At 38.3% G+C, this 72,089-nt stretch overlaps 2 protein-coding genes and 1 long non-coding RNA gene across 4 annotated transcripts; 2 read left to right on the forward strand and 1 right to left on the reverse strand.

Moving 5' to 3' along the window:
* Positions 1-14,863: 14,863 nt before the first annotated feature.
* On the forward strand, positions 14,864-19,728 carry LOC110697784. Of its 2 annotated transcripts, XR_002506567.1 has the most exons (7): positions 14,864-15,289; positions 16,069-16,134; positions 16,337-16,390; positions 16,603-16,662; positions 16,753-17,276; positions 17,530-17,738; positions 19,341-19,728. It is a non-coding gene; the product is annotated as an uncharacterized LOC110697784 (long non-coding RNA). The 2 variants fall into 2 exon arrangements; XR_002506568.1 differs by lacking the exon at positions 16,753-17,276.
* Positions 19,729-23,224: 3,496 nt separating this feature from the next.
* Positions 23,225-27,369, forward strand: LOC110697890 (sugar transporter ERD6-like 7). Its single transcript, XM_021875295.1, has 19 exons — positions 23,225-23,275; positions 23,883-23,954; positions 24,053-24,115; positions 24,221-24,310; positions 24,404-24,463; positions 24,563-24,628; positions 24,734-24,799; positions 24,983-25,058; positions 25,145-25,209; positions 25,301-25,390; positions 25,477-25,557; positions 25,641-25,725; positions 26,100-26,143; positions 26,226-26,288; positions 26,369-26,428; positions 26,516-26,569; positions 26,675-26,734; positions 26,823-26,937; positions 27,062-27,369. The coding sequence occupies exons 1-19, from the start codon at positions 23,225-23,227 to the stop codon at positions 27,175-27,177; spliced, it is 1,377 nt and encodes a 458-aa protein (XP_021730987.1). The 3' UTR covers positions 27,178-27,369.
* A 167-nt stretch (positions 27,370-27,536) lies between these two features.
* LOC110697786 (probable indole-3-acetic acid-amido synthetase GH3.6) lies at positions 27,537-32,592 on the reverse strand. Its single transcript, XM_021875165.1, has 3 exons — positions 32,088-32,592; positions 31,514-31,621; positions 27,537-29,010 (listed from the first exon to the last, which is right to left on the reverse strand). Exons 1-3 carry the CDS (start codon positions 32,390-32,392, stop codon positions 27,669-27,671), a joined length of 1,755 nt encoding a protein of 584 aa, XP_021730857.1. The 5' UTR covers positions 32,393-32,592; the 3' UTR covers positions 27,537-27,668.
* Between the last annotated feature and the right edge of the window lie 39,497 nt (positions 32,593-72,089).

The raw sequence follows: 72,089 nt of genomic DNA on the forward strand, positions 1-72,089 counted from the left end.
CTCGGCATGCCTAGCCGAGGGATATTCTACTATCAACCCCTCGACATGCTTAGCCGAAGGATATGCTACTATCTACCCCTCGGCATGCTTAGCCGAGGGCTATGCTCTAATCAACCCCTCGACATGCATAGCCGACGGCTATTCTTCCATCAACCCCTCGGCATGCCTAGTTGAGGGCTATGCTTCTACCAATCCTTTGGCATGCCTAGCTGAGGGCTATGCTAAGATGAAAGCACCCCTCTTGAAGATGAGCCTTACAAGATCAAGGAGGTCACTCACTCGAGGGTCTTTCGCTCACAGGTTTCAAATGGCAAGGCCCTCAACTCTCCCTCCCCATCGCATCAATCATGAATATTTATATGGCTTAGCCGAAAACCGACATGCTTGGAATGTCAACTTAAGAAGGTTTTGTGTTTGAGCAACTCTCATCTTACAATGATGCCCTAGGGGCAATAATAGCCGATACTAGGGGATCTTTTCCTTTAATAGAGCACCATTGTAAGAACCAAAATTATCCGCTAACAGTTTTAAGTGCTCAGGAGCTCACCCAGCTCTATTCTCAAAAAGCACCGGGCTTCCCTGCATATAAGACACCCCGGGTCACTAACTAATGTTACCAATGATAGGTTTGTTCCAATGTTTGGGGCAAGATGCTAGCCTATACTCAATGTTTGAGATAATGTCCTAACGAATTGCTAAAATAACAATAGGCTTGTTTAGCCCTCAGCCTATTCCAAAAGTTGAGACGAGCTACCTCTCATACATCTATAACAAAGGGCTCGTTTAGCCTCAGCTCAACCCAAGAGTTGAGATGGCCTACCTCTTATTCATCTAAAACAAGGGGCTCATTTAGCCCTCAGCCTATCTCAAGATTTGGGATAGCGTACCTCTCTTATAACATTAGCATAGGGCTCGTTTAGCCCCCAGCCTATTCCAATGGTTGGAATAGCATACCGCTCATCTATTTTCATTAAGAGGCTTTCTTCAGCCCTCATCCTATCTCAATGTTGAAAATAGCGTACCATTCATTCATTATTTTTAACTTGGGGCTCGTTTAGCCCTCAGCTTATCTTAAGATTTGAGATAGCTTTCTGCTAAGCTCTCATTCAAACATGGGGCTCAGCTCATTGACCCTCAACTATCATAATATTTGAGATAAAGGCGTGTCCAACTCTCACTAAAGTGTTACTCGGGGCTTTTAGCCCCTCGGTACTTCAAAATTCTTAAAGAATCATCAAGAAGAGTAAACCGCAAGCCAACAAAGAGAAATGTCAAGCGGAAGGGCATGAACATATTACAAAGTCAGAATAAAAGTCTCATACATAAAAGGGATGATGCCAAGTACAAGTCAACGTATCTAAATACATCACAAAGAAAGTAAATATCTAAACATCAAGACCAAAGGATCTCTTCAATGAAAGTCAAGCGCACCCCGGGGACCAGTTCTTATAACATCAACAAAATTCAAAAGTTAGAAATAATCATCAAGCCAAGCCGGAAAAACATTCAGCATATTTTGATTAGGAGAAAAAGAATAATCTCTTGGGTTTGTGACAAACTCAAAAGCAAGGCATACCACAGGCTCTCAGCGTCGCTATCCTAGGCTCAACTCCAGACTTATCTATATCACCCCTCAACCATGGGTCATTTTTAGCAAAGATAATGCATGCCGAGCTCTTGGCTAATTGGCCCATCTCGAGCACGCTCTTGGTACTTGAAGCAAGGCCCTCAGCCTATAGTGGGCTTGGCCCTCAGCATGACAAGCCAAGCCCTCGACATCTCTCATCCTAGAGTTGGCTCTTAACTCCTTCTGCTCGGCCTACTCAAGTGACTCTCTCAGCTTGGCCTCTCTCCGCTCAGCCTATTCAATGACTCTCGCAGCCTGGCCTCCCTCTTCTCGGCCTATTCAAACATATCTTAGCTTGGCCTCCCTCCGTTCGGCCTATTGAATCACTCTCTCAGCTTGACATCCCTCTGCTCAGCTTACCCAATCACTCTCTCAGCGACGCCTCCCTCCGCCCGGGGTATAAAGTTCTTGGGGTGATTCTCAAAAGTACCTCGGCTTGGGGTATAAAGTTCTTGGGGTCATTCTCAAAATTACCTTGTCTTGGGTTATAAATTACTTGGATTATTTCTCAAAGTACCTCCGCCTAGGGTTATAAAGCGTTTGGTTTATTTTTCAAGATATCTCCGCCCGGGGTATAAAGCTTCTTGGGTTTTTATTCTCTAAGTACCTCCGCTCGGGGTATAAATGCTCTCGGCTCTCTCTCCATCAACACCCAAGCTCTCAGTCTATCCACATAAAAGAAAGAAAGCTCCCTCCGCCCGGCCTTACTCCCTATCCCAGATCTTCATCATTTCATAACTCTAAATAAAGTCAAATAAAAAACCATCAGCATGCCTAGAGCTCTCGGCCCAGGCTCATGGAAGGCTCGGTCTCTCGGCCTAGCCCACTCACCACACTCAATTCATACCCCTAGCGGCTAGCACTCGGATCTTGCTAACCTCATAAATCAAGCTCGTATCCTTCGGCTAAGACAAACAAAGCCTTCGGTCAATCTCCCTCGACCCGACATTTTCCTTGGCCGACCCTTCGGCACTTTCAATTCCCTCGGCCCGGCTTCCAGCATAGCAAGGCCTAGTGTTCACCAACACGATCTAACACCTCAGCACACCAGGGGCTAAGCGCTCGGACAAAAGCGTGGTGAGCTACACTCATAGACAAATTAGCCCCTCGGCGCTTCAATAGACCCCCTCGGCCAGGTCTACCCCCTCGGCGCTGCTGATTAATCCCTCGACAATTCAGCAGATCCTCAAGCCTTCGGTTTTCAGCATTAACTGTTTGAAAATGGATAGTTGTCGGCAATATACAACAAAGAAATAAGGTGGGGGTCAGTAAAGCCCACCCTTCGGCATTTCTATGTAAAAAGGAGTGCACATAGATTACGGAATTCGAGATATCAATTATGGTCTAATCAATGGCTAATTTCGCTGGCTGCAATTTTTATTCATATCCCTCAGCATTTCGGAAGAATAAACTGTTCAGCATTTCCCTTATTTCGAATCAATAATTGATGTATACCGTAGCTCTCAGCACTCTAAAATAGGCAAGCCAAGCCAAGCCTTCTAGCTTCTCGACGATTATTAGCAAAGTCAGATGGGTTCATTATGTCATTTGGGCCCAAGTGTACTTCTAGTGCCAAGTCATGTCCACTTACATGCTAATAGTATTAAATCATCACCATTTATCCTTCGAAGTAAAGTCTAGCTGAATATTAAAACAAGTCATGCTAGGCTCTCAGCATAAAAAAAATTAATCAAAAAATCTCTATCTCTTAGCTCGGGGTGACAAATTCTCTGTTTTTCTCAAAGTCAAAAACAAAATCAAGCCAACGAAACGGCGTACAAGTTCGCTAGGCCCTGAACTTAGCTGGCGGCTAAGCCTCATAGGCTTTCGGTATTCACCCCCAAGTTCAGATAAGCCCAGCACTCTCTATTCAGCCCAGCATACCAAAGCAAGAAGAGCTGAGCGCTCGGCCTATCTACACCCCCTCGGTCATGCCTAGCCCTCAGACAATCATGCCCATCCCTCGGCATTTCAACCATTAGAAAAAAAATAATAAAAAATAAATAAAAAAAATTTGGAGAGTTACCAGGTCCGAGAGCTAGGCCTGCCAATGCTTGGATAACCCAAGCTTTCGGCCTCACCATCAATATTCTCCGCCCGACCTCGCAATGAGCTCTCAAATATCCCTCGGCTTGCCTTCCTAATTCACCATTTCTCTTGCCAACCATCAAGGGAGAAAGTAGAAAAAGATAAAAGCATGCCTAGCGCTTTGATCGACACCCTAGTCCCTCGACATTATTATCTACCCCGAGCTCTCAGCCGGTGAAGAAAGGGGAGAGAACTCAGCACTATTTAATTCCTCTCGGCATCCCCTCGCGAAGATCGGCACCTCATAAAGGACAAAAATCTCAGGCTATTGTTTAATAAAATGAAAAGAGGAGCAGCTTTGCATAAGGTAAGTAAAGGATTACATATGAAGACAAAAAGAAAATGTTACTCACGTGAATTCAAGATAAATGGGCTCAATGTTCCTTTAGGCCCAAGTATACTCTAAGTGGCTATTCATGCTTAGCTACAAGCTAATACTTCGTTGTATTTGATCAATACGGAGTATCCCTTAACTCCGGTGTCAGGCTTAGCCAAAAATCAAAACAAGTCATGCTCTCGGCTAAGCGTAAGGCTCATCTTTCAGAATATTATCATGACAAGTCATGATCCCGGTTATGCATAAGGCATACTTCTCACTTTCTAAGTAGAACATCAATATTTGATATGTTCTCAGCCGTCAAAAAATCGTCATCTATTATCAGACCTACCTCTGGGACTATTTTACAACAAGTTAGTTGTTGCAATTAAAACACCTCTAATTAGGGGTGGGACTTCGGTCTGGCGGTTTGATTTGACCGCGGTTTGAGTTAGTTTCAGTTTGGAGCAGTTTGGGTTGAAACGGTTTTATTTAGCTGACGGGCCGGTTCGGTTAGGGTTGGATTAGTCGCGGGTCGGTTTAGTTTTGGTTTATTTCTTTACGGTTTAAATTCGATTTGGGTCATAAGCGGATCGGTTTACAAACGGTTCGGATCATGCCGGTTCGGTGTGAAGCAAGTCGGTTTAGGGGGCGGCTTTACCCGGGTCGATGTCGGTTCGGTATACAAACGGTTTGGATCATACCAGTTTGGTTTGAAACGGGTCGGTTTAGGGGCGGGTTTACCCGGTTCAATGTCGGTTCGGTTTATAAACGGTACGGATCATGCTGGTTCGGTTTGAAATGGGCCGGTTTAGGGGCGGGTTTACCCATGTCAATGTCGGTTCGGTTTATAAACGGTTTGTATCATGATTGAATCGGTTTGAAACGGGTCGGTTTATGGACGGTTTTACCCCGTCATTGTCAATTCGCCAATTCGGTTTATAAGCGGTTTGGGTCATGATTGTTTTAAAGATCGTGTCATGACCATGATTTAATGAGTTGTTTCTTAGAATACGATAAATCGATAATTAAGAAAGTACAAGTATTCAATTAGATCGATCAATAAGTGTTTTAAACTTATAAGTTTTAATAATCAAATATGTTTATTGATTATACGTACATACCAATGATTCAATGAGGCAATGATAGCATGATACCAATCGTACATTCGTAATATATGTTATTATTTGTTACATATACAGATACACGTATAATGATATACATAATACATATACATTAACAATGTCGTATTGGATCAATTTCAATTTCCAAAAATTTGCATTTCTTATAATTTATAAGTTACACGAGATTAAATGGATTAGTTATTTAGTTTGTTACTTTATTTAGATTACTAACTCAAATAGCTTGATAAGCTAAATGGACGAAATCATGAAATCACTATAGTGGTGATGAAATCATTAAACAGTACTAATGTACAAATATACAACGGTGGGGTTACTTTATTTATTTACAACCACACAAGACGGACTTTAATAATTAATAGTTATCAATTAATAAATTATATAGTTATTGATTGATATTTAATACGTAGATATTGATTATCAACGTAATTTGCTTGGCAAAAATAATTAATAAAAATCTTATTTGATAATCAATATGATATTTTTCTTAAAGATTGTTATTGTTTTTTTTTATTCTTTCTATAATTAAAGACCTACACAATGATTAATTTTTACAATTAAGGTTATTTACATTTTAGCCAACTTTTTTTTTTACCTCATTAAAACTTTACTTAAAAGGAGACTTCTCCAAGGAAATAAAAGAAAAAAATTAATGTAAGGACACACTAGGTAATTTAATGATACATGTCATTGCTGGTGTGTCTTTCAGTATACAGTTTATTGGTTGTTTGATTGATTGTGCTTATATTGAATACAAATTGCATTGGCCAGTGTTACTTGCTTTTTTAAATTCAAGGATGAATTGCATTCAACAAAAACATTTAGTGTTTCATCTGTTCCTCACATTAAATTGTATACTCCTCTTCGTTGGTTATTGTAGACACCTGATTGTGTCTCCCCAAAAACCAAATTCATTGATGGATACCTTTCACGTCTTTGACTATCAAGTTAGGTGAAGATTTGAAGAGTCTCGTGAAGTTCCTTTTAGCCTTAATCATTCATTTCGTGCCTTTAAACCCAAAATTATTCATTTCGTGCCTTTAAACCCAAAATTACTCATTTCGTGTCCTCTTTAAAAAAACGTCCAAAGAAGTTTATTTTGGTCCATGATCTCAGTCGAATTATTGTTTAGGTGGATGGGGCTTGAAAAGAGATTTCCAACGATATATTTTAAGTCCAAATCGGAGTTATAACGAATAAGTTATGGCCAAAATACTAAACCGAACCTTATCTACGACCCAATGATCATGTGGAGGGTCCATTAACCTTAACCTCATTCCTAAACCAATTAGGATTTATTACAAGTTTCTAGAATCCTCTAGAAGGTTGTTTTCGATCCTAAATCCCTTAGGATTTTATTATTAGCTTCTAGAATCCTCTAGAAGGTTCTAATCTATCCAGTTTTTGAAAAGATAAAGACTTAAGAATTTTACACCGGATAAAACACTTGTTTTAATGATTTTAATTCTGATAAAATTAGAATATGTACGGAAATTCTATTAACCCAATTTGATTGGAAGTTGGATTTAATTTCGTACGGATTCAATCTTCCAAAAACCATCGCTGAGCGACAATACCATCGTGTCGCGATAAGCCTGTCGCGCCGTGATAAAGCTATCGCGCCGCGATGGAACCTATTTTACTCCGAGTCGAATTCTGACTCTTTTTTCTGAACTTCGACCTTCGTTTTTCCTTATAAATAGAGGTCGTTTCACCCCGTTTTCGATCATCAACAAGCTTGATCACCAACAATCATCATCTAATCCCCTCTCTAAGCTAAAAGCTTTTCTCTCTCTTCTTGGTTCTTTTCTTAGCCTAGCCTAAACACATCCCAACACTTTTCACGACATCATACACCATACCTCCTTCACGAGTCTCGAATACTTCAAGCCAATCTCGAAGTTGCCTTCGACCACGACATGAAAGGTTGATAATTCTGAGGGTTTGGTCCCAAATCTATATTTCAATTCTTGTTTGATTTATTTATTTGATTTATTCTTTCTTGAAGTTACTAAAGTATGTATTGTTTTGATAGAAAGTGATACAAGGTATCAAAGTGAGTAATTTGATCTCCCTAATATTTATTCCTTTGATATAGAAATCATGCTTAGAACCTTATTTTAATTCTTAGTATCCTGTTAGTATATTTATTGTGATTTCTAGTATCATGTTAGGATGTTTATTTTGATTCCTAGTATCATGTTTAGGGTGTTAATTTATATTTCTATTATCATGATTCCTAGTATCATGTTTAGGCTAATGTTTTGATAATGATTAATATTAGTGACATGCTAGGATTTGTTATTAATCTGTTTAGTATCATGCCTAGGATCTTGCTACTCATGTTTTAATGATATCTAATTGATGATTTTGATTATGATGATGATTGTTGTGTCAATAATTATATGTTGCTTGATTATTCATGATTTATTGTTATTGCTTGATCACGCCCCTTCTTGCAGGTTTAAAGGGAATTTTTACTTGAAATCACGCCTAATAAGATAAGTAATAATTTGATTTAAGGTTAATATGATTTTAATTCAAGTGATCGCCAATAATAGATTTGATTGTGTATTAATAATCAACCAGTGTAGATTAAAAATGCTTAGGATTAATTTAATGTATGTATGTTGATCGAAAAGCGCACATGAATATCATAAGAATTAAGTAGATGCCGATTTAGGGCGGGTTCAATCTCTTTTAGGTTGGATTCGTACCATCATCCCCGCCCCGAGTATCTAGTCATGGTTCTGGACCACTATGGAGTTAGCGATCTTTGTGATCGTGAGTGGGGTGTAATTAACCTTCACACCCGTGAACGATTTACAAGCTCCTAAAACTTGTTGGCGACTCTTTTATCTCTAGCTTCCTTCCCTTTTAACGTCACCATGCTTAAAAACATGATCACAATGGGGCTCAAAGTTGAGTTTGAAAATTCCCGACAGTTTTTTGGCAACTCCACTTGGGAGGATTTCTAATTTTGATTCCTAAAATTTATTTTGGCAATTGATTTAGAATGAGTGGATGAAACCTGAAATATTCTAAATATTCATGTGCGTAATTTTGTTTAACCTTGTGGCATAAGCATAAAAAGGTCCGCATTGGAAAGACTATCCGAAATGCGTTAAAAACATAGGATTTTTTTACACGTAGAAAAGTTGGAAATATTTTTCACAACTAGAATTGAAAAGATACTGCGAAAATCGGAAAATTCGTAGAACACAGAAAACTGCCACAACGCGCAGGAACTGTCGCGAGACGGCAGGGTCCATCGCCATGCAACAGCGTTATCGCGGCGCGATAGAGTTGTCGCTACGCGACAGACCCTGTTTTCTTGCACTGAGTTCTCGCGACATCGAGCCAGGAGTCTGTCTTCTTGTTTTGACCAATTCTAGTACTGTCTCGATGATTCTACTTCCTGATTGAGTTTTTTCTTCTTTTCTGAACCCATATGTGTTACATATGGTCTTAGCCCCTGGGAATTCATGCTACATCCCCCCTAACGAACGCTCCGTGCAACGATGAGTGCATTCGAGATTATGAATTCACCAAACCATGGAAGCAAGTCTAACTTGCGGTGTCTCATCCATCCATGCCAACCCTTCCAAAGGTAAGGCTTCCGCGCGATGCATCCGAACTCATAACCATGGACCCTCTTTGACTACCATAATCCTTAAACTTTAGAGAACTAGAGCCGTGGTTAGGTTGCAAACTCATTGCATCATGTTGTGACTACTTGAATACTTGTGCATTCCTTACTTGTGTATTCTTTACTTGTAATTAAACTAACCTTTTGTGTTGGCTTGTTTTTGTAAATAAAGTCTTAACCAATTAACTAAGGACTAAAAAAGGACTTTGCTTAATCAATTGGTTAATTAATTTGAACTTATAAAGTCTAAACATACTTAACTTAGCAAGACTATAGGCTTATACCTTCGAGAGAAATACCGAAAACAAATTAAATTAATGCTCCGTTATTCGGTAAAAATTTAATTTGTGCCGCGAAACGCCAGTTTCATCGCAACGCGACAGTCTTGTCGCGCCACGATGGAACCAGCGCGCCGCAGCAGTTCCATCGCCACGCGATGGTTCGGTTTTTTCTTTCCGAGTTTGCATGTCGAGTCTTAACTTCACAATTAGCCAATTTAATGTATAATTGAGTCCTTAACTTAGTCTTTGTTTAATCATAATTAGTCCATGGTCAATTCACGAGTCTTGAGTATGTCACTTTCACTCACGAGTCAATGCACACACTTTGTATAAGTCTTTTACCATGACCATGTCTGGAGTCTTGTGTGCATTTTTTCTGTCATTTGAGTTGAGGGTTCATCTTATTCCGAAAAATTTCCATATCCTTCTACCTTCACATATACCTTCCCATATACTCTCCGTACATTACACTTTCTCTCTTAAACACTTTCCACATTTACATACCCTCATACATATCATTCCCCTCATTACACTATGATCTTTCCCATCTATGCATGTTGAATCGAGTTTGAGTCAAGTCATTAAAAGAGTCAATGGTTTAATTTTACAGCGCTTGGTCAAGGAGAGAAGGGTGTTTAATCAAGGACAATACTTTTGTTCAAGTATTACTCTTTGATAAACTGATTTGACATAGGAAAAAGTTCGTAATAATGGACAGTCAAGAAGAATTCGAGAAGCTTCAAGAAACTGTGAATGGACTTGCCGAAATGCTCAAGGGACTCACTACTCGAGTCGAAGACCCTAACAAGCAAGTACCCATTGAAACCATCAAGCGCATGGAGGATAGCTTGAGTCAAAACTCCAATGACTATAAGTATTTTGGAATAAGCTCCAAAGGGGTCTCACTGGATAAGGATCTTCTTCCGCAGAAGTTCTCTGCCAATGACATCCCTTAATTCAAAGCTACTGACAACCCTTACTTCTAATTGAGGGTCGTTGAGACGATTATGGAGATTAAGGGAATTAACAAGAAAGTTTTCCCCTCACTTTTCTCTCTTTCCTTGGAACTAGTATGTCAACAATGGTTCTTTTCCATGGACTCTGAGAAAATGGCTACTTAGGATAGTAATACGCATGCCTTCATTGATAGATACAAGTGTAACATTCAAGTTTAAACTAACTATAGAGAGCTCGAAATCTTGAGGTAAAGGGACAATGAAGGTTTCACTGAATTCTATACTAGGTGGAAGGAAGTTTCTGCCAAGATGATCACTGTCCCAAATGAAAGGAATCCGTGAGGATGTTCATAAAAAATCTTCAAGACAAATACCAAAAGCACTTGAAATATCAACCTCTAAGCACTTTCAAAGCTGTCTACAATATAGGTATCGAAATTGAAGATGACCTTTTGAAAGATGCTAACAATAATAATGCGAAAGTAAAGAAGAACGACTATCCTTCTTCTTCCTCTCCCATTAATGAATTACATGCTACGAAAACTTCTAAGCAACGAATCTAAAGGTCGAAAAGAGTGTTTACTCAACTCGGTATGAGCTATGAGACAGCTTTCGATAAACTACACCAAAAAGGACTAGTCATGCCCATAGGACCTATCAAAGACCTAGTTTTGGAGGCCAGACCACCTAAGTGGGATCCTAAGTAACACTGCAAGTACTACTAAGGAAGGGGTCACGATACTGAGAAATGTTTTAAACTCAAAGAAGCTATCCAAGATTTGATTAATGATAACAAAACTTCCGAGGTTCTAGCCATCGTAGAAGATCATATATCCTTTGATCCTTCCCTCCTCATTACACCTGTTGGTGAGCCCATGATTGAAGAAGTCTATATAACTTCCATTAACGAAGTGGCCAAGATTGAGGAAGATGAAGAAGTTTTCTTAGTTATTACAAAGGAAAACTCATCAAGAGATTTCGTTGCCATGCTTATGAGTATGGTGGAAGGCCTAGCGAATCAGATATCAGCCATCGAACAAAACTCTCATTGTCAGGTTCGGAAGAATGAAAAGAACGAGCATCCTCCTTCTTCTTCTTCCCATCAGGGACTTAAGGAAAAATTCAATGCTCCTAAGCCACGGGTAAAACGGACAATTAATGAATACACACCAATAGGATTGACTTATAGTGAAGCTTTTGACTATCTCCATGGCCAAGGTCTCATTCATCCCATTAGTCCAATCCAAGATCCAGTACCTGAGAAACGGTCTCCTAATTGGGATCCAAACTCTTATTGCAAATATCATATAGGACATGGTCACACCACCGAAAAGTGCTTCACCCTTAAAGACCATATTCAAGACCTCATTGATTCAAATTGCCTTCATATATCTCCAAGCAACAAGAAGGCCAAGGCTAATAACAATAGCTATAATGGCAAGAGCAGGAAGACCGACAATCCTTTTTCCTCTTCTTCCCATCAAAATAACAACTACATCAACGACGATGAAATTTAGGCTCTTGACAAAGATGCTTTAAAGACCAGGGAACCAAAAAGAGAATTTACACCTATTGGAATATCTTATGATGTCGCTTTCGATTGTCTCCATGATCGGGGCTTAATCAAGCCTATTGGCCCCATAGAAGACCAAACTCCAGAAAGGCGATCTTTAGGATGGAATCCGAACTTGTATTGCAAGTACCATCGAGGCAACGACCATACCGTAGATGGATGTTACAGGTTTTAAAACCTCATTCAAGATCTCATTGATGTAAACAAAATTCCATTCCCCCCAACAGGCAAGAAATACTGAGTAATGATGAGACAAGGCATGAGACAAGCTTCTCATCAAGATTTCATGCCTTCTTCTTCTTTTTTGTTTCTCCTTCCCCAATAATTCTAGCATAGGCACCCTCTATCACCTTTCTTAGACATACTTTATGAGTTGAATTTTATCCTTCCACTTTCAATATAATGAGCATTTATTTTCTTTGCATATGATAATTGCATTACATTTTATGTTAAATAAATAAATAAAAATCACTGAACTAAGCATAAGGTATACCAATGATTTAAGGCACCCTTTATAGCCGCATCATATCACCTTTACCCTTTCAAATACAAGAGCATTTCTTGATAAAACAATTTGAGCCTCGTCTAACGATTAGCCTTTCCTTTTTTCAACCGTCATCTACCTAACCTTGGGAAAAACTGGCCTCAACACTCTGAAATATGGCTCGGGTGCACCCTATACTTTGCGTAGTAGTCAAAACACCACAAATTAATGACTTGCGTGCAAAGCGTGCCTTTAGTAAGCTTTTCGGCCACCATACATTCTCGTCAGAGCCAGTGGATCCTTCAATATTTTAATATAATTAATTATTTATTATTCGAGTCTCGTGCTGAAAAATGTCCCATTAAGGTTTTGCAAATCAATTTGGCTTTTAAGGGTCCAAATTGAGCTCGGAATAAGCAAATAAAATAACGTAATTGATTCGTTTTGCGTATCATTAAATATTTCGATTTGTGTATCATTGGTTTTTAAGTAGCGAAAATTACTCATCAGTAAGATTTCAGGGGTCATTTTATTTCAAAAGGGTCCAAATTGAGCCCGAAATCGACAAAAAAAATGTAATTGCTTAATTTTATGTGTCAATTGTGTTATTTCTTGACATGCAAATGGAGGCATTTACGTTTTTTTTGTTTTTTTTTTTCTAATTTTGAGCTTTACTTGGACCCGTTATAGGGCCAAAATGTCCACCAAAACATCACCCGAGCAATTTTTGTGACTTAAAAAACAATGACATGTAAATTGAGATATTTCATGACTCGCAAAACGAGTCATTTACGTTATTTTTTTTGTTTATTCTGAGTTCATGCTTAAGGGCTAAATTGACCTCAAAACCTTAACAAAATATTAAATTTTAATATATGAAATATGAAAGGTTCATCGCCTTCAACGAGAACGGTGGCCGAAAAGCTCACCAAAGGCACGCTTTGCGCCTAAGTCATTAGTTTGTGGTGTTTTGGCTACTACGCGAAGTACTGTGTGCTAGGTGCACCCAAGCCATAGTTGTTGAGGCCAATTTTGCCATTTTTACGCAAATTATAAGGTGCACCCTGGTAAACAAATAGCACGATATTGCAGACTCTGGTAAACTAGGTGCACCACGTCTATAATTTTGAACATTTAGTAAAAAAAATATAACAATTGCAAATTTCCTATTTCTATGTGAACCACCAAGTAAAAATATATTGTCTTTTTTTTCTTCTCCTTCCCTTACACTTTCCTAATTTCTGATTTCTCTCTCCTCTACTTTTCTCTCTAGTTTATTTTTCTCTCTCTTGAATTTGTTTATCATTCTGTTTTTGATTGAATTACTTCATCACCATTATTGATTACCATACATTGAATTCCTTCATCACCATTGTTGATCACCATAGATTAAATTCAACTTCGTTTTCTTCAACCTTCGATTTGAAGCTTTGTTAATGGAGTTTCTGCAATGAAGTGAAGTTGAAAATGGCGGCTTCGACGAGGAGAAGGTGGTTTAGACAACAAAGATGATTATTTTTCCAATGAGATTCCATTATACCATGGCTAGGTCTGAGTTTCGAAATATGTAGCGTTCATATTCTTTTGATTGTTTTGTTAGTGATATTTGTGTATTTTGTTATAGACAATTCTGTATTTGGATATATTTTGGTAATTCGAACATTTTCATTTAAAAATATGAATGTATGATTCGTTTCCTATAAATGTATATTTTAACCGACATATTTTTTGGAATTATGAACATCTTAATTTTATAATTCTGAACATGTGATACATTACTTATGAACTTTTTTTTTTTTTGGTTTTAGATCTATGTATTTTTAATCATTTTAAAAAATTTGGCATTCTGTACTTTATAATTTATGTCTCTAACATTTGATTCTTTGCATATGAAAATTTATTTAGTGTTCAAAGTGCCTATTATGTGGAGCTCAAGGATAAGAGAAATTCTGCTTCCTCAAACCAGAAAAACCTTTCCATCTGGAGCAAGGTCTGGAATGCCTCTTTGCCCCCCAAAATAAAACACTTTGGATGGAGGGCTTTGAATGAGGGTATCTCCACGAGGCAAAATCTGGCAACAAGAGGTATGGATGTGGATGTTATGTGCCCTTTGTGCGGTGAAAATAATGAGACATCGCTGCATACTCTTGCCTTATGTAGCAAAGTTTCCTTCATTTGGTATACTTCTCCACTAAGACTCGACCTTGGTAAAAGCAAAGTTCTTTTCCTTGACTAGTGCCTTGAGCTGGAAAAAGTGCATTCAGAGTGTGACTGGTGGAGTATGTTTTGGAGCTTGTTGTGGGGAATTTGGTTATGAAGAATGTTTGGCTATACGAGGGAAAGATGATTGATACTATTGTGGTTCACCAAAAAGCTATGGGTACCATTGGTGAGTATGAAAAAGCGATTGAGAAATCCACTTCTGTTCTGCAGGCTGCTGCTCCTACCTTGCACAAATGGGTAAGGCCTGAGATGGGATAGTATAAGGTTAATTCGGACGCTGCGATGTTCAAGAATGGTTTCGTTGGTTTAGGGGGCATTACGTGGGACAATGTAAGGGACATCATGGTTGCTACTGTCTTGTGGGTGAGGGGTGGAGATAACGTTGATGTTACTGAAGCTATTGCAACCAGGCATGCCTTACAAATTGCTCTTGAAGCTGGTCTTACAAGAGTCGTGCTTAAAACAGATAATTTCAAGGTTTACAAGCACCTGAAGAATAATACAAGGGAGGCTACATGCTTTGGGCTTATCACCAATAACTAGTAGAAAAAATGAAATAGGCACCGCAAAATGCGCAACGGTTTTTAAAAACCGGTTCGAAAAAAAATAGGCGGGATTAAGGGGAAGACTTTTCGCACCGGTTCGGTTCGAACCGGTGCGGAATCTATTGTTAAATAAAAAAAAACGGGTCAATGTTCTTTCTTTCTCTTTCATTTCCTCTATCTTTCCTCCTCTCTCATCTGCCTCTCTCTCCTCCATTGAAGCGTACTCGAAATTCTCCATTGAAGGGGCTTCTGAGCTTTCCTCAGCACTTTCCTCAAAATTACGAATTCAATTTTCACTTACACGCTCCGCTATTCTATCTACCAATTTTCCATTGAAGCACACTCCACGTTCTCCATTGAGGCGCCCTTCTGAGATTTCTATCCTCCATTGAAGCAGCTTCTGAGGTAAGTTATCGTTTCTTTTTGTAATCTTCCAATATCAATTTCACAATCTAGGGTTTATCGTTGATCCAATTTAATTTAATTGTCGATATTTAGTTAATTTAGGGTTCGGATTTTTGCAGTATCGCTAACGAGTGATTATGTTGCAATATAAGGAAATTACAAGCCTAATTAATTGAATCAAATTTGTCTTTTCTCTCTAAATTTCGAAGCCTGATTTGTTAATTTTAGGATTGAACTATGAAATTGCCCCTGAATTTGATATGTGTGTTTATTGTCTTTTAATTTCTCACACTATCAAAATTCGTAATCTCAGAAATGATTTTATAATCTATGAAGATTGATTTACTGCTGATTTTCTGAATTTAATTGTGATTTTAGTCCAATAAGGGTGCTATTGATTTAACTGAGTCTTGGGTGATAAAATTTAGGAATTTTGAGTTTTCGTTAATTGTCGGTGCTTGAAGTGATTCATCATTCAATGGAAGACTAAAGAGGGAAAATCCCTTTTTACAAGTTATAATTATGTACTTGGTATATTACAATAGTGAATGAGATTTGTTTCTTTCTGTAATTGTAGTGCATTATTGGTAAGAAAGTTTAATTGTATATTACAACTCCCTGTTTGACTAAATTATTCTTAACTTCATGAGATGTTTGAAAGTGTTTTCATATATCAGCATATTCAGCAATGTCGTTGACTAATGTCTCATGTTTCTTGTTCGTAGCTTGGAAAGTAATGATCCATTGTTATTGACTAATCTCTGATGTTTTCTTTACAGGGGGACCAAGACTTTCCTGGTATCATACCACTGGCAATCAAAGATGTCTTCAGCATTATACAGGAAGTAAGCACACTTTCTTCTCTTGCTATAGCCATTGGACTGTCAAGCATACCATTTGAAGCTGCTCTTTCACTGTTTGCTATTACTTTTTTAATATCTTTTGCTACGCACCATGTTTGATTATACGTGGAGCTCATCTAGAATTATCATTCTTTATGTCCTTATATTTATGAACTATGGCTGATTTACTTCGCTTTTGGTTCAGACTCCTGGGCGAGAGTTCCTGCTCCGTGTTTCCTATCTCGAGATCTATAATGAGGTAAAGATAACTTATACATTAATATAGATCTGATAATTGAGAATTTTTTACTGACTTAAACTCAGCATATTTACATCTAATATTCACGATGAAGGCTTTTTATTGATCGCCCCGTTGTGCTATAATCTTTTATTAAGTTTTCTGGTTCAAGTATTTATTTTAGGGTTTACTTATGAGTAGAATTGAATTTAATCTAAATCCTGTGATTTCAGATTATAAATGATTTGCTTAATCCAACTGGTCAGAATCTATGTGTAAGAGAAGATGCCCAGGTTTGTGTTGGTTTCAGTTATTGGCTAGATTATAATCTTTCCATATTCATTTGTGACAGAACATAATATTGATCGTGCTAGATTTTTCAGGGAACTTATGTTGATTAAAGAAGAGGGGGTGCTAGAATAGTTATGCTTCGAGTCTTATGTTTGCAGCGAGTGATAGGAAGCATTCGAATCAATGATCACTTGTGATCAGCAAGTGTGTTGCTCCAATGACAGTCCATTTATCTACCTATTTTATTGCTCTTTTCTTTGATTTATAGTTAGTAGATGATATTCTTATAGGCAGGCAACAAAGGTCTGATAATTCTGAATCGTGGTTGAATGCCTATGACAGTCTTTTTCAGATGATACATGCTTGATGACCTCTACCCCAAAATTCTAATCCTTAGCTGCTGATAATTAATTTTACATTGGTTAAGATAGGGGCTAGTAAGATCAATTATTGGATTTAATAAAAAATGAGGGTGATTATTTTCAGATCAAATAAGTCCAGGAGTTTTTAGGAGTATTCAGGTGTTTTCAGGTGAATACAACATAGTCTATGATCCCTGGGCAAGCTGGAAGCTCTGGGCCGCTATATTGCAAGCTCTGCAGTTGCTTTTAGTTGAGTATGTTAAGAAAAATGCTGTAAATTTATCTTCTCCAATTCAATTACTCATTGTTGTTGAGCAGCTTACTTTGTCTATGTAGGAAAGAGATGTTTAATATAATGAACATTACTTGAAGCTATATCTAAATTTGATTTTGATCATAACTTTGTGGACTTTGTTACCACATCCCTTTTACATCTCCAAATGTTGCAAATTATCGTACTTGTTCTTATTTTTTCTATGCGGGTTATATAAATTCATTTTTTTGCAGGGTCATAAACAATGGCTGGCAGAAGTTCAGTTTCTTGGTGTTGTGGAACACCCTAATCTTGTCAAGCTCATAGGATACTGCGCTGTGGATGGAGAGAGAGGAATACAGAGATTGCTCGTTTATGAGTACATGCCTAACAAAAGTTTGGAAGATCACCTTTTTAAGAAGACATACCCACATCTTCTTTCTTTTCTTTCTCCATTAAAAAGGTAATCTTTCTTTTCTTAAAAAGGTAATCAGGCTTTTCTTAAAAAGGTAATCAGGCTTTTCTTAGAAACGAGTTGAAGTTTGCCATGTGAGTAATTTATCTGTTGTTTATCGATTGAATTGCTGCTTACTTTTTTGTTTAATTTCATCAGTCGAATTAGTGAAGGCAGAAATTGGTTTACTTTAGGATAATGTGGATATCTCATCAACTTTTTCTTAAATGTTTTGTGCTATATGTGAGTGGCTTGCTGTGAAGGATCTTAGCGATATCAAATAATTGGGTGATGACTAAACATGGCTGAATTGATAAAATGATCCTTCTTTAGTGTTCATTTGATTAAAAATATAGAATTATATAGATAGTTCAACTTCCTAAGATGTACTTCATCTGTTTGTTTGTGAATAACACTGGAACTAGTCCTCCTTGTGTTTGTTTAGGAATGTGGAATAGCTTATATTTGATGCTAGATGAAAATAAATAAATTAATGGGAACATAGGAAGATATTGCACTGAAAATCTGAAAGTACATAATGCAATGCTGGAAACTTCTATAAAACAAATAGGTTCTCCAGGTATTGAAAGATGCTGTTTTGGAAACACTTTTGAATTTTTTTTAGAGTATTTTATCCATATGTACCATCTTTATTAAAATCAACAATTTCTATCCTTACCTAGATTCAAGCCCAAAGGCAAATATTCATACTCCGTATTTATCCAAGGCATCAAATCATAAATTTTGATATGTTTAGCCTTCAGGCTAATTGCTTTTGCTCATACGTAGATTTTTTATGATATTTCACATGCTTTCATCTATGAGTTTATAACATGTACTCTATTTAGCCAGTCGTAGATATTTAGTAGCTCAGCTGACTTGCAAGAAAATCCACATGAGCAACATTTACCCCCCCTTTACAGCCCTCCCCTGTCATCACTTTTAGTGGCTATCTCTTGAACTAGCTTTGCTGCTACTTCTTGTTTGGCTAGTGGAGCAGGTTCTGCCATTGTAGTTAATAGTATTGTTGAAATTTCTGGTTGAAAACATATGCTAGTAGTAATATATATACCAAAATGTCGAAGCTTATCATGTATAGAAGTGTAGCACTTTAAAATAATGGTTGATTTAAATGTTTGTAGCTTAATAAAAAGGGGAGAGGTGGGCTAAGGGTGGTTGGGGGGGGGGGGGTGTTGGAGGGGGAGTACCATTCTAGAATTTGATAGTATGTTCAATGATACGTAGCAACTCTCAATTTCAGGAACAAATTCGCCTAGGGGTTCAACTTCATCATCGTCCGAGCTGAAAAATATGACCACAGATATCCTATCTTTTCAGAATTCGTGCACTGCACTCTTAAATACTCCATTAGTAAAAGCCTGCAAAGTGAAAACATAACAATCCTTTGGTTTCATTGTATGACAACTGATAAGTAACTTTTAAGTGGAAAATGGTTAGTTAGTTATTATTATGGGTTGCTGTGAATGTGCAGAGAGCACACTTATTGCTTTTGGTATTTATCGTTTTCTTGTAAACCATTTGCTGTCAGAGATGTAGGAATATGATACAGTTGATAAAATGTCAGATTTTTTTTTTTTCTTTTGCTGGCAGGCTAGAAGAGAAAAGATCAGTGAGAGGATGAGAATACTACAAGATCTTGTCCCTGGGTGTAATAAGGTTCGACCACTGCTGCTGTTGCCCATTAATCAGAGTGTTATTTGCCCATTACTGCCTATAAGCTCATAAACAACTCTCTTCCCTACCCTAACCCTTTCCTTCTCAAGCTCGACAGTTCTTCCCCTTTCCTTTGCCAAACAGTTTGATAGAAAAACTATGGTAAGCAGTTATATTAGAGTCGGTCAAGTTGATGCAATGTCCGGGTTAAAAAGTAGCAGAAGCAGAATAGCAATAGCAGAACAGCAAGCAGAACACAAAGAAGCAGAAGCAGAATTTATATATTTTTTTTTTTTTTTTTCTAGTGTAATATTACAATTTATTGAACAAAATATATGTGTTTTATGTATATTAATATTATATATAAGTATTTGGTACAATTTGAGTGAAAAAAATGCAAAAAAAAAATTTTGGGCATTTTGGCACCGGTTTTGGAAAAAGAACCGGTGCTAAACGTTTTTTTTAAAATATTTTTGGGGACTTTTGGCACCGGTTCTAAGAAAAAACCGGTGCGAAAAGTTCAGTTTTTGCCACCGGTTTTCCCTAAGAACCGATGCGAAAAGTCCTTTTTCAATCTATGGGGTTTTAGCACCCTCAAATACAACCCGGTTCAAAACCGGTGGGAAAGGGGGGGTTTGAACCGGTGGGAAATTCGTTTTTTCGCCTAGTGAATGATATTCTTGTTATAGCAAAGGCTTGTTCTACTATTAAATTCTCCCATGTGGGAAGAACTGGTTATAGGGTGGTACATTATCTTGCTAGCGTTAGCAAAAACTTTGATAGCTTACGTGTTTGGATTGAAGAAGCTCTTATAGATGCTTTGAACCTTATAATGGTTAACAGTATTTCTGATAATTTACCTTTCTTTTTGCTTGGTGTTTAAAAAAAAATAATTTAAAAAAAAAAAAAAAACATTTTAAGTTTTGAAATTATGAACTTATAATGTTAGATATCTGAACATGTATATGTTTTTTTATGAACATTAGTTAGATCGATATATGAACATAAGATAATTTGGGTTAAGGAATTATGAACCTCAATTGGGATTTGATATATAAAATGAACATTTAGCTTAGTATATTTCAAATGAACATGTAGTACATTATAATGAATGTAAAAAATTAAATTTATATTAAATTAATATGATCTATTTTTCGTTAACAATTATATAAATTAAGTTTTAAACTTTAGTTTTTGAAAATGAACATATCAAATATGAACATGACACAATTTGAACATATAATTTTTGAAAATAAACATTGAAAAGTTTAAATATAATCAATACATTATTTTATAATGAGCATCAATAATATATATGAACATGACACTGTATTACTCGAATTTGAACATTTATTATTTGAAAATGAACACTGAAATTTTAAATATGAACACAACACTATTTCATATTGAACATCAATTTTTTGAAAGAAGCTTGTCTGACTCATGATAATTCAATAGTTTTGTAATATAAATTGAACATTTAATGCATATAAAATGAATATTTCTTTATAGAATATGAACATATAAAATTGGATGTTTATGTTCATTTTTGTGTTTATGTTATGTTCATATAAAACTGAATATTTCAGTGGCAAATCCATGTTGTAACAAGGGGTAGCACATGTTACCCCAGAAATTTGGTATAAATTTTTTAAAACTGCAAATTGAAACTAAAGGCCTACTATTGTTGCAGTGGTAAAAGGAGAATTAGCTTAATTTTTTATTGTGCAGCAGGTCAGGGGTTCAAACCCCACTTTATTTTTACACTGATTTTTTTTTTTTTTTTTTAATTTTTAATTTTTTTATGTTTTTATTCCTTCCCTGTAAGTACTTTAACTACCCTTGCTCTTTGTTCCAAATCAATTCCCCCCTGAACTCTATTTTTTTTTAAACTACGTACAAGAATTTAAAAAAAAAAGCATTAATAAGATCTAAAAGTAATTTAAATTTCTCCATTACTTTTATCAATAAAAATGATTTTTTTTCTTTTCATTTTCACAAATTATTGAATTAATGTGGATCTAAGTATACTACCCTCCTCTCTCCTAAACCCTAGCCTCCATTGAAGGGGCTTCCATCGGATTTCACTAGTGGAAAGCCCTAATATTAGTTTCTTATACCCTTTTTTTTTATTTTTTTTATTTTTTTTTGTTAGGTTATAATAATGTCTCCCTCGAAAGATAGGGTTTATCTCATTCGAAATTCAAGATTTTTTTAATTTCCTTTGAAAGACAAGGTTTTATTTACACTTAATATGGTCGTTTGTTGTACGGGGCTACGATTGATTAACGTTTGAATTCGAGTTTCAAAATCAGCACAAGAATTTTCTTTCTCACAAAATTATGAAGCAGCGACGAATCCACTCAAAAAGTTGTATGAGACAACGAATCGAGAATGTGCTGAAGTGTTATATCTATGTATTTGGATAATTCTTAGCCCTTCTCCAATCAATTCTTGTTTGATTTTGTTAAATTTGTTTTCATTATCATTAATTGTCAATTGTAGATACCGTATGACTTTCATTAATGAAATATAATGTCATTTAGGACTTCTTTCAAAAAAAAAAAAATTATTTGCGAAGTATGGAGTATCTATTAATTGTAATGATAAATTTAGATACGAATTGTCTGTAAAAAAATACAAATTGGAGTACAATTACTGGTATCAATTAAAAAATTGATACTTCATACCATTATGCAGCTTCTTCTTCTTCTTCTTCTTCTTCTTCTTCTTCTTCTTCTTCTTCTTCTTCTTCTTCTTCTTCTTCCTGTATTGTAATTATTTTTGATAAGTATAATACATCTTAGTAATTGTTTTTTGAATAAGTTTTTAGTCAAATGTATCCATGTACAAAATCACATTAATTAATAAGGAGCACAACAATGTACTAACACATTGCATTGCATTCAAAAAATCACTCGGTTTATTATTCTGCTTATTGTTTTTGGGGAATTTTTCAATACGAACCCCTAAAATAAAGTTTGGTATTAATTTCTATTTCTTAAACAACTACTCGTATGTGCTATCCCTGATTGGAAATTCTGGATCTGCCACTAGATGTGTTCATATTTTTTTTTACTAAATATTCATTTTTTTTTGTAAAGGGTTCATATTTTTTTTTACAAAATGTTCATATTATAGACGTGTGCACCAGATAATAACTATTGCCTTATTGAGTACCCAACAATACAACAACTTACATTAATAATTTGTGTGGAATGTGGATGCAAAAATATATGACAAGGCCGAGATTTGATCTCAGATCCCTTGTACAATTACATCAAAATCGTAACCATTATAGCAAGCATTATGATATGTTATTAATTAACGTTAATAATAAATGTAACATTTTTATGGAGGCCATTGTACAAAATCTGATAAACCGCAGATTTGGGTTGAGGAGGCCGGGCCTCCACCAGCCTCCCATCCCTTCGCCCCTCCTTTCAACCGAGATTGAAGGTTATATCGGTCCATTAAAATCAATATCAATGTCCTAAAAAAAACTTGATGCTTGGAAAAAATGGAAATTATGTGTGACAACTGTTGAATTCCAACTTTTGTGTCAACATAATAATAATATTTTTAGGGTCACAATAAATCGACAAACTAACAAAAAGAATCCAATAAACTTCCATATACCTTCAATAATCATCTTTAATTATTCTGAATAGCCATATCAATAACTATAATAAACATATATGCTAAATGCTCTTGTTTCTAAATAAATATATTTCTCTCAACTTTGCCATAAACGATTTGATATGATTCTCAAATTTGCTTGAGTTGTAACCCATCAAATCCCACTAGGCCACAAACAAAATATGACCCATCTTTCTCTTCATCGTGCAATCTTCATCGTCCATTTTGATTGTGTAAAGAATCATCTTCTATTTAAAATATTCCATTCTGTTAAAATTGAATAATGTAGCAATAAATTAAATAAAAAATCATCATTTTACATTGCATTGAAATATTCACAAAATGTTTTAGTAATCTTAGGTTCATTTAAGGTCAAATTCAGGTAGTTTTTTTTGGATTTAGTTTCCAATCTATATATTCGGGTCAGGCTATACTCTCTATTGTACCGTCAAATATGAAATATAGTATAATTGAAGGGAAGTACGGTGTAATATAGTAAATAAAAAAATAATAATTTTTGTTTTGAGTCTGGATGATAATAACTTTACTTTCAAGTAAAACCATGAATATAATTAATCGGGGCTAGGTGATCATTTACTTATCATGTTTGCCTAATTAAGGTGTTGGACACGTAAAATATTACGTACACAAGGTGTTGGTTGTAAGTTGTAACAGTAATATTTCACTCTAGAGAAAAAAGAACCACCAAAATTTGTTTCAAAAAGATTCCAACATTCTTTACATTCCCAAATCAGATAATTGTTCCATAGAATAATATGCGTGTCATGATCAAATGTCTTTCATTTGTGGGGCAAATATGAACCAACTATACTATAAAAGGACGACCATACTATACACATTTATTTAAGCACTTGTGTTGCAGTGTTTGGTTCGTACCAGTTCGGAGCTTGTGTAAGTGTTGTTCCAATTAGTCTGATTTGATCTGTAAGCTTCGTATCTTTCTGTACATTTACCCGGATTATTAACTAACATAATGGGTTGATATTCAGGCTGGCTACTCTTCTCCTACACAGTCTGCAATAACTGCAGAACTTCATCTGTCTACTGCTGAGGTTTGCTGACAGTCTTCTTCTACGTGTAGTTTGCAGTATCGGTTTAGCTGTTCTGATGTGCCTGAAGATCCTAAGATGTTTGTTTTGTTCCTGATTTTCATGCAGTTTTCACTTTTTGGTTCTGTACTGACTTTTGGTGCAATGTTTGGCGCTATAACAAGTGGACCGATAGCTGATTTTGTTGGTCGAAAATGGGTATGAAGAAAAAATTATCAGGGTACTTTGTCACAGGCTGACAACTTCTATGATGCATAATTTGTATTCTTGTTAAATTTGATTTATCTGCAGGCAATGGGACTGTATGCCGCATCATGCGTAGCAGGGTGGTTAGCTATATATTTTTCCAAGGTTTGGACTAATATTCTCTTGTAAAACTATGAATTTTTACTAACTAATGTAGTTTTAATTAAATGAGAAAGTTGTTAAAATATTATCCAATGAAACCAGGGTACTTTTGTTTTGGACCTAGGAAGATTAGCCGGGGGATATGGAATGGGTGCCTTCTCCTATGTGGTACGTATGTTCTGTAATACTTTGTAATCTTTGGTGTTCTTATACATCTTTAAACTATTGATTTGAGCTCAACTAAATGTCGGTGTTATGTACTATGATTTACAGGTTCCTATTTACATTGCTGAAATATCACCTGTAAACATTCGAGGAGCCCTTACAACACTGAATCAGGTAAATTTATACGATATTTCTGACTTAAAGTGAACATTTTAGAGGAAAATCACTCTTGAAGCATACTTTTCATTAAGCAACAGATTAGAGTTATGTCCGAATATACTTTTTAGGGGTCCAGTGGGGGTAATGTAGAAACTTGTTGCCATTGTTTGCGCTTACTTGCTCTTATTTCTTATACAGGTCATGATCTCTACTGGGGTATCAGTGGCATTTATAATAGGGATAGTAGTGTCATGGAGAACATTAGCATTAACCGGTAAGGTTTAATAATAGTGAAGCTGATCATTTAGGAAAAGCTAACAAGGCAGCTAAGAATTAACCCATAAATATGATATGATGCAGGACTAATCCCTTGTGCTATTATGATTTTGGGTTTGTTTCTTATTCCGGAGTCACCAAGATGGCTGGTATGAATACCTAAACTATAGGTAACATAATATACTATACATGATCTGCAAGGAAAACTAAATACCCGTTGGTCATTGGTTTTGGATATAGGCAAGAAGAGGAAATCAGGAGTACAAATATGCACTTCAAAAACTTCAAGGCCAGGATGCAGATATAACTCATGAAGTAGCTGAGATCCAGGTATTGTGTCAGCAAATTAACTCACATTGAAAATGAAATTGCCAAAGCATTCGAATTTTGGACTCATATGTGTTTGCATTTTATAGAGTTGTATAGAGGAGCTCAAACACCACCCGAAAGCTAACATATTTGACCTGTTTCAGAAGAAATATATACGTTTTGTCATTGTAAGTTTTACTGGTACTGATAGCTTAATTACAGTGAGGTGTAACTGCTTCTTGAGACGATACTTTAATGGTTGTGGTGCCAGGTAGGAGTTGGATTAATGGTGTTGCAACAGTTTGGGGGAATCAATGGAATTTGCTTCTATGCAAGCAAAATTTTTAAGACTACAGGTAGAGGACTTTGTTCTAGTCTTCACAACAGAACATGGATGTACTGACAATCTGTTTGATATGCGGCAATTAATGGTATAAATGTTAATGAGCTTGTATTAAAATTTGGAAGGAAAGGAAATTTATCATGGCAATGCAACTCTACATACCCACAAGTATCTCCAAGTATGTTTTTCGATAAGTACATCTCAATTCCTAGCTATAAAAAGGAAGAGAAGCATTACCATTAACATTAAAATGGGACTTTCCTAGCCGATTACTTATAAACTTACCATTAACACCACTTTTTACTGCATACTTAGCCATCAGTAAAGCTTGAACAACTTTCTCATAAAGTTTCAAAGATGCCTTGAACCTTATTGCTTTTTTGACAGGATTTTCCCCAAAGATTGGAACAGTTATATACGCTTTACTACAGGTTTGAGGCAAAACATCCCTGTTCCTAAAGGCAGTGATTCCATTATGTCTGTTGTCACTTCCCTAAGAATTATACTCTGCAGGTTGTGATTCCATCTGTTGGAGCAACGTTGATCGATAAAGCTGGAAGAAAGCCACTACTATTGGTAAAGATTACATCTATCCTCAAAGAAATTACGATTGGATTATTACATTAGATGACTTGAGAAACTTCTATACACTACAGGTTTCAGCGACTGGATCAGCTTTAGGTTGCTTTCTAACAGCAGTTTCATTTTACCTCAAGGTAACTTAAGTAATAATTCATGTATAAAAGTCGACAAGTTGCAATGCACTTGTAACCACTGAAATGCTACTTTTCATTCTAAATTAGGTTCATCAGGAATACACAAAAGAAGGAGGTATACTTGCAGCTACTTGTATACTGGTAAGCAGAATTATAGCTGTTACAAACAAAGCGATTTCAGAAACCTGCTCATGAATGTTTTGTACATGTCAAGCTCACAAATGTTTCTTTTATGAGTGTAAATAGGTGTACATAGCATTCTACTCGGTAGGAATGGGTCCGATCCCATGGGTTGTAATGTCAGAGGTAACCCCAAACCATAGAAACTATTTGTTCTTGTTAATTAAGATAGTAAATGTCAGCAATCTACTGAGTAGTTTTGTATATATGACAGATTTTTCCGATAAATGTAAAAGGAGTGGCTGGAAGCCTGGCAACACTCGTCAACTGGTTTGGTGCTTGGGCAGTCTCTTATACATTCAATTTTCTGATGGAATGGAGTTCGTATGGTACACCACAGCTCAACTTTGGATCATATTTACAACTGAAACAACTAAGCAATATATGTAATATATATACCTTACAATTCTATAAACACTGCTCATTGATGAACAAATTTTCTGAACTTGTCAGGTACCTTCCTTATCTTTGCTGCGACTAATGCACTCGACATCATTTTTGTTATCATTGTGGTGCCTGAAACTAATGGGAGAACATTGGAGGAAATCCAAGTCGCCCTTAACGGATAGTGAGAGGACCCATAACAATTTTCAAAGGGAGAGAATAAAGGCATCAGAAGCGCTTGTTACAATGTGTAACCTTTATTAGAGATTAGAGAATGTATACAAATTTACTGATTCATGAACAAATACAAATCCTTGATAGAAAATATTAAACTCCAACAATACTCTAAATACTCAAAAGCTTAAATTCGTGATGAAGTCATGAAGTGGTAGTTTAGGACGGCTAATGTACACTAATTTTTAACGATGATCACGTGTTTGGAAGCTTGGTCACTAAAATTCATCACATTAACTGATAGATGGTTCTGTTTGTAAAATTTCTTCAGGTTCACTTGGTAATGTAGGCCGGAAACAAGAGGATAATATTATCAGAAATCAGAAAAAGGAATATCATTACAAAGTCTAATTACAACAATAATAAACATGTATAATACATAGAATCACAAATACACATATTGTAATGATTAATTAAACATGTATGCATCTCTTGTTGATGATCAATTGAAAACTACAGTTAAAGCTGAATTCACATCCATGAAGTCAACAATCCCATGACTTCTAATGATTTTAGGTGGCTTATATTGACTAGCAGGAGCATTATTTTCAACGGCCTTGTGGAGTAACAAATCGAAAGTACCGGGCTGAACAACTGATAGCACCAAATTCTGGATTTCACCATTTCCTCTCTTCAATTTATACATGGCTCCCAAACCATCTTCTATAGTAGACTGACAACTTTCAAGAAACAAAACTGATTCGTTCTCCTTCTCTTTGTCTAGAAGCATACACTCGTGAGCAAACTCAACGAAGATCTTCACATGTTTAGCTTCCGACTCCAAGTCCATAAAACCGGCAAACTCTACTAACTGCCCAAGTAACAAACTTCCCCCTGCAAGCTCCAAGTTCTGAACAGCTCTAAACAAGTCTCTCTCAGTCAAAATTTCGCTATAATTTTTAGGAGCCCTCATGACTAACTCCAACTCAGGGGATGAGTTATGGAATCCTACGACTTTAACAACATCACCTAGACGATAACGATATAGTCCTCTGTAAGTTGTTACAACAACTTCATACATCTTTCCCACTTCCACCTCAGAAAAATCAACTGTTTCTTTTCCTGCAAAAGCATTTTTATCTTTCAAATCGAATGGAAGAAATTCAAAGTAAGCCGCTGTTGGGAGCATAACGAAACGAGTCAGCTCAGGAGGTTGCATAATATCCATGTTGATGCCTACACAACATTCTGAAGCAAAATACTCCCCACCTAACAATGGAATATCTCCTGCGTAATGTTTCAGTTTCGTGTAATACTGTTGCATACTTCCTGTAGTAATACACCTGACATATCTAGCATTTGGCCATAACTTACCAATAACTCCTTCCCAATTCTTTTCTTGACAAATTGATCGAACTCTATTCGCGATTTCTTCCTCAGGCCCACAGAGAAGTTCATTCACTGAGTCCCTCATTGCAATGTCAGTAATTTCAGAACTTACAGTCCCTGATTCAAGATCATTACAAAGCTGCTCCCAATTGGTTTGTAAAAGTGAGAATGCCTTAATCAAAGCTATAGCATATGGTGCTCGAATGGAATCGATTACCTCAAACTTCCTTAGGCCACATAATAGATGACAGTACATCTGCTGTTGTAGATTAGAACCCTTAACAACTTCAGCAGGGGCGATGCACGTAGAAAGAAACTGAGATTGGCTTTCTTTACTGCTGGACAATGGTATTGAAGATGCAGCCATTGCCTTGAACCCACTTTTAGTTATTGTTATATTTCCAGCATATAGAAACCACAGGCTCTTATTGACCGACGGCCGTGGGGGGAACAACCTGCAAATGCTCAATCGTTATTAGATCATTTTGTACATCTTACGAGGTTACGAGTATGTAAAACTAATGTCAATTGCATCTTGTTCAATCAGATTCAGTAATGTAAGTATGTAACCATATGCATTTTGGAATTGTACTCCAAGTTAATATGAAAATAATCCAATGACAAATATTAAGGGTGCAATGGAACTCTGTCTTGGATTATTTGCACATCATAACATGTACGTGCTCTCGGGTGCATACATTAAAATATCAAATACGGAGTAGTACAGAGTTGTATATTGTGATCAATCTTAGGCAAGTTTTTAGATAGAACTGGTTGTACGCTTGTACCTTATGCATGGTACAACTAAGGTTATTTACGTGTCCATGTGCTTGTATCTTGTGAGTGAGTGGGAAAGAAATTGGAAGTACTCTTCAAATTACAATGTAGATATTCATCCATAGGTTTAACAGGCATTCAATCAAGTAATCATCAAGTCCATGGAAAGCATGTGGAGGAGGCATTATATAATTAATTAGTTTGTCATGAGATAGTGATTAAGCCACTAATTTGGGCTAACTAGTCCTAAGTGAACTATTCGTGTTTTAGGGTACTAATTTGGAGCTGAGATTAGCAGAAGCTTTCTATATAGTTCAGCAGTAAAATAATATCTTGTTCTCTTTACTTTATTTTTTTTGCTGATATCTATTTTTAAAGTTACTAATTATTACAGTACTAAACAAAATTCACTTTTACTAAATTGGACTTAAGTTGAATTAAAATTATTTTTAATAAATTTAACTTATTTTTAATGTATTGAAATTATTAGTACACTAAATTACTAAAATTATTTTACTCCATACTAATATTATTGGGGAAGAGAACATGGTCATACTAATGATATTATAACTTCTAGGAAATATCTGTATATGTCAATAGGGTCAATCGGTCATCAGTCATAGATAACCATAATCCTTTCAAAAAACAATATTTCGATGTGATAGTTATCAAGAATTACATATACATTGGGCTGTGGACTTCGATGTGATAGCTATCAAGAATTACATATACATTGGGCTGTGGACTTTATGGCCAACTAGCCACTTCTCATTGACAATGTCCTTTGGAAATTGATTCGCTTCTTGTAATACTCCGTAATAAGTTCTCTCTGATTGTTTGAAATAATAATCTTTTACACTTAAGTAGATTAGTGATAGATAGAGAAATCATAAATATGTTGACTATTATGATAACATCTATATTATTCTTTAAAAAGTGTGTCTTATGTGTGATTAGTCATATCGTGTGACCATTTGTAAAAGAACAAAGTAACCCATAAAATATTGACCGAGTAACCCTATAACACTGACTGAGTATCCCCTGTAACACTGACTGATTAACTCTTATAACACTGACTGAGTATCCCCTGTTACACTGATGACTAATGGGTAATCCCTATAACACTAACAAAATAACCATCATTATGGTTGACCACACGGTGTGGTCAGCCACATATAAGAATTTGTGTTCTTTAAAATATTATTCTTTGAATTTCTTTGGTATTATTATTTTGTAAACCTAATGTGTATCTTAACCATTTAATATATTTTAACAATTAAATTAATATATAATATTGTTTTGTAAAATTATACTCCGTACGTAGCTTTCTAACTCTCTTTTTCTTCATCTAGGGGGAGTAGTCTAATTCTAATCTATTAACTAATATTGAAACAAAATATGCTGATAAGATGTTTTTTTTTTATAAAACTGCACACATGTCACTTTCACATGAAAAATTTTCTTGCCTAAAAGCTATAATGACATCATCATTTTTTTTCTTTTTTCTTTTTTTTTTAACTGAGCTATTTACTCTATTTTTTATTGTTTTGAAGATTGTTTTATAAATTATGACTACAAAAATCAAATAGATTTTCTATAGACTACTATACAACCTGTCAATTGTTGGAAGCTAAATAATAATTCTGCTAGCGTTGGAACTAATTGTATACTTTATATTTTTTTTCTTTATATTTCATTACTATGTATCTTTAAGTCATTTTCTTTTAACTATTTCAATTATTAATTGTAAATAATGTAATGTGGTTCATATATATCCTTAACTTTAAATTATTAGCTATTCTAATTTTTATATATAATGTAATGTAGCAGAACATAAATTACAAGAAAAATTAGTTTTAACCGTGCATTACACGGGATAACCTAATTTTCTTGTGAAATTAAGATATTAATTTGATAACGTTGAATGCGTCGCATGCAATCAAAAATAATTATTAATTATTCAGGTATGCATTGTAAAAATAAAAAAAATAATAAAAATAACGTTTAATGAACTTGCTTCGAAAAGGACATAAACCAATGACTATAGTACTATCTTATCAAAAAAAAAAAAAAAAAAAAAAAAGGAATCATAGTACTATAGCATATTTTATGTAAAAGTAGTTATTTTTTTTTTTAAAAAAAACAAAAGAAAAAGCAGTGGCAAAGTCGCAAGAGGTATACCTACGCTGGATGGCAGAGCTGCCGTAATGAGCTAAAAAGGAGGCGGCTTTTGAAGATGCTGAATCATAATATGGTATCACTTTTTGCTTCATTCCACTTGTCCCTGAGCTATTCATCACCCCAATAAAAGTTTGATCAGTTCCTCTGATAAGAAACTCATCTTAGTACTATAATGTTATACTCCCTCTATCACGATGGACAAATTATGATTTATACGTAAAGTAAAATATAGTTATGTAGGCTCTTGTTAGATTTATCTTGTAAAATAGTTTCACAATATCAACTTTTTATAATTTTTACTCTTATATAATTATAGATATTTAACATATAAAATATGCTTTGAGATGCGTAATTTCATCCTTGTTGCAATATTTGTAGAACAGAGAAAATATATATTTGGTTTGTTTTTACGTAGTATATCTTTTTATTCAGATGAATAATAGTTAAAATTTCTTTGTCAAATGAAATATTCGAGAAAAAAAAAAAGGAAAATCGAGGACAACACAAAGTTGTTTATTTTGAGGCAGGATAAGAAAAGACGGAATTGAATCAAGATGGATCATAGAATGTTTACCTTAGAAAGAAACATATGATTGGATCAAATGAAAGAAAATGCCAACCATCAACATCGTCATCAATGATACCCTCGGCCATCCGATTGATATGATCGGCATAGTCATCGTAAGTAGACAACGGCACAAGCCGCCGGAAAGTTTCCGCATCAAAATGATCATAAAAATTAGTGTTGCCAAGGTAACGTTGGAGGTATCCAACTCTACCGTTAATTCTGAGGATGGTTGCAAGAGTCTCATGTTGGCAGCGTTTGGCATTTATGGTTGTTTCTTCAATCTTGTTTATAAGATCATCATCTTCTGCCATTTTATGTTTAGTTGACCTTTTGGACAATAATGCTTGTAATTAGTTGATAGAATTAAAAGTGGTGAGACTATTATATTAGGTGTGTTGACTCTCAAGATTGAATGGTGCACCAATATTTAATTGGGTATGCCCCTCATATTAGACTTTTTTTTTTTTTTGTTTTTTTTTTCCTGAAAAAAGGTAAAAAATTTATTAATCACCAAATAACAATTACACATGTTTCGGGTGAAAACAATGGGACCTTACCGAAGGTCCGCTGAAACGGAGAAGACTAGATTCGGTCCAAGTTATGTTGGGCCGAAGGTTTCCTGCACAGTAAACACACGTAAACTAGCCTCGGGGGTGTTGCCGAGGAAGGCCCCTCCGATGCTAAAGCCAGTACAATGTGTAGAAAGAGAACACTATGCAAGAGAATTAGTTGCTTGAGGCTTTGCTTGAATATATGAGAATATATGAGAATGTATGGGAATCTATGAGAATATGTGAATCTGTGAATGAATGTGTATGTATGAATATTGATGGCTTTTATACCTCTTCATACATGGAGAAGTTGGGCCTTAGCCCAATTGACTTGCTTTGAGGGCTGACCTTTGACTTTAGCACAATTGGAGAGTTGAACCTTGACCTTGGGCTTTTAATTGGATCATTTAATGCCTAGGCCCAATTGGACTAAATTGGACCCAAACAACTTGCCCCCCAGACCCGATTTGGAAGGATGACGGGTCGGGTTTGATTTAATTCAGAAAAGGAGGGAAGTAAATGATTTAATTAATCCAAAAATTTGAATTTAAACCGTAATTAATGAGATAACAACGGTTAAGGCGGATGATTGTGGAAGTTGGACGGATAATGGGCAGTTTAATCACAAGGTCGTGTGTTTAACGGTTACTTAATGGGGTATTTAAGAGAAATTGAAACGGGGACTCCCCGTATTCCCATTTCTGGAGATATAATCAGAGGCGCGTCATTTCTCCTCACTTATTCACCAACACAAACCCAGAATTCTCGAGAGAACCCAAGAACCCGCATCAAAACTTCGCAAATTCCCCGAGCATTAAGCTTAGAAACTGAGACTTGCCACTACGAACTCGTAAATCGACAACTTTCGCTTCAGATTAAGGTAAATTCCTTTGATTTCAATTTATTTTTCTTCGAATTCGAACTCCTTCCCTTTTTTTCGACTTTTTTCTTCGAAATAATCAATGGCAAGAGGAGTTAGAGGTAGAGCCCGTGCTCCAAGAAGAGCAAGGCCAATTCCCGATCCTAGGAACAAGATTGGGACCTGGAATGGACAAAGGCCAGAGTCTGACCCTGCTGAAGGGATTAGGGCGACTCCAATTTCCTCGGCTCCTCCTCAGAGAACGGAGGGGCCGAGCGCTTCTGGACGGGACGATGAAGTTCCCGCTGTCCTTTGGGATATCCTCCCCGGGTTTTCAGAGTGGGAGAATGCCGAAGTAGCTTCGGCCATGATAAAGAACCGCCCCTACTCATGGTGGGTGGAGAATGCCGAACAATATCGGTTTGCCGAGCAAATTGAGTTGCATTACGGAATTTTTGAAGCTGATGGGTATTGGTGCCGAATGCCCGTGGCATCCGATAGAATCCATCGTCCACCCCCGGGGTATGTGGGGGTGTACACAAGACAGCTTCAGTACAGGCTGAGGTTCCCTTTGGACGTATTCGTCCGAGACTTGCTGATCCATTACAATATCTCCCTATGTCAGCTAACTCCTACCAGCATCCGAAGGGTGATGACATACTTATGGGTTTGCAAGTTCTTCAAGTATGTGCCGAACCTGCACTGCTTCAAAAAGCTTCATCGGCTAGTGCCAAATATTCAAAGTGGGCACGGAAGCCATGGTTCTGGGTGGTATCGGATTGAGTCTCGGCCCCAATATCTAACCATGTGGCCGAACAACTCTTCAGACAAGGACTGGAGAGGTCAATGGATTTGGGTTAGGGCACCCACGGATCCGAGCCACCCTTGCGTCTTCAGCGCTCCCAGTACCTTGCTGAGCCTGATCCCGACATGGGAAGTCTAGGTCCCCCCGCAGATAACGGGCCGGATCCGAACCTTGATCAACAAAATATCTTCGGCAAGCTGCCGAACCGGGGGGGCAGCGGCCGAATGCAGCATTTCCCGGAGACTTGGCTCCCCGATACGCATTATGTTTTCCAAAAGAATATGCTAGCAGCTGTTGGCCTCAGCCGAAAGTTTAAGGATGGTAAGCTTCTTTGGCTGGGGCCGAGGCTTTTTAATTATCTCTTTTTCTTCTCTCACTTTGCTTTTTTATGCTGTGCCAACCTAACTGAACTGACCTTTCCCCTTTTCTTTTTTAGAGCGGGACGAGACCAACGTTGGCATTAACTACGCTCGTCTTGGTGTCAACCGAGAACGAGTTGTAACTGATCGGGCCCCGTCTATCACTGAACCGAGGCATAGGGAAGTTCATCTAGACTCTTCCCACTTCCAAATTGAGGCTGTTGCTCTGTATCAGAGGCAGAAGCCTTGGTGGAAGAAGAGAGACCCCTGGTTTCAGCTGCTGGACGAAGAAGCTGAAGCCTCCCGTACAGCCGAAGAGGTTGCACGGGTTCTCGAAGCTTGCGAAGGAGGAGAAGGGTCCTCCAGAGCTGCTGAAGAAGAAGCTGCAGCTAGGGCAGCTGAAGAAGACGAGGCTTTGCTGAAGACCTCGGTGAGCTTTCAGACTTAACTTTGTCTTTCTTTTTTCTTTTTTTTTTTTTTTTTTGTACTCACATTCTTCCTACCCCTTGTCTGTTACAGTCTGAAGAGAGTAACAGACACAGAGAAGGGAAAGCCCCTGTTCGTCCCGAAGACCAAATACAAGAAGAGTCTTCAGACTCAGACATGGACGAGCAGCCCCTTCAGAGGCGCCGAAGAATGGCCATCATCGGCCCTCATGACTTTCAGCGGAGGCCGATGACCATCGGCGTTGAAATAAGGGAACCCGAGGAAGGCAATGGATCGCCGAGGGTTCCCCGGCCACCACCCCAATCACCTCAAAAGACCCCTCCGCCACCTCCTGAGATGGAGGTGGATCAGAGAACTCCCGAATCTAAGGGAGGGGTCCAAGAAGAAATTCAGGAGAGTGCTGCTACGCACAAAAATAAGGATGCCGTGATGCCCAGTGTTGAGGGTTTCACGGCAGACATTGCAAGAGAGGTTGAGGCTTTCGTCCTCACCCCTGAAGAAGAAGAGGTCATAGTAATTAACTCTTCTGAGAAGGATGATGTTGAGCCATCCAAAGCTAAAGAAGCTCCATCGTCATCCTTTCCTTCTTTCCAGACTCTGCAATCTGGAGAAATGGGTTTCTCGGCCCCCCGAATTCCAATCCCAGATCAGATCTGGGACCTCATATGGGGTCAGAACCGTGAAGGTGCTGCAGCTACTTCGGCGATTTTGCTGGCATGTCCGAAGTAGATAGGGCAAGAATCTGGTCGCTGAAGGCCACTGCTGGGATGGGCGAATCCAGCAGATCAGTTCCTGACCCAGCCAGGTCTAACCAACTGCTGATGATGCAGGTGATTTTCCTTGCCTTTATTTCCTCTAAAATTCAGCTCTATTTTATTTTATTTTATTTTTTTAACTTGTGCTCCTGTTTTCAGTTCGTGCACAATCAGACTCTAACTGTAGAGCTGATAGATACCCTACAAGATAGGGTAGACGCTGCCGAGCACGACAAGAAGGTAGCTGAAGAGGAATTAAAGCTTGCTAAGCTGAAGCAAGCAGCAGCTGAAGAGAAGCAGCAGAAGGGTGAGGAGTACGAGAAAAAAGCTGCTGAAGTCCTCAAAACCTTCTGCGACGCTATGGAGAAGGAAGTTTTTCCCCCACTGATGGAAGGGGAAAAATTCCTCTAGGAGCACATGGGAGTGGACGTCTCCAAATTCAAGGCTGCCGTTGAAAGCCGTATTCAGGAAGGAGCTGCTGCACAAGCTGAAGTGCAGCAACGGTTAGAAGCTCTTGAAGCCAGCAGAATGGCTGCTGAAGAGCTGCTCCAGGCCAGGGATGTCCAACTCTCAGAGGCTGCTGCTGCTGCTGAAGCTCAGAGAGCTAAGCTCCAAGAGGTTGAGGATCTGCTGATGGCCAAAAAAGAAGAAATGGCCCAGGCTCAGACAGAGGCTTCCCAAGTTCAGCAGGAGCTGAATGAGCTGAAAGGTTCCTCCTCCAAGCTCGCCGATGAGCTGAAGAAATCCAAGGAAGACTTGGAGGACACCCAGAAGAAGTTGGCTGATGCTGAGGCTCTACTCAAAGTCCGTGTCTATACCCAGGAAGAATATGAAATGGGTTTCAGAAACGGGTTCAGAGTATGCCGAAGAGTCTGCCTTCATGCTGAGCCGAAGCTGGACTGGTCCAAGTGTGCTGAATGGGTCCAGAATCCCGAAGACCCTCATATGAAGTATGCAACTCCATTCGAAGCTGAAATTCTTAAGGCTGAGGAAGCCGAAGAAGAAGCTGAGAGAATGGAGTTGGAGGCTGAACAGAGGGAAAGGGAGGCTCGGCAGAGTGCAAAGCCTGCTTCTTCTGCTGTTGGGGTTGAGGCCACCATGGGGCTCAACAATGCTGATCAGTCTGATCCTCGGGCTGAAGCATCGGAACTCGGGCAGTCGTCTTCAGAATCTTGCGGTTCATCATGCGCTTAACTTTAGACTTGCCGCTTTCTGAATTTTTTGCCTTGTTTTTTGCTTCAGCTTGCCTTGTCGTACAAAACAGTTTAATTTTTTGCTTCTGTACGTATTTCGGCAGCTGTTATTTTCCGCTTGTGGGCGGCTGCCGATACAGTTTATTTGAACTTGTAGCTCAATTTCTGAGCATAAATTATTAATTTGATGTTCTTTTCTTCAGCTGCTTTGTTTTTGAATGCTTTACTGTTTCTTCAATTCTGCCGAACATAAACTTGCACTGATAGTGCTTCTTGCCCCCAAGAAATTGAAGTATGGCTTCAGCTGAATAAACGATTTCTTCACTTCTTAAAAATGGATATCCGAAACACAGGGCCAACTAAAGGCAATGCTTCGGATAATAGCTTTCTGGGATACAAGGCTCAGTTAAGGCAATATCCCAGAATTGTCCATGGACTCATGACTTTGGAGAACAAGTCTTACTGAAGTTGGACTTCAGCTGAAAGACCAGTGTTCTTTAAAAGACGCATATCCGAAACACAGGGCCAACTGAAGGCAATGTTTCGGATAATGGCTTTCTGGGATACAAGGCTCAGTTAAGGCAATATCCCAGAATTGTCCATGGACTCATGTCTTTGGAGAACAAGTCTTACTGAAGTTGGACTTCAGCTGAAAGACCAGTGTTCTTTAAAAGACGCATATCCGAAACACAGGGCCAACTGAAGGCAATGTTTCGGATAATGGCTTTCTGGGATACAAGGCTCAGTTAAGGCAATATCCCAGAATTGTCAATGGACTCATGTCTTTGGAGAACAAGTCTTACTGAAGTTGGACTTCAGCTGAAAGACCAGTGTTCTTTAAAAGACGCATATCCGAAACACAAGGCCAACTGAAGGCAATGTTTCGGATAATGGCTTTCTGGGATACAAGGCTCAGTTAAGGCAATATCCCAGAATTGTCCATGGACTCATGTCTTTGGAGAACAAGTCTTACTGAAGTTGGACTTCAGCTGAAAGACCAGTGTTCTTTAAAAAGACGAGTTTTGTCAGCAATCTGAAACCCAGTTACCCGAAGGCGAAGGTTTCAGACAAGGCTGATTAAACAATTTTCAACTGTTGCTGTTATCCTTGATTTTCTGTCTATCTTTGAAAAATGGATACCCGAAACACAGGGCCAACTTAAGGCAATGTTTCGGATAATGGCTCTCTGGGATACAAGGCTCAGTTAAGGCAATATCCCAGAATTGTCCATGGACTCATGTCTTTGGAGAACAAGTCTTACTGAAGTTGGACTTCAGTTGAAAGACCAGTGTTCTTTAAAAGACGCATATCCGAAACACAGGCCCAACTGAAGGCAATGTTTCGGATAATGGCTTTCTGGGATACAAGGCTCAGTTAAGGCAATATCCCAGAATTGTCCATGGACTCATGTCTTTGGAGAACAAGTCTTACTGAAGTTGGACTTCAGCTGAAAGACCAGTGTTCTTTAAAAAGACGAGTTTTGTCAGCAATCTGAAACCCAGTTACCCGAAGGCGAAGGTTTCAGACAAGGCTGATTAAACAATTTTCAACTGTTGCTGTTATCCTTGATTTTTTGTCTATCTTTGAAAAATGGATACCCGAAACACAGGGCCAACTTAAGGCAATGTTTCGGATAATGGCTCTCTGGGATACAAGGCTCAGTTAAGGCAATATCCCAGAATTGTCCATGGACTCATGTCTTTGGAGAACAAGTCTTACTGAAGTTTGACTTCAGCTGAAAGACCAGTGTTCTTTAAAAAGACGAGTTTTGTCAGCAATCTGAAACCCAGTTACCCGAAGGCGAAGGTTTCAGACGAGGCTGAATAAAAAACCCTTAAAGAGTAGATAGAATGAAGAAAACTTTGAAAGGATAAAAAGTTGTAAACATTTATATAAATGGCGGCTCCAAGGCCTTTCATTAATTCAAAATGTACTTACAAAGATTGTTCTGCCCCGAAGGGTTTACACATGATATTTTTTCAGTACATCAGCGTTCCAGTGATTTTTCAACTCAGTTCCATCCAACTGCCGAAGTCGGTATGTCCCTGGCTGAAGCTCATCATAGATTTCATAAGGTCCTTCCCATGCAGCTGAGAGTTTCCCATGGATTCGGCCTTTCTGAACTGCAGCAGCATTCCGAAGGATAAGGTCTCCAATTTTGAGAGGCCTTGCATGGACCCTTCGGTTATAAAATTTGCTGATTCTCTGCTTATAAGCGGCCATTCTGTCTAGGGCTGAGTCTCTTACTTCGTCGAGAAAATCGAGAGATTCCCTCATCAGTCGCTCATTCTCAGCCGAGAAGTGGTGCACTCGAAGGCTCTCAGAGCCAATTTCCACTGGAAGGACGGCTTCGGCACCATACACCAGTTCAAAAGGTGAATGGCCCGTTGCCTCTTTTTCAGTTGTCCGAAGGGACCAAAGGGTTCCAGGGAGCTCCTCCAGCCACTTGGACTTTTGATCTTCCACCCTCTTCTTGAGGGAATTTAAGATCTGTTTATTTGCAGCTTCGGCTTGTCCGTTACTTTGCGGGTGGCATACCGCTGAATATGCCAGTTTGATGCCGAACTGATCTGTATACCGCTTCAGCGGTAAGTTATCAAATTGCCTCCCATGATCGAAGACAAATACTCTCGGGATGCCAAAGCGAGTGATGATATTCTGCCAGATAAATTTTCTGACAGTTTGCTCTGTAATGTTCGAGGCTGCTTCGGCCTCGATCCATTTACTGAAGTAGTCAACTCCAACTATCAGCCATTTTTTCTGGTACACAGCCTCTGGAAATGGTCCCAGTATATCCAGTCCCCATTGGGAAAACGGGAGTGGATTAAGGATCGGCTGAAGATCCCTTGCTGGCTGATGGATAACTGGAGCGTATTTTTGACATTTTTCGCATTTCCGAACCAGCTCCTTAGCATCTGCGATCATGGTGGGCCAGTAATATCCAGCCCTCAATGCCTTGTGGGCTAAGGTTCTTCCCCCAATGTGGTTCCCACATATGCCGAGGTGAATCTCTCGTAGGATATAATCTGCATCTGTTGGTCCCACGCATTTCAGCAATGGGGTTGAGAAGGATTTTTTCAGAAGTTCCCCCCTGAAGACAATGAACCTAGAGTTGATTCTCTTCATCTTGGAGGCCAAAGGTTTATCTTCGGGAGTTTCTCCCCGAAGCTTGGATGCTAGGATGGGGTCCATCCAACTAGGCTCTGGGTCAGCGCAGCACACTTCAGGTGCTTCGTCGACACTTCTCTCTCGACGCACTTCTACAAATACAGATCTTTTCATCTCGGTAAGAGATGAACTGGCAAGTTTGGAGAGTGCATCGGCTTGAGTATTCTGACCCCTTGGGATCAGCTGAACCTTAAAAGTTTTCAGCTCTGCAATGACTGACTTGATCTTGGCAAGATAAGCTATCATGGAGGGCTCTTTGGCCTCGTAGCTGCTGCTGATCTGATATGCAACTAGCTGAGAGTCTGTTTTTAGGCAGACATGATCGGCTTCCAGGGAGATGCACAATTCTAGGCCGGCGATTGCTGCCTCATACTCGACTTCATTGTTCGAGGCCTTAAAAGAAAATTTTAGTGCATACTCAAAGGATTTACCTACGGGAGAAGTTATCACTACTCCTGCCCCCGAACCATTTTCGGTGGAAGATCCATCCGTAAACACGGTCCAGACTTTCTTTTCACTGTCTAGCGCTTCTTGGTATGAGCATTCGGCCAAGAAATCCGCTAGAGCTTGAGCCTTAATGGCAGCCCTTGGACGGTAGCTGATGCTGAATTCGGTGAGCTCAAAAGCCCACTTGGCTAGCCTACCAGATTTTTCAACCTTGCCGAGAACTTTTTCCAACGGCTGATCAGTTAAGACCACTATCTGATGGCAATCAAAATAGGGCCTCAGCTTCCGAGCAGCTACTACTACCGCGAAAACGACTTTCTCGAGTAGAGGGTAGCGAGTCTCGGCATCCGTCGGTGTATGACTGACAAAGTAGATCGGTTGCTGACTTTTACTTTCTTCCTTCAGCAGTACTGCACTGATGGTGGCTGGGCTAACGGCCACATACAGGTACAAAGTTTCTCCTTCAGCTGGGCTAGCCAGCGTTGGGAGTTGAGCCAGATGCTCCCGAAGCTGTTTAAAGGCGTCTTTTTGCTCTTCCTCCCAAACGAGCTCTTTTGTTTTCGGGAGTTTCGGGGCTTTAAAGAAAGGTAACCCCTTATCCGAAGCTCTGGAAATGAACCTCGAGAGGGCTGCCATTCTTCCGGTGAGCCGCTGAACATCCCGCTTTGTTTTCGGCTCAGGAAGGTCGAGCGCCGCTTTAACTTTGGAGGGATTGGCATCAATCCCCCTTTTGCTGACTATGAACCCAAGGAATTTCCCTGACTTCACGCCGAAGACGCACTTCTTCGGATTCAGCTTCATTTGATGCTTTCTTAAGGTGGCGAAAGTTTCAGCCAGGTCCTTAACATGGTCCTCAGGTTTTTTGCTTTTGACGATCGAATCGTCGACATAGACTTCCATGTTTCGGCCCTTTTGATCGGCAAAAACTTGATCCACCAGCCTTTGATAGGTTGCCCCCGCATTTTTCAATCCGAAGGGCATCATTTTGTAATTGTACACCCCAGCGTTCGTGACGAATGATGTCTTTGCTCGATCGTCGGGGTGCATGAAGATCTGATGATACCCCGAGAATGCGTCCATGAAACTAAGCAAGGCATGGCCACTTGTCGAATCGACTAGCTGATCGATCCTCGGCAAGGGATAGAAATCCTTCGGACAAGCCTTATTTAGGTCCGTGAAGTCAACGCACATCCTCCAGGTACCATTGGCCTTCTGAACCATCACCACATTTGCCAGCAATTCTGGATATTGGCAAGGCTCGATGAAGCCCGCCTCCAGCAATTTTTTGACCTCGGCTGCGATGTCTCGGTTCTTATTAGCGGAGTAATTCCGCTTCTTTTGCTTAATTGGTCGACACGTTGGGTCAACATTAAGCTTATGGGAGATGAGGTCTGGACTTATCCCGGGCATATCAGTTGCCGAGAAAGAAAACACATCTATGTTGTCCCGAAGGAGCTGAATAAGTTCACAACGGGTGTTCGGATCAAGGTCCATCCCGATTGTTACACATTTCTCAACGTCTCCTTCGGCCAACTCAACTGTTTCAGTCTGTTGGTCCATGTCCATTGCTGATGGACTGGACTCCTCATAATTTGGCCTGCTGCCAATGTCAGCAGGTGTCCCAGTCTTTTTGTTCTTCGGCTGGCTCTCTGAGTCTTGCGGCTCAGCTGAAGACCTAGCCCTTTCCCTTTTGGGCCCTTTACCTCTGGGTACAGATCCTTGGGCCGAAGCACTTAGGCCTTTCGGCTTTTTTGTGCTTGGCTCTCTTTCTTTTTCTTTCTCCTCCTCATCCTTGTCGTCATCTGGGCGACTACTAGATGGCTTGAGGTAGTTGCACCTTCGGGCGTCCTTTTGGTTGCCTTGTATCCTTTCGGGGAAGCCGGCGTCTGAGACGTAAATCATCAGCTGATGATAAGTTGAGACGACCCCTTGGATCTCATGAATTATGGGTCTCCCCAAAATCACGTTGTACACTGAAGGAGCGTCAATGACCAAAAATTCAATCATGACGTTCCTGACTGCCTCATCGCAGCCGATGGTGACAGGAAGTGTCACCTTCCCATCTGGATAAGTTGAAGCCCCGTTGAACCCGGATACCGGGTAGGGTACCGGCGTAAGGTGCTTGGGCTTCAGCTTGATTTGATTGTAGGCCTTTCTCAACAGAATGTTTGATCCGCTGCCACCGTCAACAAGGACCTTACTGACGTCGTGGTTGGCCACCGTGGCTATGATCACCAACGGATCCTCGTGAGGGAACGCTATCCCCTGACAGTCGGCGTCTGTGAACGTCATGTTCGGCACCGGCGACTGGGGAGATTGAATGTCAGCGTTATTCACCTGGTGAGTCAAAGCTCTAAGGTGTCGCTTGTGCTCCCTCCGAGAGTATATTCCTCCCGAGATAACATTGATCGGAGGGAATTTCCCCTCCGGCTTTTTACTGTTTTTCCGGGGGAAGTCGAGGTCTTGCCGAGAGTCCTTTGCTGACTTCTCGGATTCTTTTTTGTCGCGGTGATCCGCGATGTATTTTTTCAAGTATCCCTTCCGGACCATGTCCTCTATCTGGTCCTTCAGTTGGATACACTCCTCAGTGTTGTGTCCCGAAGACTCGTGGAACTCGCACCACTGATTTTTATTTTTTCGCTGATACCACTCTGGGAGTGGTCTCGGCTTTCGGTAACTCTGCTCCTCCTTCGTCACGCTGTAAATTTTGGCGCGTGGAAGAGAGAGCGGAGTGTAGGACTCGTATCTGCCTGTGTATGAGGCAGATCTTTCCTTCTTTGGGTCGTTGGCCGAAGATTGCTCCGAGGCCTTTGCATTTCCCTTTGCCTTATGGCCTTGGCCTTCAGACAAGGGTATTTGTCTTTGTTTCCCTCCCCCAAATTGAGGTTGGGTTTTCGCTTTGTTCCATTCTTCGGCTCGGATGAACCTATCCGAGGCATTCAGAGCTTCCTCCAAGGTCTACGGGGTATGCATGACCATGAAGTCTAGGAACTTTCTGGGCTGAAGGCCATTCTGCATTGCAAAAACGGCTAGCCCCTGGTCCAGCTGAGAGACGCTGGATGACTCGTTACTGAAACGGGTCAGATAGTCTCGGAGGCTTTTGGTTTCCCCCTGTTGTAGACTCATGAGCTCTGCAGTAGTCTTCTCTCGGCGGTTTTCCATGGAAAACTTGCTCCTGAACTTGGAGGACAGATCATCCCACCCTGTTATGGAGCCTTGCCTTACTCCCTTGGAGATCGACGCTTGCGCGACCCCCTTGAGAGTGGTTGGGAAATATTTGCACCAAGTCGCTTCGGATCTGGGGCAAAGATGCATATGAGTCTCATACGAGGCCACGTGATCCTTCGGATCCGAGGTCCCGTCATATGTGATGTGCGACGGTATTTTAACCGTGGGTACGCGCTCTTCCAGTATCCATTGCTCGAATGGTGAACTGGCGGGTAGCATAACGGTCTTGCCCTTGTTCCTGGCCGAAGGGACCGCGCCGCCCTCTTAGAGAGGTAGGAGTGGTTTTCGTCCCTGGCTGGGAAGTCTGGGCCTCGGCTGCAGGGAACGAGAGGCGACTGCGCACACTCGGTTCCTTGCCGCCGAGTCGGTCGAGGACGCTTCGGCGAACCGTCTCAGGTTCTCGGTGAGTAGATTCTGTCCGAGAAGCTGAGCTGCTGCTCTTATGCGTTTCTGGTCGTGAGGATGAGGATCCTTTTAAAAATTGAGGGTTCTTTTTCCTCTCTTTTTCATTCTTCCAGGTATCCTCTTCCCACTCTTCCAGTTCCCGGAAGGAAGGAAGCTTCCCTCCATCATGGTCTAACTTCCTCCGCTGATGCCGGGTATGCGGAGGAGTTCGATCACGAGGTGGTGGCATATTTTGTGCCCTCATCGCCTCCATGAGCACTGCCAGCGCTCTTGCCACCTCTTCCGAGCTGGGCCCCGTCAAAGGGGTCCTCGGCCGAGTATGGGAATGAGGGCGCACAGTCGATGGTTGGCTTTGGGGCACTGAATGTGTCCTATGATCGGACTCACCCCTGCTAGACCGAGAGTGACTCGGCCTATAATGAGAGTCATGAATTACGGGAGAAAGGGAATCCTCCTTGTATGATCCTCCCCCGAGCTGGCACCCTTGGGAGAGTTCCGGTCCGGCGAGGGTGATGGTGTAGGGGTTTTAGGCTTTTCGCCCGCTCCTTGACGGAGGCTTTTGCTCTTGCGGTTCTTAGCCATTGCTACTAAGATAATTGCAAGATGATCTTGGTTAGAAATTTGGCTTAAAGATTTTTGAAAGTCTTCCCCACAGGCGGCGCCATATTGTTTCGGGTGAAAACAATGGGACCTTACCGAAGGTCCGCTGAAACGGAGAAGACTAGATTCGGTCCAAGTTATGTTGGGCCGAAGGTTTCCTGCACAGTAAACACACGTAAACTAGCCTCGGGGGTGTTGCCGAGGAAGGCCCCTCCGATGCTAAAGTCAGTACAATGTGTAGAAAGAGAACACTATGCAAGAGAATTAGTTGCTTGAGGCTTTGCTTGAATATATGAGAATATATGAGAATGTATGGGAATCTATGAGAATATGTGAATATGTGAATCTGTGAATGAATGTGTATGTTTGAATATTGATGGCTTTTATACCTCTTCATACATGGAGAAGTTGGGCCTTAGCCCAATTGGCTTGCTTTGAGGGCTGACCTTTGACTTTAGCACAATTGGAGAGTTGAACCTTGACCTTGGGCTTTTAATTGGATCATTTAATGCCTAGGCCCAATTGGACTAAATTGGACCCAAACAACACACAAACAAAGTTCCCTAAGCAAAGGGAACACAATAACACCAGGAACAACCCCAAAAGGCCAAATCCCCAATACAACCAACTTCACCACTCTGAAAAAAGACCTGAACAAAACAAAGAAACTAGACAATAAGTTTCTTAATCCATTCTCTATTCTTCCTAGTAGTCTTCAGGGGCATGATCTGCAACAGTCTGTTGTATATATCTTTAAATAGGTTCTGCACCACTCTTTGAGGACTCTGCAAGCATTTATCCCATATAGCCTTGTTCATTTGCTGCAAAATCACATATAGCATACCAGTGTTGAGCTACTCTTCTCTTGAACCTGCCTGTGATACTCAGGAGAATAGAGTTGCAGTCTTCCAAATATTTTGGGTTTTTCATTCCCAAAATCGACCCCATAGCAGCACAGGAAGCTTGACTATACTGACAATCAAAGAAGAGATGATCCATAGTTTCATCATGTTGTGAACATAAGGGGCAATCTTTCTCTGTGATAATACCAAATTGAGCCAATCTAGATCTCACTCTAATTCTTCTCCACATAATCATCCACCCAACAAAACTATGCTTGGGGATATTAAAATAATTAAAAGTTAGACACATAATCAATAACAAGATACGATTAATTGATTGTATATTTATATATACAAGTATATGACTTGTTAAGATTTTAATATTTACTACCTTTTAATCCTTGATTAACCCTTTCTAACCCATGACATACAAATTGAGGCCTTTCTTGGAACACAAACCAAGACAATTCTAGTTAGCTTTTTGGAAATTTTGAATTTTAACACCTAAAAAAACACGAAAATGTTAGAAGATAAGTCTAATAAGGTAAATGCCAATTATTGATTTGATTATACAATGCTCATATAGGTCCAAAGACTTGTGAACTCAGATGACTATATATGAGTAATTATTGTACTCTTAGCATTACTCATGGCTATATATACAAAGCCATGTAAGTGTAAATTACACAAGCATAAATATAACCGGAACACTTCTACACTACTTCCTTTACCTCTTTACTCTCCAATATCTCTATTGGTAAAATATTTTTAACACGTTATCATCGCCAATTCCTAGTAAGATATATTTATACCTACTTCTCAAAATTTATAACAAACAAACTATCTACTTCTAAATGTTTTGAGGAGTATGCTCTATAGTTGCCATATTTGGAATCCTCTATACCAGAAACTCAAACATTTACTATCATATATATTGTGCAAACTATATATATCTCAAAAACAACAATGAGAAATTCTCTTACTTATGAAATTGTTACGATCCTCCCTTGTTTTTTTTTATTCAATCCATGTTGGTATTTTGTTTTTGTTCAATCCATGTTGGAACTTTACGTAAAATTAGGTTCTAGTTATATGATTGCATAATAGTAAATTACGTAACTTTACATGTATTTTGACTATCAACAAAAAGATGCAGCCTTTTTTTATATATATATACTTATTACTTTTCTTTCTTTTACGTACTTTTTGTATTTCTTTCTGTTTTTGAACCCATGATCTTTTATAGATTAGATATTAGGGCTCTTGGATCACTATGCCTTGCATTCTAGTGTGATAACCTCCTACAAATGTAAATATTTGTATTTGGACCATAGTTTTTGCCGGTATAATAGACTATTTATGATATTTTTACAGCCGTACAAAATAGTTACAGATAAACCTACCTTATAAAAGGCAGGTTTTTCTTCTGATTTACCACAAATCCCTTATCCCTTCCCAATTTTTATCCAAAAATCACATAAAAAATTTTCACGCCCTTCTTCCCCTATATGTTTCCCGTCGACGGCAACCAAAACACCTTCACTTTTGAGGAAGATTTAATGAAAATAAAATAATATTTCTTTCTAATTACGGCACTCGTAATTTTATTAGTAGCAATATTAATTTTTGTCATTATACTCAAGCGAAGCTCATTTATTTTGTCGTCTCAGTAGATTAAAAGTTTGTTTTTGTTTTATTATGTTGTTTTGTTGTTATTAATCATCATTGTACTACCTCCGTTTATGAAAATTCGACTCACTTACTATTCATGTGGTCAAAATAAAATAAGTTTTACCACAGTTTATGATTCATACAATAGAAATAAATTAGCATGTGGGATCTTTTTATTAGATTCACCTTATTATGAATTTTCCAAATATCAACTTTTTATAATTTTTACTCATACATAGTCAAAGATATTCATGGTCAAAGATGTTCGCGGGAGACCGCGCAAATGCAAAGTGATTCGAACTGTCGGGAATGGAGGGAGTATAATATTACCATTATTATTATTATAATAATTATTGTTACTACTGTTATTGTTGTCGCTTCGTTGTTTTTGTGACTAACATGATTTATTTTTGCTCAATTATATATTTAATCACAATAATAAACCAAGGGGGAGAAAAGAACTATATGATTTATGGTTTATTATTGTAAAATAATACTTTATCATCACGTGTTTCATTAACCTAACTATAAATATGGAAGAATTAAACATATGATTATTATTATAAACTAATTATCACATAATTTGTTGTAGTTAAAATGGGAGACCTTATGAAAAGACAGTTTAGCATCCTAGATTTACTTGGAAAGAAATTTCTAGAATGGAAAGTGGATGCAATGATGAATAATTTGAAAGTTCAAGGGCTGGAACACACTATTAAATATAATAAAAATTTCTTTAGTTAAGCAGCTGATACTACCACTTCTACAATGACGGTTGTAAAATCTGTAACAAAACAAGAAAAGGCAAAAGTCTTAGTGTTATAAAGGAATCATTTACATGAAGGTCTGAAAACTGAGTACATGATGGTTGAAGATCCTAAAGAATTATAGGATTGCCTTAATGAAAGATTTGGACACCACAAAAGGGTGCTCCTTCCTAAGGCATTATTTGACTAGACAAATTTATGGTTTCAGGATTTCAAATATGTAATTGATTATAATTCAGCCATACATGCGATAGTATCTATACTGAGATACTCTGATCATCCAGTCACCGATGAACAAATGATTGAAAAAACATTCACTACCTTTCATGCAAGGAACATACTGTTACAAGAACAATATATCGTGAAAAAGGCTTCAAAAAGTTTAATGAATTGATGAGTGTATTGCTTGTTGCTGAACAAAATAATGATTTTTTGTTGAAAAATCATAATCTTAGACCAATTGGGTCTTTTGCCACTCGTGAGGCAAATACCACAAATTCTAATTCACCCGAGGCAAATGCAACACAAAGAGGTGGATGTGAAAATTACAATGGCCGTGGAAATTATCGCGGACGAGGCCGTGGACGTGGTAGAAATAATTTTCAAAGAAACAGTAATTTCAAAAATTCTGAAAAACAGAAGGGACAATCATCTGAAAACCACAAACAAACTCCTTCAAAAGGAAAAGACACATGCAATGTTATAGATGTGGCATGACAGGGCATTGGGGATGTACTTGTCATACAGCCAAACATTTGGTAGATCTTTACCAGACTTCTACAAAAGGCAAAGGGAAAAATGCAGAAACAAATTATGTTAAGGAAGAAAATGCTCCTTGTCCTAGCCTTGATGTGTTTGATTATTTCATGGACAATGCTGAAATTGAAAATGATTTCATCTTTGGAGAAAATAACAATGCTTAGATTTTCCATCTACTAATGTAATATATATTATGTTTTAATGTATTTTTGTTTTATGTACTGTATTTTAAATTTCTATTTGTGTACTTTTAATTTCTATCATCAATAAAAGTTTGTATGATATATTCTTCTAAACTAATCTCATTTTTATTTTATGAAGATATGGATCTGCCTGAAGTTGGTTCCGAATATATCGATACCTTTTGGACAGTGGAATAATAGACACTATCTAAAAGGATAGAAAATATTTTTCACAACTAAAATTGTTTCAAGCAAATGTAAACACAATTTTCAGGTCAACTAAATCAATTGAAGGATCTGGAAAGGCTTGTATAATGCTTCCAAATGGAACAAAATTGATAATCAATAATGCTTTATACTCGAGTAAATCTCGAAGAAATCTCATAAGCTTTAAAGATGTAAGCCAAAATGACTATCATTTAGAAACAATGACAACATATCAAAAATAGTATTTATGCCTCAGGGTAGAGAAATATGGCAAGAAACATGTTTACGAGAACATGCCATCATATATATGCTTCGAGGTTATATCGTATTAACATTCGACCCGTGGAAATCAATATGATATCTAACAAGAAGTTAGATAAAAAACATTTGATATTTATGGCATGATCGTTTGGGACATCCAGCAATTGGGATGATGCAAAGAATTATGGTGAATTCAGTTGGACATTTAATAAGAAATGTCAAAATTCCTCGATCAAATGAATTAATATGCTCTTCATGTTCACTTGGAAATTTAATAATAAGGCCATCTATGAACAAAATTGCTACTGAATCTCCAAAATTCTTGGAAATAATTCAGTGAGATATTTGTGGGCCAATTAATCCGGCATGTGAACCATTTCGATATTTCATGGTTTTAATTGATGCTTCTATTCGATGGTCACATGTTAGTCTACTTTCAAGTAGAAATGTTAACTATACAAAATTACTTGTCCAAATTATCAAATTAAGAGCACAATTCCCAGATCATACAATAAAGAAAATAAGACTCGACAATGGTGGGGAATATACATCCCAAACATTTAATGATTATTGTATGTCAATTGGAATTGTTGTTGAACACCCACTAGCTCATGTTCATACACAAAATGGCCTAGATGAATCACTAATTAAAAGATTACAGTTGATTGCAAGACCATTATTAATGAGGTCAAAATTGTCATCATCTGCTTGGGGACATGCTATAATACATGCAGTAGCACTTATTAGATTGAGACCTACATCTTATCATAAATTCTCACCACTACAACTTGTTTGTGGTCGAGAACCAAGTATCTCACATCTAAAAATCTTTGGTTTTGTTGTATATGTTCCCATTGCTCCACCCCAACGAATAAAAATGGATCCACAAAGAAGGCTGAGAATTTATGTCGCGTTTGAATCCCCCTCTATAATTAAATATCTTGAACCATTGACTGGTGATTTATTTACGGCTAGATTTGTCGACTCTCACTCTAATGAAACAAAATTCCTAACCTTAGGGGAAGAGAAAGGGAACCCACACAAGCAAGAAATAGAACTCATTTGAAATGCAACACAACTGTTGAATTTAGACCCACGAACAGATGCGTGTGAACAAGAAGTCAAGAAAATTGTTCATTTGCAAAGTGTTGCAAATCAATTGCCTGATGCATTTGTAGACACAAAGAAGGTGACAAAATCACATATACCAGCAGAAAATGCCCCTGCACGTATTAAAATTCCAACTGGTAATAATTAAGGCCTTAGAAAATGAATCTCAAGCACACAGAAAGCGTGGGAGACCATTTGGTTGAAAAGATTCGAAACTAAGGAAAATGAAAAGATTCCATGGAATAAAAAATGAGACTAATGATGTTCCGTCAAAAGGCCAAGAGAGACCAAATGTGGATGAAAGTAAGGAAAATGATGATAATCCAAAAGGGGATGAAAAAGAACACAACCCTACGGGGAACGAACAAGATGACAAAGACATTGATAACAATAAAATCTCAATGAATTATGACTCTACCAAGATTCATTGGAATAGAAAAGATGTTATCGTAAATGAAATATTTGCATATTCCATTGCAATCAACATTGTGGTTGATGAAAATGATGTTAAACCAAGAACAGTGGAAGAATGTCGATACGGGAGTGATTGGCCAAAGTGGAAGGAGGCAATGCAAGCTGAGTTAAAGTCATTTGAAAAACGAGAAGTTTTCGAAAAAATATCTCTTACACCAGCAGGTGTAAAACCCATTGGATACAAATGGGTATTTGTGAGCAAACATAATGGGAAAAATGAGATAGTTAGATACAAGGCCAGACATGTAGCCCAAGGATTTTCTTAAATTCCAGAGATTGATTATGAAGAAACATATTCTCCAGTAGTTGACGCAACTACATTAAGATTTCTGGTAAGTTTGACCGTCACAAAAGGATTGCAAATGCGATTAATGAATTCAGTGACTGCGTATTTGTATAGGTCACTCGATACAGAAATTTACATGAAAGTCCCCGAAGGACTAAAACTACCAGAAAACCACAAGCCTAGACAATTACTTTCCATAAAACTAAAAAGGTCATTTTATGGATTGAAACATTCTGGAAGGATGTGGTATAATTGTCTCAGTGAATACCTTATGAGAGAAGGGTTCAAGAAAAACGAAATTAGTCCCTGTATTTTCATTAAGCAATCACAATCAGGATTTGCTATTATTGCAGTTTATGTTGATGATCTAAATATCATCAGAATCCCAAATAAACTTGAGAAAGCTGCAAAATACTTGAAGAAAGAATTTGAGATGAAAGACCTTGGAAAAACTAAATTTTGCCTTGCATTGCAAATTGAGCACTTGAGTCGTGGTATCTTTGTCCATCAATAAAACTATACATAAAGAGTTTTGAAAAGATTCTTCATGGACAAAGCAACTGCAATCAACTTTCCACTACTAGAAAACTAGTCATTTCCGACGGAAAAATTCCGTCAGAATCACCCTGAATTCCGTTGGAAACCCCGTTTCTTCTGTCGGAACCGGTTGTCGGAAGCCCTTTTGTAGGAAAAATGACCTATTCCGACAGAAGAGGAATTCCAGCACCGGAAAGCCCGTCGGAAATTTCCGACGGAATACAAATCAGCCGGAAATTCCGTCGAAAACTGGTGCAATAATAAAAAAAAAAAAACAGGTCGCACCACCACCGGTACGGCCTCTCACCACCTTCAGCCACCCAAAAACCCATTGTCAACCCCTCCTAACCCTAACACACCCAAACTAAACCCTAAAGCACCACCACCACCCACACAACCCTAATAATACCACTACCACTCTCACCGAACCACCCTACCACCCACCTTAACCAAACCTGACCCTAACCAAACCGAATCCACCCCACCTAACCATAACCAAACCGAACCCACCCCACCTAACCTTAACCAAACCGAACCCACCCCACCTAACCTTAATGCACCCAAACTAAACCCAGATCTATCTAAAACCACCCAACTAAACCTAAATCTAAAACCACTAAAACTAAACCTAGATCTAAATCCACCCAAACTAAACCCAAACTAAGCGGACTACCCCACCACCCACCAGTCCACCGTAATTACCCGAACACAAACAACCCACCATCACCGCAGTTTCCCTAAACCATCCACCAATCCACCGCTACCGCAATTCAACCGCATATCATAAAATTAAAAAAAAAAAAAAACCAAAAAAAATAAGAAAAAAAGAACATACCTTGAATTTCACCAACAAAACCCCAAAATTGGCTTGAATTTGGGTTTTAAAGGTCAAATTTGACCATGAAAACTCTAGATCTAGAGTTTTCATGGTCGAATTTGATATGAAAAACCTTACATTGTTCAAAAAATTAAAACCCTTCGAGCTTTCATGCGTGAGGTGTGATTTTGTGAGAATGAAAGAAAGGAGAAAGGAGAAAGGAGAAAGAAGAAGAGGACGTGAGAACAGAGAAGAGGAGGACGAGAGAATAGAGAAAGGGGGAAAAGAAGAGGAACAGAGAAGAAGCGGAAGAAAGAGGAAAGAAAAGGAAAGAGAAAGAGAAAAGGAAAGCAAAAAAGAGGCGGAAGAAAGTGAAATGGGCTCCGGTAGGTTAAAGGGGATTTTTTTTAACTAAATATTCCAAAGGATTTAATTTCCGTCGGAAATTTAGCTTTTCGACGGAATTTTCCGTCGGAAATTACAAATATTCCGACGAATTTTATTGAATTCGTCGTAAATATCCGACGGACATGTAATTCCGTCGGAAATTTGGATTTTTTCGATGGAATTACCTATCCGTCGCACCCGGTCCGTCGTAAATAGCCTATTTTCTAGTACTGTTCCAATGGTTACATTGTTCGTTCTTTGAATATGAAAACGATCCATTCAGACCCCAAGGGGAAAATGAAGAAATTCTGGGTCTAGAAGTACCATACTTAAGTGCAATTGGAGCCTTAATTCACTTAGCTAACAACACTAGACCCGACATAGCTTTCTCTGTAAACTTGTTAGCCAGGTACATCAATGCACCAACATACAGACATTGAAAGGGAGTCCGATACTTACTCCGGTACCTACGAGGGACACAAGATCTCGATTTATATTATCAACCAAAACAAGATACTGCTCTCATTGGGTATGCACACGCTGGATACTTATCGGATCCACAAAACGCCAAGTCACAAGCTGGATATTTGTTCACTTATGGCGGCACTTCAATATCATGGAAATCAAAAAAGCAAACATTGACTACAACATCCTCGAATCATGCAGAGTTAATAGCGCTTTATGAAGCAAGGCAAGAATGTGTATGGCTGAGGTCGATGATCAGTAATATCCAAGAAGAATCTAGAATGAACGCAATAACAGAAATCCAACCATCATTTTTGAAGACAATACGGCATGCATCTCTCAAGTAACTGATGGATATATTAAGAGAGATAGGACAAAAAATATATCCCCAAAACTATTCTTCATAGTACACATGATCTGCAAAAGGATGATCAGAGAAAATAGATATCCAGCAAATTCAATCTTGTGACAACCTTGCCGACCAATTTACTAAATCACTTCCTTCGAAGAAATTTGAGCAATTAGTTCACAAAATTGGAATGTGACATCTTTGTGAACTATGCTGAAATCAGGGGGAGTATTATATGTATTGCACTCTTTTTCCCTTCGTTCAGGTTTTTATCCCACTAGGTTTTTCCTAACAAGTTTTTTAACGAGGCGATATACCAAAACATATAATACTATAACGTCGTACTCTTTTTCCCTAGCTATGGCTTTTTGTCCCACAGGGTTTTACCTATAGCAAGGTTTTTAATGAGGCAACATATACCTTTTTTTTGTATGAGTATGGGCATTCAAGGGGGAGTGTTAGAAGATAAGTCTAATAAGGTGAATGTCAATTATTGATTTGAATATATAATGCTCATATATATAGGTCCAAAGACTTGTGAACTCATATGATGATATATGAGTAATTATTGTACTCTTAGCATTACTCATGGCTATATATACAAACCCATGTAACTGTATATTACGCAAGCAAAAACATAACCGAAGCACTTCTACACTACTTCTTTACTCTCCAATATCACTATTGGTAAAATATTTTTTTACAGAAAATGGTTTTTTTAACACTAAAAAAAAAAAAAAAAACTTTTATTTTAACACTATCGAAAGTTTAAAAATTTTGATTTTACCACCACTTAACGGTTGCCGTCCAAAGATCCGTTAACTGGTGTATATTGTGCCACTTGTCGCTAAATAATTAGTTAAAATAAAAAGAAAAATTAAAAATTAAAAAAACAAAAACCCTAAACTAACCCAACCACCCCATCCCCACCGCCGGCGGCATGCCGCCGCTCACTGTCCTAACCAACTACCCCATATCCTAGCCCTAGCCACCGTAAATTCCGCCCCTCCCTTTCCCCTTTCCAAAAACCGACAGCAACTCCCCAACGACCGGTAAAAACAAGCGGTCGTTTTCCAAACCACCTAACAGCGACCACCAATAACGACCTCTAATGGTCGAAAATAACCGGTTGAGGGCCTAAGTGGTCGAAAACGACCGATTTATAAATCGGTCGTTTTCGACCCTTAGCAGCCGTTTATGGTGGTCGTTTCTAGGGGGTGTGAAAAACGACCACCCGTTTTTGGTGGCCATTGTGGTTAGGTTGCCGGTTTTAGGGAAGGGGATAGAGTGGGGGTGGAGAATCCGGTGGCTAGGCTGGGAACGACGGTGTTAGGGTGGAATAGTGGTGGCAATGTGCTGCCGGTAGTGGCGGAGTGGGTGGCTTTGCATAGTTTTAGGGTTTTTGTTTTCTTTTTAATTATTTTAGACCAATAATATGTTGACACATAGGCATTGTGGGTCCCGCTAACGGATTCCATCCATGAATTTTTCTATAATTTCTTCATAGGTAAAAATTGGGATTATGTTCGAGTTAGTATATAAAATCCAGTTGATTGTGGGCTTATATTAGTGATGCGATTATGAGTTATGTAACTTAAGATTGAGGTGAATGTCATAATATAAGTCCAGTATTTGGGAAGTATGTTACTATATACTATTTTATTATCCTATTTCTTCAAGTTAGTAGTTAATATGGAGCTTGCATTCAAGTTTTTATATTTTTTTTTGCTTCAAATTGGTAATTATCTGTTTTTCTTATTATATTTAGAAGTAACTAAAATATTAGAAAAAGTAAATCAATTATACTTATATGTAAATTTATATAGCTAATTTGGTCAGTTGTTTTCTTCTTCCCCTTGTGCTATTCACACATAATGATTCTTGTATGAGACTAGATTTTGTTGTTGCATGTTTCTGTAGTAAAGCTAGGCATATTTAAAAACTGTGAGCCTCATGGCATGTTTGTTAAAGGGTGGTTTCTCATATGCTTGACTTGAATATCAATGATCCAATTGTTAACCAATTTGTTTGGTCAGTGAGTGGAATGGAAAAGAGGATTGTCCCCATCCATGATCCATTGCTTTCCGGATTATCTATTGGTAGGCGGTCGCACACCTAACAAAAATAATAAAAACCTAACTAAACCTCCTAATATGTAGTAGGGTAAGTCAGGGTCGATCCCACAGAGAAGGTTGGACTAAACAATGGTTTCTATAAATTACAATAGCCGAATCAAGATAAAATAATGAGTTGAATAATATATACTATGAACTAACAAAATAAATCTAATAATAATAAAGACTCTAGAATTAAGTATTACCGCTAACATAATCAATACAAGATAAATTCCTACCCCAATCAATTAATTATATGCTCACAAGGAAAAGTAATCCCTAAATAATACCAAGGACCTCTCTCGAGTATCAATAGCTTCTCTAACCCACAATCAAGCCTATTCTCATGGAATCATGCAAATTAGAGACATTAAGCACATTACTCTAACTTCCTAATTATCCATTCAACTACTCTCGTGATGAATATCAAACCCTTAATTGATCTATTCAAATCCGTTAAAACCCAACTCTCGCTGCGATTAAAACAATGGAATAATAACAATACTAATTATCTCTAATCTAGTATTGGCATAAGCGCAATCAATTAAGCATGAACAATATAAATAATTAATTGAGAATTTAAAAGAATAAATCAAGTATTAACCATATTAGGGTTCAACCTAAATCTAGAACAACAATCTACTCTAACATATTAACAAAAAAAAAAAAAAAAAAAAAAAAACAAGAACAATAAATAATAAAGAAAACATGAATAAATAAAGAGATTAAAAGAAAATACCGAATCTTGAATTGAATTGAAGGTAGAAAGCTTGAATCTTGAATTACAAAAGTAAAGGAAATAAAAATAGAGAACTAGTTCTTAATAATAGGAATTAAAAAATAAAATAAACTTAATTAATTAATAAAACACCACTTAGTATATAAATAGCCCTAGAAAAAGATAAGAAAGTCGGCAAAAAGCTTGGCGCACAAGGATCCCAGGAGGCACGGACGTGCCTAGTGTGAGGCACGGACGTGCCTCTCTAAAAACAAAAACGCTGCTAAGTCTGTCTTCTAGGCACGGACGTGCCTGGTGATGGGCACGGACGTGCCTGCTCTGCTGCGTGTATCACTCATCTTAAATCAGTCATAACTTCATATCCGGAGCTCCGTTTGAGGCGTGTAATATATCGTTGGAAAGTCTTTAAGTCTACTTTCCAATGCAATTTCAATCACTCTATTATCATTTGTATATCAAAAGTTATGAGCATAATAGTGAACAGGTGTCATAATAGTGGACGAGTAAGGTCTCGTGAAGGTTCGTGGGCCTCGGCTCAGCTTCGTGACTTTGTAAAATCTCCAAATTAGCTCAGTTAATCCTGAAATACATCAAAAACAACGAAACTACCCATAAATGCATTGAATCATTGAAACTAAACCAAATTACACCAAAATGGACTAAAACACTCGACTAAGCTAAAAAAATCGACTAAAAATAAGCTAACAAATATGCACAAAACACGACTTATCAAACTCCCCCAAGCTAAACTAATGCTTGTCCTCAAGCATTTAACCATGAATCACAAGGGAGGAGAACGACAACTCCTCAAACAATCACAATGTGCCATCAAGTAAAAAACCACGATAAAAAAAACGAAATCAAGAGTCAACATGCACAAAAACCACCATTTATCTCATATACTTGGACTTGACAACCAATCTTACCACACATCTCCCCATACCTACTCACACAAACATGAATAGTTCTCACTTTAGTTGTGAAAAATAAAAACAATAACGCTCATGTGTTTTCGGGGTGAAATATGAAGCCACTCAACCTAAGCATAGCATGCGTATCAACTTCACACAACCGGCCTCTTTAGGCTTGCAATGTGACTTTCTCCACTTTTAGTTACTGATGCAATTACGAAAATCATGAAATCCATAAAGGGTAAGCTCGGTAAATAAGGGTTGGACAATGTAATTTGGGAATGTGGTGCTCAAAATTTAACAAATCCTAATCCCACTACACATTCAAATGTCGGGTTCAAGCCAACCTTATTTCCTCCAACTTCATACAATATAAACATAGCCCTTTTATTTCTTTCTCTTCTCTTCTTTTTTTTTTCAATCATACTCTTTCCTTTTTTTCATTTTTAATTTTTTTTCACAAAAAGAAAGGGACTCATAGCAAATTAGGAATTAGGAAGACTTTTAAAGACTTTTAAAACTCTTTTTCTTTCTTTCTTTCTTTTCTTTTCTTCCTTCCTTGCTTCTAATAAATCAATTCCCTTCTTTCTCTTTGTTTTTTTTCTTCTTTTTTTTCATATACATCACTCATAGGGATTTAACAAGTGTAATGCACCTTCAAAATAAACCTAGAAAAATAGCTCTATGGCTTTAAACGTAGGGTATCAAGAAGGGGTTAAAACACGGCTCAAATTGGCTCAACCTACGGGTGAATGAAAAAATAAAAATAAAATTTATATAGGCCTAGAATGTGGAGGCTCTATTCTCTACAAGGAAATTTCAATCATTTTTTCGCAACATGCATCATTCAAGTCTCAAACAGTCAAAGAGCAAGACCAAGAATTCAATTATGTGAAGGACAATCTAATCGCACATGAAGAAACACGACTGAGATAGAGTGAAATCAGTCAAATATGGCTCAAAACTCTCACCGGGTACACAAACTATTCACATAAGTAAAGCGGGGAGATCATCCTTGCCACAAACCAACTCAATTCCAAGTAAATCTGTGAATGGGTTTTCGAAAACTCTTTTCGCAAAGCACACATATATGATTGTTATCATAGAAGTATAGGCATGTAATGGCATATCAATCAACACTAAAAATAAATAAACTAACCAAATACTAAAAGAAAACTAATATATACATAGTGAAAAGTGAATCCTCCCCCAAGCTAAACCATACATTGTCCTCAATGTATGCATATAACAGTGTAGATGGACAAGGGGAAGGGGAAACAATCTTACCACAAACCATTGCCATAAAAGGTTATATACCGTCTTACATAATTAATAATCAATCCAATGCCAATCAACTCATGATAAAAACAAAGAAAAACAATTTATTTTCATTCATAATCACTTGTTTCACAAATTGAATTGGAAATTCAAATAGGACAAGGATGACATCTAATACTACACGGCATGAACAAATCCTAATCTCATAATCAAGTCAAACCAATATCCATGGCAAAAAGAGAGATAGATTCTCACAAACTTGAAAAGATAGATAAAGGGAAGAGTATACCAATGGTGTGATGGGTGAAAATCCGCAAGTGAACCTCTTGAAATAAGATCAAGGACCTAGAAATAAACTGCAATGAACCATAGTAGGAACTCTTCTTAGATCATCACTTGCATAAAACACTAAAAGTTAGATAAAAATAAAAATAAAATAAAATAAAAAGAAAAAAGAAAAGCAATGTTAGTAAGCTTGGTTCTCCTTGTTAAATAGCTCATCAATGCCCTTAATAGCTTGTCAAATGCATCTGCATGCATCTCACAAAATATTAGATAGCAAAATATAAGAGAAAGAATATACAAGACACAAAGAACTCTAATAAACTTCCAAAAAGAAAAACAAGACTCAAAAGAAGACTCAAAATAAAAAGAAAAGTTATTTACAACTGTATTAGACTCAATAGGAATAACAAGACATATTTACATTAGTGACACCCAATTGAGAATCCTTATCTGCAAAAGTATCATGGATTGATGGAGGTGAAAGGATGAAAGATGGAAGATAGAAAGGTAGAGAAGTAGGAACATCAAGTTTCCTTGAGAATGGGACGTGAGGCTCAAAAAACAACGTCTTGGATAAAGACTCACTAATCTCCTCTCTCAAAACCTTACATTCCTCAATAGTGGGCCTCTCATCCTTAAAAACATTTATTTCACCTTTACATTCCTCAAAAACCTCAAGATTCGAAAAATTACCCTCATCAACTTGACTTTCATCCACAATACTCCCTAAATCATCATCATCATCATCTACATATCCAAACTCAAGAGGACTAACAATACCAACATTGGTCTCAAATTCACTAGAAAATTTATTAGAGTCTTCCTCATTCAAGTGAGCATTTTTAGTTTTAAGATCATGAATTATAGATGATAATTTAGAGTTCATACTAGTAAAACTAGCACTTATCTCTTATAGAGATCTCTGGTTACTACTAAGGCTAGCACAAAACTCTTGTGTAGATCTCTCAAAACTCTCAGTATGATTTTTCATACTCTCAAAATGGTTTTTCATATTAAGTTATGCGGAAGATATGAGCTCTTGCAACCGAGAGACAGTTTCAGAATCATATTGGGGCTCTTGTGGATGAGAGAAATTTTGGAAATCATAATAGTTGGAGGGGTCATAATTGTGCACATAAGAATCACTATACGGGACATGAGATAAATTATAGGAATCCATGCAAAAATTTTGAGAATTTTGATCAGATGTATCAAAATCAGAAACATGATAATCCCAAGCATTAAAACCATAACCCCCATAATAACCATAAGGATAATCCCCATTATAATGATTCCAATCCATGATTAATTAACAAATAAGCACAAGGAATTAAAAGAAAAGGGAAAAAAAATAGTTACAAAAAAAATAAAAAGAGGAAAAAAAATATATATTTACAGACTCAACTAATAAACTCAAAGAAAACCAAATTAATCCGTTACCTTCCCCGACAACGGCGCCAAAATTTGGTAAGCGGTCGTACACCTAACAAAAATAATAAAAACCTAACTAAACCTCCTAATATGTAGTAGGGTAAGTCAGGGTCGATCCCACAGAGAAGGTTGGACTAAACAATGGTTTCTATGAATTACAATAGCCGAATCAAGATAAAATAATGAGTTGAATAATATATACTATGAACTAACAAAATAAATCTAATAATAATAAAGACTCTAGAATTAATTATTACTGCTAATATAATCAATACAAGATAAATTCCTACCCCAATCAATTAATTATATGCTCACAAGGAAAAGTAATCCCTAAATAATACCAAGGACCTCTCTCGAGTATCAATGGCTTCTCTAACCCACAATCAAGCCTATTCTCATGGAATCATGCAAATTAGAGACATTAAGCACATTACTCTAACTTCCTAATTATCCATTCAACTACTCTCGTGATAAATATCAAACCCTTAATTGATCTATTCAAATCCGTTAAAACCCAACTCTCGCTGCGATTAAAACAATGGAATAATAACAATACTAATTATCTCTAATCTAGTATTGGCATAAGCGCAATCAATTAAGCATGAACAATATAAATAATTAATTGAGAATTTAAAAGAATAAATCAAGTATTAACCATATTAGGGTTCAACCTAAATCTAGAACAACAATCTACTCTAACATATTAACAAAAAAAAAAAAAAAAAAAAAAAAAAAAAAAAACAAGAACAATAAATAATAAAGAAAACATGAATAAATAAAGAGATTAAAAGAAAATACCGAATCTTGAATTGAATTGAAGGTAGAAAGCTTGAATCTTGAATTACAAAAGTAAAGGAAATAAAAATAGAGAACTAGTTCTTAATAATAGGAATTGAAAAAAAAAATAAACTTAATTAATTAATAAAACACCACTTAGTATATAAATAGCCCTAGAAAAGATAAGAAAGTCGGCAAAAAGCTTGGCGCACAAGGATCCCAGGAGGCACGGACGTGCCTCTCTAAAAACAAAAACGCTGTTAAGTCTGTCTTCTAGGCACGGACGTGCCTGGTGATGGGCACGGACGTGCCTGCTCTGCTGCGCGTATCACTCATCTTAAATCAGTCATAACTTCATATCCGGAGCTCCGTTTGAGGCGTGTAATATATCGTTGGAAAGTCTTTAATTCTACTTTCCAATGCAATTTGAATCACTCCATTATCATTTGTATATCAAAAGTTATGAGCATAATAGTGAACAGGTGTCATAATAGTGGACGAGTAAGGTCTCGTGAAGGTTCGTGGGCCTCGGCTCAGCTTCGTGACTTCGTAAAATCTCCAAATTAGCTCAGTTAATCTTGAAATACATCAAAAACAACGAAACTACCCATAAAAGCATTGAATCATTGAAACTAAACCAAATTACACCAAAATGGACTAAAACACTCGACTAAGCTAAAAAAACCGACTAAAAATAAGCTAACAAATATGCACAAAACACGACTTATCATCTATATATCTTGCTTACATATTGATTTAAGTTGAATAGTTATTGCTTTTTGTATTTTCTAAAAGTAGATAGAAAATTAGTAAAAATAAACCAATTAGTTTCAAAAGTATTATGTTTATCAATTGTTAAAACGTTATTTAGAGATTATCGACTTTTGTTTTCAGGAACTTTGTACACTTAGAAAGTCTTATTTTTGTAATGAGGCTTCTACAACCAGTTTTGCTCCAACTAGTAGTGCTTCTTAAATACAGATCCTCTTCACAAGTTTTGCTTCAACTAGTTGTGCTTATTATTGTGCTAATGAGAGTCGTATTTATGAAATTGCTACTAGTTGGAATTCTTATTTTGCTATTATTTATAATATGTTGCTTTAGTATTGCTCTATAATAGTTGGAAGCAAATGATCTGTCTGGTAGTTCTTTGGAGAACAGTCCTCATAGTTTTAGAGACAATCAAACTCAAGCTAACAACACAAATGAGGGAATTGAATGTACCAAATGATCCTCAGATTGAGGTCCTTGTCTCCTTGATGGTGCTCAAGTACAGAATGAGCTTGCAAATGAGATCCTAAATGATGCTCAGCAGGATGAGTCTGCTAACGAGGTCCTTGCTGGGACTTGTGAACAAAGTGATGTTGAAGGAAATGTTGATGTCAGTCCATCTACTGATGTAAATCAATTGAGAGAAGGCAGTGGATGCACTAATTTACATCAACTGGAAGTTCAAGCTAAAATTACGCTGGAGCTCGCCTCCTATGGGGAGAATAGATCAGAGACATGTTGGGTTTCGTAGTGACCCACACTACGCGGAAAGAAACCCGCCAAGACCCGCCCCCATAATAAATGCAATTAACAAGCAAAACATAATTAAACACAAGAAAGGATAAAAGATTATACCATTGACACGTGCTTCGCTCAACAATGAGCTCTTGCTTGAACCCCGAAAATACGAGGTCTCCAACGTGATCGTACCCTCGAACCCGACCCGAGCGTCCTAATTCTCGAAGGTTAGTCGAGACCCAGACAAATAAAACTATGAGTTTTACGAATCAAGGTTTACTCAAATCAAGAGTTGCCTTTTAATTCCACTCAAGGTTGTGTATCCCCAAATACCCAAGCCTTTGGTATTTATAGGGAAATGCACCCTTGATTTCCAATCTCCCACCAATGTGGGAGAGTTGGTAAAAATCAATAATTTATTTAATTCCAAATTAAATAAATAATTAAGATCAATCACAACGCGACAAGTGGCATAATTATATGCTTATGAGTGATGCCCAAGGTTAGGTGGGGGGGACCATAGCCTTGCTCCCCAAGGCTTTGCTTGGTCCCCACACCCACACACAAACCGCCTCAAGGAGGGTTGTGCTGGCTGCCAGCTAGTGCGCCAGCTAGCACCAGCCAGCAGCCTTGCATCCCTAGCCAGGCAGTGCGTGCTGGTGTTGGGCAATGCTTGGCGCTGGTGCGTGCTAATGCTAGGCTGTGCTAGCATGCTGGCGCTGGCCCAGCACTCCCATGCATTGCCTCACACATACTCGCATCCCTCGCACAGGCTCTACGCATAGCCATGCATGTCAGCCTCTCACGCACACAAGGCCTAGCATGCGTGCTGCTAGCGAGCCACGCATGCTGGGCTTGGTGCTTGGCGATGGTGCACATGCACACGCACTGAGCGAGGCTAGTGCTACTTGCTAGCTTGCTGTGCTTGGTGCTACCATGCGAAGGCACGTACGCAAGCACACAGCTATGCGAATGCTCGGTGCTGCATTGCGAGGCTGCTGGGCGATGGTGCACACGCACACGCACACACGCATGTGCCTAGCACTGCGATGGTGTTGTGCGTGGTGCTAGGGCTGCGATGGCGCCTAGGCATCATGCTAGGGCTGCGATGGCGCCTAGGCATGATGCTAGGGCTGCGATGGCGCCTAGGCATCATGCTAGGGTTGCGATGGCGCCTAGGCATCATGCTACGCCTAGCACAGCATGGTGCGCCTAGCACACACATGGTGCGCCTGGGCTTGGGATGAGCTAGCCTAGCCTAGCTACGGCTATGCTTGTACTTGTCGCTTGTGATTTTGCGACGCTCGGTCTCGACGCCCTAGGCTCGATATTTGACGCCTGTATTCGTAAAACTCTGTCGACTCATTAAATCCTTCAGATTAATTCGTCGTCTCGGATCGGTTGTTCAATTGGGTTCGACCCGGAGGGTTCAGTTAAGATTAAGCTGTAATATTAATTGTACCTTAATAAGACCGATCGGAAGTGGCCTCCACCTAGGCATTCCGATCACTTGACCTTACTGAAGAATTATTCTTTAATAATTTTGAACCCTCTATCAGAATAATACACTTGTTGGAAGGACACTATTCCTTTCAAGATAACTACTAGTGGGCTTGTTGTAGGTTCTTCAAAAGAGGGCTACTTGCTGATGAATTCTCAAGAACTTTCAAGAAGTGAAAGTGAGGAGCTTACTGATTTAGAAGAAGCCCATGAAATGTCTCATCATTTTAACACTCACAAAGAAGATATTAACTTACTTAGGGGCCGTTGTTTGGTTTGCAGAGGGGAATCAGAATGGAATGCAGAAAGGGAATGGAGGAGAGTGGAATGAAACCCTCAAAATTAAGCATGTTATTTGTTTACAAAAAAAAATCTAGGGAATCAGACCACCATTGCACTACCATATCACCACCACAACACCCGTCCTTCATTTTTTTTCCACCTTCTCCAGCCACCCCACCGGCCTGAAGAAAATAAAAGTTGTGTTTATGATTCAAAGAATATTGTTTTTCATGTTAATTTTCTCATTAAGAAGTACACATATATACATGAGGCATAACAAACTCTAAGCTATTACTTAGGAGAGAAAAATGGTAACCAACTCAAGTTGTTACACTGCTTTGACATTTTCTTCTTTGACCCTTTCTTTTCTACACTCCCCCTCAAGTTGGGTCGTAGGTTCTCCAACACCCAACTTGCACAATGTGTCATTGAAGGCTTCAGTACTAACTGCTTTAGTGAGAATATCAGCCAGTTGATCCTTTGATCTTACAAACGGCAGACTAATTACCTTGTCTTCCAGTTTCTCCTTTATGAAGTGTCTATCGACCTCAACATGTTTTGTTCTATCATGTTGAACTGGATTTCCTAAAATGATGATGGCCGCTTTGTTATCACAATAAAGTTTGCATGCTGTTTTTTATGGAAAACCAAGTGCATTTAAGAGTTTTTTAATCCATAGAATTTCTGTTATTCCTTTAGCGATTCCTTGAAATTCTGCTTCTGCGCTTGAGAGTGCGACCACCTTTTGCTTCTTGCTTTTCCATGTAACCAGATTTCCTCCTACCAATGTGAAGTACCCTGAAGTGGATTTCCTCCTATCACGATCTCCTGCCCATTCTGCATCTGTATATGCTAGTAGATCTAAACTGTCATTTTTTTCAAAATAGATGCTTGTGCTGGTTGTCCCTTAGTACCTCAGAATTCTCATCACTGCTGTCATGTGTTGCTTTTAAAGAAGGTGCATAAATCTGCTCACTACTCCTACAGCATATGCTATATTTGGTCTCGTGTGAGACAAGTAGATTAGTTTCCCCACCAATCTCTGATATTGTTCTCTATCTGTGAGTTTAGCTCTTTCAAGGATCTAGAGTCCATGGTTGGCAACAATCGGAGTTTCAGTTGGTCTACAATCAAGCATCCCTATTTCTGCCAAGAGATCTAAGATGTATTTCCGTTGATGGATGAAGATGCCCTGTTTTGATCTCAAAACTTAAATACCAAGGAAGTACTTGAGGTTACCCAAATCTTTCATTTCAAATTCTAGAGATAACTTCTTGTTCAGTTTGTCAATCTCTCTTGCATCATTTCCGGTAATGATCATGTCGTCGACATAGATTATTAGGCAGGTGATCTTTTCCTTTTCTTTCTTTATGAACAGAGTGTGATCTGAGTTACTTTGTCTGTACCCGAAATTTTTCATTGCAAAGGTGAACCTTCCAAACCAAGCTCTCGGGGATTGTTTCAGGCCATAGAGAGCCTTTTTTAGTCTACATCCTTCTCCTTCACTGAAGTCATGAGAGTACCCAGGTGGTGCTTCCATATAGACTTCCCTTTCAATGCTTCCATGGAGGAAGGCATTTTTTACATCAAACTGATGTAGAGGCCAATCCTTGTTTGCTGCAACAGAAAACAGAACTCTGATAGTGTCTATCTTGGCCACAGGTGAGAAAGTTTCGGAGTAGTCAATCCCATACGTCTGAGTGTACCCCTTAGCCACTAATTGAGCTTTGTATCTTTCAATGGACCCATCTGCATTGTGCTTGATCGAGAACACCCATCTGCACCCCACCTTTTTCTTTACCTTTGGCAAAACACACTTTTCCCATGTTTCATTTTTTTTGTAGTGCCCTGTACTCTTCTTCCATTGCTTTCCACTATTTTTCATCTTTGAGAGCTTCATCAGCATTTTTGGGAATAGTAGTGGAATATAAGGATGCCATAAAATCAATAGCTGTCTCAGACACGTTCTCATCACTAACCTGTTGCACAGGGTATTTTGACCGCTGAGCTTCAAACACCGGGTCATAACTCTTTGGTGGAACTCCTCTATTACTTCTAGGAGATAACTTATACCTGTGTGGTGTATCATCACTATATATCGGGTCAGTTTCATTAGAAATACTGTCATAGGATTCAGGAATTACCTTTTCTTGGGATGTCGGATGTTCCTTAGATGGGACTGGAGTGGGCATAAGAGGAGGAGATACTATGGATTCAATGGTGGTTTCAACTATTTGCTCTGGAAGATCTAAGTCCATCCGAACTGGGTATGTTAACCAGCTTAGGTCATCACTTACAGTCTCCCCCTGAGGACCAGGTTGGTAGTAATATGAATGTTCAAAGAAGTCACAATCCATACTGGTGTACATTCGATTTTGTAGTGGATCAAAGCATCGATAGCCCTTCTGATTAACCCCGTAGCCAACAAAGACACACTTAACAGCCCTAGGGTCCAATTTGTTTCGATCTCGTTTTGGAAGATGGACATAAAAAAACACACCTAAAGACCCGAGGAGGTAGGGAATGAGAGGAAGGGATGGAGACTTGAGAACCAAGGGTGTCAAGTGGGGTGCGATAAGTTAGGGTCTGTGTAGGAAGCCTATTAGTGAGATACGTGGCAGTGGAAATGGCTTCAGGCCAAAATTTGGCAGGAATATGAGACTAAATCACAAGAGCCCTGGTAATTTCAAGTAAAGTACGGTTTTTTGGTTCCGCTACCCCATTTTGTTGAGGAGTATCAGGACATGTGGTTTGGTGAAGAAGGTCGTGGTCTGTGATGAATTGTTTCATGTCAAGTGTAACATATTCACATCCATTGTCAGATCTTAAAATTTTAGGCCGGGCATGAAATTGAGTACAAATAATTTGATAAAATTTGACAAAGACAGATAAAACTTCATATTTATGTTTCAGAAAATAAACCCAACTCATACGAGTACAATCTTCCACGAATAAGACAAAATAGGAGAAACCATGAGGAGTAAATTCTGGGGCAGGACCCCATACATCAGAATGTATCAAAATAAAGGGATTATCCACATGAGTAAGACTGGGCAAATACGAATGTTTATGACTTTTGGCCAGTACACAAGTTTCACAATCAAGATTAACAAGAAAATTCTTGAAAGAGGGAAATAAGCGTTTTAAATAACCTAAAGAGGGATGACCTAACCGCCGATGCCACATCCAGAGTTGATGTTCAGGAGACCCATGAGTAAGCATAGCTTGACCGTGTTGAGTCGTCTCATCCACATAGTATAAGCCTCCTCGTTCAGTACCACGTCCATTGATCGTCCTGGTCTAAGCATCCTGCACAATACATCCATCAGAATTCAGAAGTACAGTACATTTGGTTTATTGAGAAACAGATAATAATTTGCGAGAGAGAGTTGGGATAAAAAGGCAATTTTTTATGTGAATAGAGGGAGAAATTTCAACAGTCCCGGCTTTATTAACACTGACACATTCGCCATTAGCTGTTTGGATATGAGTGCGGTTGGTGGTAGTAGGAGAAATAATGTCAGAGGGGTCATATGGCATGGTATCCATGGCCCTGCAGTAAAAAACCCAAGAGGAAGAGGTAGTGTGTTGAAAAATAGGGGAGTTGTGGGCTTTTTTCTCGCGGGTTTGTGGATAACCCACACAATTGTTTGTGGGTTGGGACTGAGAAATAGGGCTGGTATTAAAAGCCCCACTCGCCTCCTTATCACTTTCTCTGTGCCCCAGGTTCTCTATACCATATCTCCTTCCCAAGCTTTTACCTGTTCCATCGCTATCACCAGGCGCCAGTTTAGCACCATTTGTATGTGGGAATTGGGGTGAAGTGTCGCCGGAAGAGGCTTGAGTAAGGTGGGCCTTGCCGCCAGTCTGGGAAAATGTGACCCTGGTGGCGGCCTTCCTTTTCTTGTGATCTTCCCACCACTCCGGGTAGCCTATGATTTTGAAGCAGCCCTCCTTCGTATGACGGGAACCACCACAGTGGTCACAGCGTAGATGACCTTTATCTTCCATCTCTCGCCGGGGTTATGGTTTTCCTGATGATATCCGGCGTTGAGTTGCTAGGCCGGCGCCGATTTCTGAGGGAGTGTCTCCCGATGATGAGGAGGTACCCATGATGCCTCGCCGGGCTTATTCTCGACGAATAGTCGCGTAAGCGATCTCAAGAATGGGAAGATGATTGGTTCTGCAAGTCTCGTCGTTCTTTGTCAAGAGATTCGCTAACCCTAGCAAGAAATTGATAGAGTCTTTTCCGTTGTATGAAGGCATTGAAGGTGGCAATATCATCAGCACATTTCATCGGATTGGGCATCAATCGATCTCTTTCCAAAGGAGATTTAATTGGCTAAAATGGACTTCGATTGTGTCTTGGTCTTGCTTGAGAGATGCGGCTCTTGAACTTAGATCAAAGATCTGAAGTTCGTCCCGGCCGCTGCTTAAAGGGTTTCAATCGCTTTCAATAGCTCTCGAGCAATAGTGTAATCTAAAAAATGATTAACCAAATTAGGATCGATATTTTCTACGATCCAAGAGATGACCATTGAGTCACGTTGTGCCCATTGTGTATATGTGGGGTCTATGGTGGCAGGAGGAGCGGCGGTGATGTGGTGGAGCCGCCCTCGACCACCGATTGCGATTTGCATCAATTTACACCACGTGGTGTAATTCCACGTGGTGTAATTGTGGTAAGTAGTTATTTTAACTTCGGAAGCCGAGGGTTCGATACGGTTCATTTGTTGAAATAATTGGAATATGTGTTCCATTTGGGCCATTGATATCAGTGGCTGGTTAGGTGTTTTGTTGGTTTGTGTTTTGATCAGGTTCATGTTCTACCATGATCAATAAGTATGGTGGTAAATGAAGAAAGACAAATAAAAGGTGTTACCGGTCCCAAAAATCACCGTACGACTCTAATACCATGAAGAAAATAAAAGTTATGTTTATGATTCAAAGAATACTGTTTTTCATGTTAATTTTCTCATTAAGAAGTGCACATATATACACGACATAACAAACTCTAAGCTATTATTTAGGAGAGAAAAATGGTAACCAACTCAAGTTGTTACATTGCTTTGACATTTTCTCCTTTGACCCTTTCTTTTCTACACGGCCACACCTCAACCATACCTCCACGAACCCAAATCCAAACCCACGCCACCCCCAAGAACCACAAAGACCGAAACCCATCCAAGCAACCCCACGAACCACGACCAAAACCAAACCACGCAGCCCCACAAACCATGATCGAAATCCAAACCCACATACGGTGAGGTGCGGCGAAAGCATGACCGAAACGTAGCCCAAGCAACCTCATAAACCACGTCCGGTGAGGTGCGGCCTTTGGTTTCGGTGGAGGGGAAGGTTTTTTAATGGTTATAGGTGGGTGAGGGAAGGGTTTTCAGGTGGGAGGAGGGGCAGCGAAGGGCGGAGAGGGTCGGGGGAAGGCCGACGAGCATCCGGCGACGTGCAACGAGTTCTGGCAAGGTGCTACTAGTCCCGGCGAGGTGGTTTAGGGTTAAGGGGGTATGGTGGTGGTTGGGGAAAGGAATGGTAAAGGTAGGGGGTGGGGAATGGGATTAGAAGGATTTTGGGTAAACCAAAAAATAAAAAGGGAGAATGGAAATGACAAAAGAGGGAAAACAAACACCAACAAAGGTAATCATTCTCATTCCCTTTCCCAATTACAGCGAACCAAACGGCCCCTTAATGAATTAGATGATAAAGTCCATGTATCTGAAGAGGTAAATGGTCAAAGTATGCGTATATGTGCTTCTATATTTATTTGTCTTTATAAATTAAGTTTTAATTATCTTATTGTTGGCTTAATAAAGAACAATGAATTGCCAATATTATTAGCTTGAAGGGATTCACTATAGGGGTGTATTGTAGTTGTTACTACCTGAAATGGCAAAGGCATGATTACACTCTAGAAAAACTTTGTTTTCATTTTTTGTGTAGCATCAGATGTATAGATAGGTGTCAACTTAATGAAAGTAAATACTAGTAAAAATAATCTAAAGTTAATTAAATCTAATCTAAAGCAAATAAAAAAGACATTAAAGTAAACCTATTAGCTCAAGTGGTAGAGTACTATGCGGATGCATAGAGGTGTATGTTCGATTCCTACATAGGTTATCACTAAAAGTAAATATTAGACACTCTAAAGTAATTCAAAATATCTCAAAAGTAAATCAAATTAGCTGTAACGTATACAAACAAGGAGGTTGTTTTTAATGATGTTTGTAACATGAGGTTAACTCGGTCCTATAGTGGGCACACGTACTCTCATTATCGTCACTCAATTTGATAGATGATGAAGGAAAATTACACTAAAATAAACTAAAATATCTCAAAAGTAAAAAATCTGTAAAGTAAATTAATATATCTCTAAAGTAAATCAAAATAATTCTGAAAAGAAATCAAAAGTAGAGCAACATATGTCAAAAGTAAATCATAATTAAGCTAAAGTCAATAAAAAAACGCCAAAAAGTAAATCAAAATATTAAAAAAAAAAAAGTAAATAAATAATATCAACTTTAAAGTAAAAAATATTTACTTAAAAGTAAATTAGAAAAACTCAAAAGTATATATAAAAATAATACTTACAATCTAATGGTTTGAATTGTAAGAAAAACCTACGTGGGATTCGAACCCACATTTTTTGTGCACTTGCACAATGCTCTACCTATTGAGCTAGTAGGCTAGTAAAAAATATTATTGAGCATTCAAAGTAAGGAAAAAAGAAAAAAAAAGAAATCAAAAGTAAATTAATAAATGTTAAAAGTAAATAAAAATTTATATAAAGTATATGTTGCCTTCTTTTTTGTCATAATTAAGTCACACCCAATCAATCGATCGCGCACTATATTTGGCACGAGTCAGTAACACATGGAATTTTCAAGATAACAAATTGCAACCATAACCAATTAACTCTAACTCTTCAAGATAACCAACATTGGAAGTATCGCATTCAAGCTCAACCTTCGCATACCCCAACTAGCAACACTTAGTCTCGCAGCAGCAATTTCAGCCTGCTCCACGCTCCATCTTGCTCTCAAGCACTTTACAGTGGCAGCAACAATACACCTAACATCATTCCTAAGAACTGCACCCAACCCCACCTGGTTTCCAGCAGTCAAGTGGGCATCGGAATTGATTTTTATAGCCTAGGCAGCAGGGAGACGTCAAGCCCCAGAGGTAGCAGCACTTGTAACCTCAACAGGCCTAAAAACTCTAGCAACATACTTTGAAAAT

The sequence above is a fragment of the Chenopodium quinoa genome, unplaced genomic scaffold (genome assembly GCF_001683475.1).
Source record: "Chenopodium quinoa cultivar QQ74 unplaced genomic scaffold, ASM168347v1, whole genome shotgun sequence".
Taxonomy (NCBI): domain Eukaryota; kingdom Viridiplantae; phylum Streptophyta; class Magnoliopsida; order Caryophyllales; family Amaranthaceae; genus Chenopodium; species Chenopodium quinoa.

What these genes read in the sequence shown, in the direction of transcription:
- LOC110697890 (XM_021875295.1), top strand. Translation starts at nt 23,225, where the DNA reads ATGACCCATCTTTCTCTTCATCGTGCAATCTTCATCGTCCATTTTGAT. An exon ending in TCATCGTCCATTTTGATTGT is followed by an intron (nt 23,276 to 23,882) that starts GTAAAGAATCAT and finishes ATACTATAAAAG; the next exon opens with GACGACCATACTATACACAT. An exon ending in TTATATACGCTTTACTACAG is followed by an intron (nt 26,144 to 26,225) that starts GTTTGAGGCAAA and finishes TATACTCTGCAG; the next exon opens with GTTGTGATTCCATCTGTTGG.
- LOC110697786 (XM_021875165.1), bottom strand. Translation starts at nt 32,392, where the DNA reads ATGGCAGAAGATGATGATCTTATAAACAAGATTGAAGAAACAACCATA. An exon ending in ATCATATGTTTCTTTCTAAG is followed by an intron (nt 31,622 to 32,087) that starts GTAAACATTCTA and finishes GGTGATGAATAG; the next exon opens with CTCAGGGACAAGTGGAATGA. An exon ending in AGCTCTGCCATCCAGCGTAG is followed by an intron (nt 29,011 to 31,513) that starts GTATACCTCTTG and finishes GAGCATTTGCAG; the next exon opens with GTTGTTCCCCCCACGGCCGT.